Raw genomic sequence first — 60,948 nt, forward strand, 5'->3', positions numbered from 1 at the left:
TAGTATTCTCATTTGATTTAATAAAATAATCACATTTGGTTTGCCATCCTTCATAACGCGATATATTTCGTTTGAGTACGCCGAGAATGATCGATACGGTAATTCAACCTGGGAATATCAAGCTACTTGATATTCAAAATTCTCAATAGTTTCACTGTTGGTCTTTTGTCCAGCAGCGATTAATAGAATATATAGAGAGAATAATTTAAATATTATAGAGAGAAGAATTTAAATAAACGTTGAGGAGCATAGAGATATTCTTTAATGCAATGAAAATGACAGTGAGAAGAGATCCACTAAAAGTAAGTATCCTAATTAATCTCTGTATTCGTTTGGTTCAATTGATTTTTTTAGAACAATTCATTCACATGAACTAATTTAAATGAATCTAATCACCGAAAAAAGATTAAATGAATACCTATACTTAATAGTTATGTGTAATTTAATATGATTTAATGAATAATTCACATTTGGTTAACCAACCTTCCGTGGCGTGAGATATGTAGTTTGACTACGCCGGGATTGAGCGGCATAATAACTGAACCTGTGTAAATTGATGGACTTGATATTCAAGTTTTCAAAAGTCTCAAAGACAGTTATTCCATTTCAAGATATTGAAGTTACTTCAGCATTGAGGAGCGCATTTATATTCTGTGATGCAATGAAAGTAAAAGTGAGAAGAGATGAGCTAAAATTGATATGTTTTATTTTCATTCCTGCATTATTTTATGGCTCGACTCTAGAAAAAATAAGAAAATATAAATTCACCATCATATAATGTAAACTTTGAAATATAAATTGATATTTTAAGCAATTTATGTAGAGATAAAACATGCATAGGTACACAACTAGCGTCCTGCCATCTAGCGGCTACGGCAAAAAACTGCGTACTGATGGTGAAGAATTTTATGTTCTGCTTAATTTTTGCGTAGTCATGGAGATAGCCGATGAGAATAATTTTCTCAACCCCCAACGATGAATAGTGGAATCACTTTACGTTTAGACCCGATATCTATTGTAGTTAATCATAAATAGAATATCTATGTTAGATACCGGCGCGTCGGCGAGGCATTACGTTCGCTTTCGGCGATTCTTTCAGGTCGCCTCTTTCGAAGGTTCGTACCCAGCGCGCATTGAGTCAAGAACCGGTTAACGGGATTGGACGCCGGCAGCCAATCGGGGTTCCTCTACCATGGGCAAATGGGCTCGGGGAAACTCTCTAGTGCACAGAAACTCTGCGAGCACTATAGGCCCTCGCGGTCCATCAAGGATGGCAACGCGAGGCCATCACCTTACTGGACCAAGGGAGGGCTAAGAAATGTCCACCTCTTTATTTGTTCAATATTTTAAGTACATCGATTATTTCTGGCTTTACTTTGTGAAAATCCATTCTGAACCATAAAAATTTATGGTACTTGTTCACAAGATTTATTCAATACGACCGGTTTCGTCGCAGAGGCGACATCATCAGGTACATAAATTATTATAATAACAGTTATTTTGTTGTTGTTTATCTAAAATAAAACAATAAAATAATGAGATAAATAACAACAAAATAACTGTTAATATAACGATTTCTGTGCCTGATGATGTCGCCTCTGCGACGAAACCGGTCGTATTGAATAAATCTTGTGAACAAGTACCATAACTTTTTATTGTTTCAAGTACCTACTTATTCACCCAATACGGATCTATAACTTCGTAATATTTTCAAATATAGGTTTTTAAATATAAATACATCTTCATGCATGTTGAACGTTTTGTTCATACTATGCTATGGGAGTGTAACTAGGCGGTGTACACAAAGTAACCCTCCCTTGGTCCAACCTGTGACATTTTTCGACCGAATGGAATCGTGTGATGGGACAAATAGTTTTGCTCGGCATTATAAATTATAGCTTAATACGTATAAATTAAACATTTACTTTTATTTTAATTCAACAATAGACTGTATATTGCATTTAGCTATTTTCACTCTACGATGAAATTACTTATTTCGATTTTATTTGACAAATTTTGTACGCTACTCATTTTCAATTATTATTCTGTTTTAGGAAAACAAAATTCGTGAAAACGTTTTTCAATATATTTTTCTTACATATTGATTATATTTATTTAAAATTCTTGAACTGCAGGTATAAATAATCACTCACTTTCAATTCCATTTCATTACTCTTTTATGCTATGCTTGGCAAAATTATGAACTGATACATAATATCGAAAGAAAGCTATTGAATTACCTTCTGAAATTTTGAATAGCGATGTTATTCTCTCTATAATATTTTCACGAAAACCTTTTCCCTGTATTTATTTTATTCATTCATGAACGGACAAGGGCGCAAAGAGCTATCTAGCAATTCACGAAGCATCTTTCACAAATTGAAGAATTTGCATACACCGAAAACACTTTGGTCACTATTTGATTAGACTCACAAGAATTCGAAGTATTTTAACTTCATGTAAAATTGGAATGCTATTGATGGGAAAATATAAGTGCAAAAAGAAATACCCCCTGTCTCCCACCATGATATAAGTGTTATTTAACTTAATTTAATTTAAATCACAGCCCTTTATTATTTATTGATTTTTACTGTTTTCTCGCCTCTCATAAATATTGAAAACTGCTATTTTTGCGTCTTTACCATGTGTCTCTCTTTACATATTTCTATTAGAAACCAAAACAAAAGGAGTATATTTCAGAACATTAAAAGTTGTTCCTCAGTAAGTGAGATCGTATTAGCAACCTCCCTTGGTTTACGGGAGGAAGGAGATTTTGCAGCTGCACAGTTAACTACGAAATTAACCATAACTACTCCTACCACAGCATCAATGCACATGTGACTGTATATTCGTTTACATTATCAACCTTGATTTCATAAATCCGGATTTTTTTATGTGAGGTGCACATACTATACAGATAACAGTAAAAAAAAGTGGCAGGTAAGACAAGCTAGAAGCTCTGACAATGGTGAAAATGTCTTTCAATTACAATTAAAATACTAAACAGGCCCGACGAAATCTAAAAACTACGCTTATACAGAGAAAAATAAGAATGTAGAATGCTTATAGGGAAAGGATGGGATTGAAGTTTGATGTTCTCATGCCTGCAAAAATTAACACAAATGACGGTAACATAGCAAGGCGGTTCTACGATTCCACTTGGCCGCTGATTTATCAGAGAAATGAGTAAACGTGCCTGGTAATAGCGATACATATGTAAGCTTCACACATAAATAAAATAAAAATGTAATCTGAATCATTCATTAATATAAGTATAATACGGCATCAGTGTTAAATCAATTAATCCTGTTTTAATTACAGGTATCAGTATTCATCTCATAAAATATCCATCATTTTGAGGGAAATATCCATTGGCATAACTCTTAATTACACAGCGTTCTCGAACTTCTGACATAAAACTGCCTAATTATTCGTCAAGCTTTATCCATGGAATTTTATGCTAACCGTGGTATAAATGGCACCTGTGAATGGGATTGCAAAAGAGGGGATACTTCCCTTGAGACGACTTTCTGAAGAGGCAATGGAAGCTCGAAATTTGGGCAATAGGATACGAAGGAATTAATCAGCATTATTCATCAGGAAGCACTACAGAGAGATAACGAATGAAGAACTTATCTAAGGATTGTTCGTAACGAGTAATCCATTTCGTTTCTCCATTCTTAATATCATCTCTGAGGTGAGATAGGAAAATACCAAAAGATTTGAAAGAATTGCTAATTTTTAGGTGATAGTTAAGGAGAGGAATTCAGTAAGGAAATTAATTCATCATAAGATTGAAAATTGATATTCGGTGAAGGAAAAAAATTAGATTACTTAAAAAAGGACACCAATAGTTGACTTCCAAAATAAGTATCCTTTTAATATTCAAATTCGTCCTTTTAATGCATGTCATTTGTAATTATTAGCTGATGTTGTTATTCCATTGAAGCTATTTTATTTTTTGATCTTACTATTCCTCCACGAATTCAGCAACAATTTATAAAAATTGGCCAGTGCCTTTGTATTATTACATTTTATATATGTATTTATCAAATCTATCCCTTAGTAAATTTGTTTATGACGGTTGAAAATAAGATATATGTTATAAAATTCATGGAGATGATAATTTTCACTTTCTTTATCCTTAAAAATTACCATAGCAATGAATCATGGTCAAATGAAAAAGGAAAAGCCTTGTGAAGAACCGAAATACCATCCAAGGCTGTGCGTCGTAATAAAACGTCCCTTTCTGCGCGACACAGCTCGGCGAGGATTGAAAAGGAAGAGTAGGGGCAAAGAGCATTGGTTGTTGCCTTTCCCAAAAACTGTTTCTTTCTCTCTCTCTTTTGCATGCCGGCTTATTCCCTTAACAATACTTCTATATCCGAATTATACCTCTTATTTGTAGAATGGTTCGGACAAACATCTAATCATTACCATCTTCCCTGAAGTAATGCGCTAAATGGTCAAGACGATCGACCCATTATCCTGGTAATAGTGCTTTCAGTCAATGGTGACTAATTTCCATGCTTCAAATGACGTTTTTTAAGACTTGATTCTATAAAAACCTTAATAAATGGACCGCAGTTACCGAGCCTTAGGGTCCCGCGTCGCGTAGCTCAGGCTTGACGTGAGATCGAAAAATCGTTCTCATCTCCTTGGTCGCAAATTTATTTTCGAAGATTTCTTAAAAGTGTTGATAATAAATCTTTATTTGACACTGTGATGTAAATTTATCAAGTTATATATTCCGTAAACGAAATATTATGCCTACTTCATTTCAAATTTCACGCGAAAAATGGGTACACCATTTTGTGTGGTAAAACCATGCAGATGTGAACTAAAACTTCAAAAATCATGGATAATACAGCCGAAGCATTCGTTCAAAGGAATATTGTGTTTTTATTCCATTGAAATCAAACCACCGCAACACCACCTAAGTTCAAAGATTTTCGGAGAGATACGAGATCGGGCGCGTTTTTTTTTTATTGGTAATGTTTGGGCTCCTGTACCTCAGTAACGGATTAAATTTATGTACAGCGGCATATAAATTCAGTATTGGCAATCATTTATGAGTATTTACGCCAAGTTTCAACTCTCTATCTCAAAGAAAGCATTTTTGAACTTTTGTCCGACTTTTTCCGATTTCGATCACTGTGCGACGTTGCAACGGCTAACTCTGTCATCGTCCTCAGGGCGTCAAGGGCTGGGACAAGGTTTTTCTGCGTTTATATATCTTCCGGCCGTGCTTAAAGTCATTTCTGATTGGCTGTCATCGATCTCGTCGTTTTTGTTCTCCCGTGACGTCTTAATGCTCTTGAGCATTAGTTTCCATGCTTGGCTGATTGCGTATCCCGTGTCACTTTTCTCTGACAAATTTATCTCAATAGCATCCTTTATCACATGAGCTAATTAAAAAACCATTGATCTTAAATGAATATAGAAGAATACTGCTATATAAATGGTCTACATAAAATAAAAAATGTTTTTGTTATATCACAGATTTTTACGATGAGAAAGTATGTAAATCTAGTCTTTCTTCTTCCAGTCTCTAAAAAAGAATTCCGGCACATAGTATTTACACGCAGCAGCATATTTACCAGTTTATTCCGGTGGTCATACTGCCTCATTTTTTCGTGTTAACTAAATAAGCGTAATTTCTTTATCACAATTCATTTTTTTATCTATAAAATCAAATATCCCCAGAAAAACGGAGTTGCTTTTAAAATTGGTTCCATAAAACTCAGTAACTTGTTCCGCCATGCAGAGATATAAAAGGCTGCGAATGCAACTGTGGATGGTGTTCCCATATCGTAGCGCAGAACAGTGGGCTGAAATCGAAAAAAAGCTTTCACAACCTTCAAATATGTTTTTTTAAGTAATAAAGTTGAAACTTTGCACAGTTATTTTCAATAAATTAGTGGATATTTTATCGCATACCATTTTTGATCGGGTACATTTTTTAATAAAATGCATGGCCTCAGAGTTAAGCAAATTTCGTTAAAATAGCTCGCATTTAATTTTTTTAAATATTAATTATGTTAAAACTAATGGCGCACCTTTTTAGTAACTCAAATCAGTTGTAACAAAAATTCACAATTTTTACATAATTTGTTATTATAATTCTCATTAACACTTAGCTGTTGTATTTGTGGTCCATAGGATACAAAATGGTGGACCTTCTTTTCCGTAGAGTTTTTGAGTTTATCTAGGATTATAAAAATTTTTACCGAGTAACCACGAGACATTAACACCACATGTACACCAAAGCTAGTAGAGTCTGATCCAAAGAGATGATTTGTGACCGTCAAAGACGCCGGAATTTAGATCGATTTTTCGAACGTGAGGCACAGCCCGGAGCTGGCAGCTGGCCACGAGGAATACCGTAATTGATGTTGGAAAGTGAATCATTTTAAGCGGACGAATTGAATAATAGCACAAGTATATTAGTACCACATTTATTTTAAATTGGTTAAAGCCTTATTTTTTCACTTACTTATGATATTTACCGTCGATACATTGCAAAATGATGGAAACTGATTTCATTAAAATTGTTACCCTAATGTAGCAATATAAAAAGGACACCGACAGTGGCGTAGCCAAGGGGGGCTACCAGGGGTAGTTCATTCCAGGGGGGTCCGGACCACCCCCCACGAAATATTAAAGCAAAATTATTTTCCTTCATAAAAGAAAACAAAAAATTTAAAAATTATGAATTTACAAAATATTTATTTCACAAATGAAGTTTTTTTCGATTATGAAAAGTGTTAACATTAGTTAAAAACCCTCTACTAGGTACCCTGTTTTTCAAAATTTCCCCCCACCCCTGGTTATGGACCCCCCCCCCCCCCCCCCCCCCGAATGAAATTCGTGGCTACACCACTGGACACCGAGTTGCTAACAGATATTTATATCACAATTACCAGCATCAAATCTAATACAGCATCCTTCCAAAGAAATCAACTGTAGCACATTCGCACCAAAATAAAATCGATGTTTTTACCGTGCCGCGCAGTCGGCGGCTGCTCCCTCGTCGCAAATGATGCCGTGACACAGCGTACATTACAAAGACACTATGCGCCGCAACAGATAGGGAAAGATTAAATAAATATAGTATTTTCAACAAAGAAGCTTTTTGTATCATCCGCCTTTATGAGTATTTCCAATCGGCACCATAAAAAATGGACATACTTGGGTGGTCCAAGCGTCCTCCTTTATGACGCGTGCACCGTTTTTAACGCACGCAAAAAGAAAAATAGGTGCAAGCGTTTCATGAGAAAATAAATCAATTCAAAGTGCCGTGAAAGGCTGGCAGAGAATGATAAACAACTGGTACTACTTCGTTCCAAATGCAGCAAATAATATTTCATACCTACCTAGAGCACTAAAATTCAACAGCAGCGCCATGACTCTGAGTACGTGAATATTCTTGGCGATAACGAACCACTATGATAAGCAACGAAAAATATATCCATTACATGTGCACAACGACACTTGTGAGACGTAGGGAAAAAATATAAAAAGATAAAGTGGCCTCTATAGAAAATATTTTGTCCTTCCTCAGAACTTTCTTCCTATCTAGAACTGGCAGCAATAAAAGACTTGTGGGTAATAAAATATGTAGGACGGTAAAATGACATACTGCAATGCATGCTACTTCTCTAACGGGAACAATTGGTTGCATAACTGTGTTTTAAAGACACTTTAGGCAGGCATGTGACATAACGAATGGAAATGGAATGGTTCATAATAAAATGGCCAAATATATACAGGAGAGGTTATCAATTTAGAAATTAGAACACAAAATTTTTTTCATGTCAATAACTGGCGATTATAATTAATAATATCGGCGATTCCCTTATTGAGCCTGAAAAAATAGCACTATATAAAATATTACGATGTATCGAATTGCATAGGATAACATATTTTTATGTCGGATAATTTATTATGATTTTATAGGCTGCCATAATTACGTTTTTGCTATCAAGTGTTACAAGATTTTAATCCGACGACCATATATATCGGATTCCCGATGTGCATCGCATTGTGATGCCTTCAGATATTTAGAGCAGGCCCTGCAAAATATTGTCCAGTAGGTGTATCGAGGCAGTACTCAAGTACCCTAACGGGTACTCAAATAATAGGTGCATCCCTGTGCTAATGGGGTATATCCCTGTATCGAAATAAAATCATGTGCACAAATGATTTTTTTTACTTGTAAAGACAGAAAATATATGACGTTTTCTTTTTATCTTAATTTTGCTTAATAATTTAACGCAACTACTTCGCATGATTAATTTATTTGTTACTGTAGTTCATTTATTCTGCTAATTTGGTAAAACTAAGGTCTTCGAAAAACACAATTTTGTCCCCATCAATCAAATATATCAGGCACTTAGCGCTCGTAAAACCTACCTGACAAACCTCACTAACCCCACCAACTATTGTCCATCACTAACTATTGTCCCCAGACATGCAGCATGAGTCACCCATTTGGGTATAACATTTGAACTCCAACGATTCCTACTTAGCGTTTTCTCATCAACGGATTATAAAATTGGAAGTATACACGAACTTTAGAATTAAAAGGGAAATTTTTAACATAAAAAGATGATCATGATTCGTCCCAGATTAGAAGTGCTAGTTGTACCTTAGTAGGAAGGCTCGGTGGGTGAGTAGAGTGGAGAAATATGCAGCTCACGTCTAAGGACTTATGGAACCCTGGCCAACGAAAAAAAAACGAATTTTAAGCCATAAACAACATACAGATTTGGAGCCTCAGGTAACTAATTCCAGATTTTCACAAAACATTTATGAACTCTGAAAACTTTATAAAATCTTTTCAGGCTTAATTTTGCGGAATAATGCTATATCCATGATTAAAGCACAAATGGTAATATCCACACTATTTTATTTATCACTTAACCGACCATGGTTTCGACACTTGATGACACCTTGAAAATGACACTAAGTGTCGAAACCATGGTCGGTTAAGTGATGATTAAAATAGTGTGGATATTACCATCTGTGCATTGATCTGAAAACTTTGTAAATGATATTTGCCAACTGTCAATGAAAAACGCCCTCGCAGTATCAATCCATCATTATTCCCAGCTTTGCTCGTGGAAGAGTCTTTCCGAACTCACCACAAATTCACCGATGATGTGAACCTCACGTGGAATAATCAAATGCGAGTGCTAAAAATAAATCCAATCATTCAGAAGTACATATCCATCAGGTCCAAATCAGGGAGAGGACAGTAACACTATGTGCACGGGCACGCGTCTCTCGTCCAACTCCGAGATAACTCCCAAAAGGAGTCGAAAAGGTTAGGCATCAAATCAGAGGGAAATGGCAGGAAACAAATGAGATATCGTCCTTATAGCTTTCTTTAACGTTCATATTCCTTTAAAAATACCACATGCACAATGTCAACAATTACTTATGTCGTAATGTGACAGCGAGTTGAAGAATTTGGAGCTATCATTTTCGATTACGGTGACGTATTGCACTTGTCCATGACATGGGGCTCAACCTGCTCAGCTAACACCTTCACCACGATCATAAATTCGGACTGTTCCTCCAGTTGTGAACCACCTTAATTCTTTCCTTAGCTTATCCATTTGTGTCGCAAGTGTGGTAGAACAAAACGTAACATTAAGCTATGCTCATTTTTGGAGCGGACTCGTGGATAGTGAATTTTCTGCTGGTACTTCTCTAATAGCTGAGCATCTCGTGCATACGTCAATGTAAGCAAAAAGATACATATATATATATTATTATTATATTGTACAAGTTACAAGTAATACCCGGAAGTCGACGAAACGCGTCGGGAAAATGAGAAGATGCAGTAGGTCACAAAAGATACTCAAAAATGAATGCAATTATCTTTCATGAAGTAGATAATTAGCCTGAACACATGAGATTCGATCTTGGCATGGTTTATCGGTGATAGTAATATGATTTGTAGAGATAACTTTTCCTTAAAAAGGCGATTCTTGTTTATTAATGTCCTTCAGCAAGTTTTTGATGGTTATTTCCTTTATCAGGGAAGGAGAAAGAGAAGAGAATTAAGTTAGGTAAAAATAAATTTACACGAGAAAAAATAACTTTGAGGAGTTGAAGGCTAAGAACTAAGCATTACTGGAATTCTACGTTATCTTAACGTTATCTCAATGTTATCTTAACGTTCCTGGTTCGTTAACGACACAACACGTAGGAAAAATCCTGGCCCGTGGTGAATAAGTACCGTGCGTCCCTATTATCTAATAAGCAGCGTTAATTCTTTTAAATCTAAATATGAGAAAATGTCAATAGAAATTTTTAAGCTCGGATTGGCCTAAAGATGCGTTCTTGTTATAAGAATTCTTCAGTATACGAGAACTGAATTATCAATTTTTTCGAAATTTTTACGATTCTACTCGAAACAAACGTCTATATGTTTTAGAAACCGCGAAAGCATTAGTCCCGAATTAGATACGAGCACCGACAGTAAACATTGCTGGCAGAAAATCCCTATACCAGAAGTCTGCTGTATAAACATGAGTACCTAAGTATTGCGCTTCGTCATACCACACGTGTGCCTCAAAAGCATAACAAAGCAGTAAAAAAAAATGAAAATATACTTTCCCAACGTCAACTCTAAAAATTGGAAACAAAATTACGGAGAAAAACATGCAGCATTTCACTATCAGCGCTTATAATATTTCCATTGTTTTTAAAGCAATGACGTCGGGCACTGGAAACAGCGTTAACGGCCGGTGAGCTTCTTCATTTTATGGGAAATTTGTGGAAATAGGAAATCATGAATCATCAGTTAGAGAAAAGAGTTAAAAAGGATACGTCATAAACTGATTACCGGCACAGCCTATGAGGAGAGACTTTTTGCATTCGTTGAACATTTTCTGTCAGTCAGAAGCGAGCGGTTGAAGCAAGCAGTAGTGCAATCCAAAGAGAGCGTCTTGTTCTCATCTTGAGTGATTCCTTCGCATTCGGCAAGAATCAAATCTATCCACATTAGTGGTATCTTGATGCTACTGTATTGGAGTAGCTCTACGCCACGGATATCAACCTTCTGTGAGCCTAGCAGAACAAACCCACGGACTCAGCTGAATCCTTCTCTGCGAACTTCAAGTCTTCGTTACCTATCGCCCGGGTGCCTCAATCCTCCAGCAGCCATCCCTAGCAGATTCTGCCACTAGCAACTTCAGTTCCGGAGGAAGTTCGCGACACGTAAGTTTTTCATGCATTTTATAGCGACCTATACTTCCCTCTTCAACTCTAATATTCTTAGGTACCCGGGTACTCGAGAAAATTTTTCAATTTTCAAAATAATTGAAAATTTTACCCGAAATTTTTTTTTCATGTTCCCATAAATTTGCCCCCTTTTGTCTCCATATTTTTCTTATAAAGTGTTCTTAAAAGATATAGATAAGACTTCATATGTTTGGCAAAGGCAAAAAATAAAACTTTCGTCGATTCTAGAAAGAGTGGTCCTCCCAGTCTCACTTATTTAGTGTGATCTTATTTTTGAGTTCCAATTGCTATTATTTGAAATAATAATTATTAATTAGGAGCTCTTTGATAATAAGAACCAACATTTTGACATTTAATGCGTCATTCCCATTCTTGTAGTAATCAGAATTGCTACCTTAAGAATACAGTCAATATTTTCAATGCCAATAGTTTATCATAGCCATTTATATTTTTAAAAATTTTATCCAACGAAAAGTTTAGACTAGTCATCATGTGCAAATTGGAGATTTTTGTCCGTATCCATCACAACCCTCGCTCTCCATAATGAATATAACATGCATACGATAATTGCGTCTGTAGTCTTAGCTGGATCAGAACTTCTGACTGACCTTCATTAATTTCATTATATCAAATGCTCTACAAAAAAAAACGACTTTTAAAAACTATGAAAAGTGAAACAAGATTAACCATATGACTTCAAAAAGTACTTAAAACTCTTTTTAATTAATTATACATTCGAATTTAACCTTTAGTAAAATAAAATAGTAATCTTCGTAAGGTTTACTAATACATTTAAAAAACACAGCCTGTTTTTCATAGCATAGTTATATCCTCAGGCGCATCTATCATGCATGTATCACATTTTATATCGAATTGGGTGCGACAGTAAGGGCATCTAACTGTCGGGAAGGAGTGGGGTGAGTTAGGAGCACGGATATTAGAATTGGGTTGGGAGTTACGGGATGGAGCGGCCTAAGGTTGGGTGGATGGATTTCCCTGCGTTGATTGGTCTTCCACCAGCAGTGGAAGGAGGGGTGGTCGATGTCGGTGAGGAAGCGAGGGGCTAATGAGGCTTGGAGTGGGGGAGGAGAATAGAAGGATTATCGGGGGCACAAGACATTATTGTAGTCAATAGTAGTTCATGGGTCCTGCCATTGACGACAGTGGATGAGGACCCAGGGCCGTCATTAGGGCGGCGTGGGTCACTACTTGCGAAACAATACTTTGATGTATATACGAAAGGGGTAGATTTTTCTTAGGAGAAGGAAAATTTCAATTCCTCCGTAGAAGCCATTGATTGTTATAAAAATAGGAGCAGAGCAAAAAATAGCTTCGCAAACCACCTAATAGACAGCAATTATCACAGCGATTTTACGCCGGGCATCCTCCGCTCAGAGGGAAACAGGAGGAGACTCGACGCCACAGAAATGTTGGAGATTACCCAGCACTTCAAGAACAACACCACCCTCGCCAATGAGCAAATGCGTCCCTCCCACTCCTCCCTCCTTTTCATCCAGATTAACGAACTTCTACAATGACAATTCACATTGATCATCCTTCGGCGTGCTTTTAACATATTCGTGAAAATTCCCCTCTTATCCATGTGCCATTGTATCTCCAGGAATCCATTATTCAATGGCCGGAACCATGGTCTGATATTGACTATTGTGCCTTATATTTTCCTATTTTCCATAGTGGAAAGATTTCAAACAGTTAAGCCTGTAGTTATTAATTATTATATACCTTAAGTATTTCTTCTCGTGGGTAAGTAGTTGAAAACTTTTAAAAGAGAGGGAGGAGGCTCATTAAAACCTTGACGGATGGCTAAATAAATTAAGTTTCTAATTCTTTCAATCAATTTTCTTTCACGACTCGCATTGCTTCTGAAAATCACGTTTCTAGCCCACAAATCAAAACATTTTTTGATGTATAGGCTAGAATCAAATTTAAATCAAAAACAGCACGTTACCTTGACAACCATTGATAGCTAAATAAATATTGATTTTTGCCTTGCGAAGTAATTGGTCAGTTTGAAATATAATACCATTTACATGCGTCGATCAGGGCCGAGAATATAAGGTTTGTTCGAGGGGAAAAATCAGTGTGACACACCCCTCCTATGATCCCCCCTCGCACCCTTCTATTCCTTCCCCCACTACTAAAATATAATACATCCTTAAGCTCCCTTTTTGAGATTTGGCATTTAAAATTACACTCCGTATGTTTGCTATTAAGAGGTTTTAATAATACTATTGTCATAATATTATAGATTTAATTTATTAATACTATTGTAACAATATTTCCAATTATTAATTCAAACTTATTAAAAATGATTATATTATTTTTTCACAATTGATAAATTAATAATTACTGTAAAATAATTTAATAAGAAAAATTAAATAACTTTTTAAAAAACTTCAAATTTTGACGCCCCATAAAATCTGCCTCCCGGGTCACGTGCCCTCTCTGCCCCGACCTAATTCCGGGCCTGGCATCGAATGCTGGACGTTAAACCATACCTTTACCGCTTCTAAATTTCCTGCTACACGTTTCTCTGCAACAGGGTGGTCTTCTGAGGTTGATGGGATCCGCGGCCTGACACCGATCTCCACAAGACTCAGCTAACTCCTCCCTTCCAGCATCTACGGTCATCTCAGGTGTGCTTGAGCGGAGGGAAGTTTCAGCTGGTAAATGGCGTGACGTCACTTGCGGTCCAGGGTAGCATCAACCGGATCACACGGATTGGCCTGTACTCAAGGATACTGTCATCCTTCGCAGCAATTGAAGTCCGAGGTATCCAAGTTTTGTTATCGTAGATGTGAGTGGTGGGAACATTTACAGCCATTGAAGTCCCCGTCAATCTTTGGAAACAGTACGTAATTGATATAAAATAATTGAATGACTACCACAGGATAATCGCCTACTTTTCACCTCAACGAGTCCTCCACGTCGCCAACAGGAACACAGCCAGTCGTATAAGGGAATTTCCTGGCCTCTCACAATTCACCCTGCAACGTAAAACTAAGGCCAATTTTCCTTTAATCACCTTGGTAATCTCTTTTGCGTCCTTTCTGAAAACAAAATGGAGCAAAAATACACTGTCTCCTCCAAAAATGATCAGAAAAATGGATTAGTGGCCAGTCTTTCTGGAGTCCCCATCGCAGCGACTCAATCCCCTGAAATAGCCCCCGTCCTCCAAAGCTCTTCGCATGGAATTTGGGCACCAAAACGTCTCAGTCGTGATCAAGACAAATCCCGCATTATTCAATGGAATTTTTTACTAAGAGAGGACGAGGAAAATCGGGCATGCTCACCAGACATTATGTGCGACTACCCTTTTCTATCAGACATCCTGGCTTTACTGGAAGACAAAGATCAAATAGACAGTGATGTTTACTCAACCTCCTCATCGGATCTCAACTTAAACGCCCTATTCCAGTCACCGCAAGGAGATTGCAATGAGGAATCCCTCGAAAACCAAATCACAGCTCGTTCTTATAGCATCCTTTCCTCCTACAATAATCATCAATATCTATTCTACGATACGGACACCAGAGATCGAAGATTTGTAATCCCTACCATCAGTCTATTACATTCAAAAAAATCGGAAAAACAGCTCAATGAACTGAGAAAAGTTTTAAAATACGAACCAAAAATTGATTACACTCCCCCCTTCCATCGCATACACCCAGAGTCCACTCTCGACCACGAAAAAATCAGCGAGCACTTCGAACGCCGTAAGCTTCCGTTCTTCACCCACCCGCTGCCGTCTCAAATCCGTCGTTACCTGATCGTGAAGTGGGCTAACTACCATAAAGCACCCAAAATGCCAGAGCAGGTGGCCAACCTCCTCCTGAAAGCAGGCTTTAAGACCTTTGGGCCAGTCAATGTCGCGCGAGACGCAAGGTGTGCCGGCGGTAAAGTCAGTTATAAACTACGACTACAGGACATCAGAAAAGAGGACGAGTTTTTGGAACTAAAGAAAATAAATGGCAAGAGCGTAGAGGTGTCTGAGCACATGATGGCGAATCCAGAGCAATGCTGGCGATGCCAGCGGTTCGGCCACTCTGCCAATTATTGTCAGCTTCCGTACAGATGCCCACAGTGCGGAGAAGAGCACATGCGCCAGGAGTGCGATCTGCCCAAAAACAAGGAGTTCACGTGCTGCAACTGCGGAAGCAAACACGGGGCGTGGTACCCTCACTGCCCCGCTTACGCCACGGCCCATGCTGAGCAATCTGTGCGAAATCATTTGAAGGAGAAGCAGCACTGCTCCCGCAAAAATAAGCGCTAAGCAGATCCCTAGCGCCAGGAGCCTAAGATGCGAAGTGCTAAGCGCCAGTAACACTCCTCCATAACGATCAACTTAACTGGAAAGCCAGAGGCCATGAAATCAACATTACTTAAATCACACGTTCATTTTTCCTTTTCATCCCAGAAGCCTAGCATTGATGTAACATTCACCCTCAGATTCCTATGGCAATAAATGCATTAGTGGCGCAGCGAGGGGGGGGGGTTTGGGGGATAAGCCCCCCCCTCCCCCAGAACTCAGAGAAATTTTTAAATTTAATCCTTTTTACTTAATTGGATTGACATTACTAATAGAATAGTGTAAGGATTAATGAATTATCCCTCATAAAGCCTTAAAACTCACCATTTTGAACCATTTACCTTAAAATTCCGCAATTTATTAATCTCCCACCAACCGCTTACCCTGGTGGGTATTCCATACCCCACACACCCCGGTATTAGTTGCATCTAAACCCAGGGGCGCCGACTTATAAAAAATATTGGGGGGGCCCATATCGGAGGTCTTGCTCCGGGAAGAGGTTAAATTCAAAGTGTGTCACAGCACCGAAACACTATCATGATTCATACCACTTGTTTTCAGTTAACCTGCATACTACCTTATGTATTTGTTTTAACACATTGTTGAATTTATTTTAAAAGGTAACTATCGTCAAGCGTGGGAAATAAAAAATACCAATATATTTTGTGATTTCACAAAGCATAATATAACTAAATTATTTTCTTGAATTATTGAGGGGGCTCCGCCCCCCCAAACGAATCTTTGAGGGGGCTCGGGCCCCCTCAGGCCCCATGGAGTCGGCGCCACTGTCTAAACCCCCCCAGCCTTAATTCCTAGCTGTGCCCTTGAAATGCATTAACTTAATAACCATCAAGAGAGCATGCGAGCTTGAGACCATGAGATTGGCCCTTTACTTCTGTCACTTATTTTGGCGCCTTCCTTTTCCCTATCCATTCCCGGTGCCCGGAAGGGACGTGAAAAAAAAGCACAGCCAATCATGGCTTTAATTACATCAACTCAATAATTATCAAGTTAGCTTCAGACCATGAAAGCTTCCTTTACGTAAAGTTACTATAGGCAAGTTTCTTTTTCCATTCTATTGTAGACCCTTTAACAAGAGATATAACAATTAATCTGAGTCAATCATTGCTTTTTAGTCGGATTCAAAAGACAAGTCTTACAGTTTCCTTTCACTTTTCTGGGTAAGGGCATGATGCGTCACAGGCCAGTAATGGAAAGGAAAACAGCAGGAGAGAACAGTGAATTATCAATAGTGTACATCCATCAATTTTGGTGTTCAATAGGTAAAGATGAAGTGATGATCCCAGGTGAATCCATCACACACCCCTAAATGAAAATCCTCCAAGTGCAAGGAGGGATAGGAACAGGCCCCCTGCTCTGCATGTGTGAAGTTTACACGCCAGTGGCCTGGTCTGAGGTGACCTCCACCCTAACCTGACAAAACCAACCTTCGGGTGTAATCAGTGAGTGAGTAAGTGGGTAAACATTAATATTTTTTATATAAGTTAAATGTTTTTCAAGAGGAAGATTATGAATTCGAACAATTGGAGTGATAATAAGTGCAAGTGTGTATTGCACATGAGAGTATTTTATATTTTTTCCATTTAAAGTAGGAGCCACAAGAACATTTGAAAAGAAAGAAATAGGATCCTAACAAGAAAAAGAATGGAACAACCTTCTTTAAGAATTGAGTCTGTGTATCTGATTCTAAAGTAACATTGCTTGATATTACCAAATTAGCCAAGACTTCGGCAAGTTTGATGTTCATCGTTGAGAATGAATTGCTATTTAAGTTATGTGCCTCATGATACATGCCCATATTTTTTATTTTCGAGTGTGCTTCATGACTGTGTTTCACCACAATCAGTTTGCAGCAAAAGGTTCAGAACTTATTATGTGTCATTTCTGTACTTAGTGTTTCTATGATTTGAACTATCCTGACTTCACCAATTTAATTGCTATGAGTGAAAAGCACCTTGAAGCCTTAGTTAATACTCCAAGAAAGAAAAGCACAATAACCCACTGTTATTACTCTGAGTGATTTTGGCATTAAAGTTTCATTGCATCAAATAACAAATAACTGACATTACCAGTGTTCTTCAACGTGGATATAATTACAATTTTCATTGAGTGTTGAGTTATCAGAATAAGATGGTTTATTTTGTGCAGTTTTTACCTCATCACACAGCTTAGAGGTACTTTCAGCATCAACACCCTCAACACTAATGTGGATCCAAATGGTGATTGATAGAATGAGGGTGATGATAAGTAATGGGAAAGTAAGTTTATTTTGAAATACACTATTTGAAGCCACTCCAAAAATTATAAAATCATGCGTATATGAATCTTATATTGAAAGACTGCAAGTTGATTCTATTTGATATTTTAATTCCCAAATCCCTCAGATGATGATGTTGTTTTTTACTTCCTAATATTAGGCACACTAATTTCATGTGTTAGAGGTACTTATACTTCTTTTTTGGCACTTTTTCATATCCAGAAATAGAAAACTAAGCAAAAAAATCTGTTATTTAAAAAGTTTTGCGGAGTAAAATTAGATTCTAATGTTTCGTTTACAGCTGAAGCCATCATAAGTATTTTCCTTAACTCTGAAATAAGAGATCATATTTTCTAAAAAAATATTGCCTTTCCAGCCTGAAAGCTTTGCTCTATTGCTCAAAGAGATAAATTTTTTTAAACTAAGAGACTGACAATTAATACTTGAGTGCCTGTATATGACAATGAATACCTATGTGCCTGAGAGTATAAGTATACATATATTTGTACTAATTATTGCTACACTTATGATTTCCTTGGCTTCTTCATATGTAATATTGATGCAGATGATTTTGTTGGAGACTTATAAAAAGTCATGTTGCCATAGACTTATAAAAAGTCATGTTGACCACTCTTGCATAAGCAACATCTAAGCCAACATTAATACTGATGTTCCAATAAATTCCACAAACAATGATGCAAACAGCTTCATTTGATACAGAGCCTCCTCCCAAACCAACTCTTCTCTCGTATTCTATTCTGCTTGTGCACTGATAATATTCAAGGCCTGAATCTCAGGAGTCTATCATATTGAGAATGGTCATACACCCATGTCTCGTATAGCGCAAGGGATGTGTTCCTTGGGGTCTTTGCGCTATACGAATTTGCGTTATACGAGAGCGTTTTAACATAGGGAAGATAGGGATGCGTTCCTGGTAGCATAGGTCTTGGGTATTGAATTTCCTCTAAAACATCTATATTCCCATAAAAAGCCTTAGAAAACATTATTTCTATAAATATTTATAGTTTAAAACATCTTTAAAGATAGTATTCACGCATTCAAAGACTTTTATTCACGTTAAAAAAATTCTTACGTGCTTTCGAAATTCCGTCCTGTCGTGCGGGTGGGCTAACATCTGCTATCTCAGGGGATCGTAATGCGTTGCCGGCAGTTGATGATTTTTCAAACTAGTCTAAAAACAACTATTGTGTCACCCAGGCCCTTTTGTCGCTCATCGAAATGACAGGAAAATGCTACTTTAAATGCCATTTCATAGCTAGCGGAGTTTATGAATGATAAATCATTTTAATTTGAAGTCCTCCGAGTCATTAGCTGCTACGTGAAACAGTCTTTAAATGCCTTGAAACCTGACCCAGGTTTTCCTTCCCTGAAAATGAATGAACGAGAATGCATTCTTTTCCAAAAGAATATCGTCTCGTCAACACTAAAAACTAGTTGAGGGGGAAAGGAGCCACTTTCAATAACAGCTTGGAGTTCATCAGAAAATGTTGTGGTGGCTGCGCTATCAACACTTGCAGATTCACCTGATATCGCCGCACTGAAAATACCTGCTTGCCGTTTAAATTCTGGAACCAACCGGAGCTTTCACTTAATGTCTCGGAGCGATTACCACTCTCGTCTTTTTGTACTGATTCACCATGAACTTTCCGTATGTGTAGACCGCTTGGTTGAAGTTGGTGCGGCTGAGGTCACTGATATTTTAGCTTCGTCTTTATTCAGAATAAGGCATCGCGAGTTTAAACTTCCGCGCAATATCGCTTTGACGCTCTCCATTTTCAAAGCAATTGACCTCTCTCAAGTCCTCTTCTAGGTTAATGGTTTTTCTTGATAAATTCTTGATTTTTCTACACGCATTCCTATTTTTTGCCATATTCTCTTGGTTTTTACCCTGTATGGCTCTATCTAAATCACCTTCTTCTGCTGAACTGTATTCCTGAGACGCAGAAGGGCTATGACTGCGGGGAGGGAACGAAGCCATTGTGTTTAAGACTCTATAGCGGACCCTTTTATGTGTTGATGCTATTCATGCGCAACTCTGTCACCGCTCCATTTCTCCCCCGTGAATACCGATGACCTTGAAGGCTTTAGCGTACTCTCTCTACCTGGAAGGCAATCGCCCGGTAACCTACGACGGCAAAAATACGTCTCAAACCGTATTGCTGAAAAAAAAACTCTAGACCCAATGACGAGTAATACTTTTGGCAATTGCGCAGCAATGAATTTCGATTAATATATAAACAAAAAAGAAGATTTGAGGCAAGAAATAATATTAATATGCGTTAATTGATAGAAATTTCGTGTGTACGTAGCGCAAGTTCACGTTTTATCACGAGAGCGTTTAAGATTTTTGATTAGGCTACACTGCGTTGCAATGTTTCCCCGAGGAACGAATTTGCGCTATATCGAAATTGCGCTAATCGAAATTGCGCTATACGAGACATGGGTGTATTTCCCTTACTACAATTTAGACAGGTCTATCTGAGCATCCCTCTTCTATTGCATGGTCCAGATGTATCAGGAGGTAACTCTTAGCATCCTCATTTACCTCAACCTTGCCAAGATTGACCACATCAAGTATCTCCACCTCATCAAATGATTTCTATCGTAATCCATCAGCCAGTTATCTTGAGCTAGAGAAAGAGCTTCTTAAATATGCCTCCAGTTACACTTCTCCTCCACATTGTCATTACACTCGACCCTCTTGACACATGTCCTTATTGGAAAGACCTCATTAAATTGAATATCCACGGGCAATCAACCCTCAAACACATGTGTGTGTGTGTGTGTGATTTTAAGGATCTCTTAGAGAACAATTAGATTGACACAGGTGTGATATTCTTCTAAACTGATTGAGTCCCTCTTCTCAAAAAGGTTTCGTGTATTCCAGAACATACTTCTAAGCCATTGACACAAAATCATATTCAAACATCCCTACATACTTGCAAAATGTGTCTCCATCAACCTTGGAAATTTGATGTTGGCAACTGGATAGTATTTGAAGAGTTTAAAGTTGAATTCTATCCTACATAAAAACCTTCAATGATGATCATTACACCAAACTTGAAAGTAGTATCTCAAATAGAAATCCTATCCTGTGGTTGTATCTCACAATATTTTTAAGGTAGGTTTTTTGATGGAAATAAATAACTTTTGGTTAATTTTGTGAATCAGTCGCACTTGTCTGCTATTTTAAAACTCAAATGCTGGTGGTATTTTTGAGCAATTATTTTCAGTTGGAGGTGTCTTTTTATATGATTAAATAGATGTATTTTTTGTGTTTGTGCATAACATTTGTCTTTGGGCAGCAATAGCTACTCAAATAATGAATAATAGTATGATTACTACTTTATTTCAATAGATTTACTGAGAGTGGATGTATGTAGTATGTAGATGTATCACACATTATATGAGTCTGGGTAATTAGAACATTGTCGAGGTAATCCAGGTAGACCTAAAAAGTCCTGAGGATAGTACATCAAGTTTAATCGAATGGATATTGTCGAGAATGGTACTTTTAGTATTTGACTACTGATGGCAGTTCTAGTGAATAGTTGGAATCAATATATGTATTAGAATTAGAAAAAAGGGCAACCCAAGCCAAAATTGTAAGGCTAGTTGTGCCCCAAAAGGTACTTGGTAGGGAAAATTTAAAAAGGCATGCCAAATGCAATGAAAGCCATGGTGAAAATTGCAACTGCATCCATGTCCAAGAAGCTCCTTCTACAGCTCAATACAACCAGCTGATCAGAGTTATAGGACTCATTTAATGAGGGGAGCAAAACAGAAACCACCAAACACATCTGCAGCAAAAATAGAAGTAGGATGCTCAGATAGAGCTATTTCAACCAAAGTAAATATAGGAAATGATCATTCTCAATGAGATTCACCCCTTGAGATTTGGACCTTGAATGTTGTCATGGCCCAAGTAGAGTGGAATATGAAAGAAGAGTTGGTTGGGGAGAAGGTTTGTATGATTTGAACACATTGTTTGTGGAATTAAATGGGACATCAGTGTTAGAGTTGACTTATATGTTGCTCATGCAAGAGTTCTGCTATGGCAACATCACTTTATCCAAGGCTTCAATAAAATTATCCATCTATACAGGATTATGTAACCCCATGTGTTATTTAAATTCATGTGAATTTCTTGTGAAGTTACTTATGAAGTAAAATAAATACCCTAATTTTACCTGGTACATTCTTAATTTTTGAATTTGCTGTTTCAATTATTCCGCACCATATTTTTTAGAGATATTAATTTCAATAGTGCAACAAGAAAAAGTTAAAAGTATCAACGTGGAATCTAAATCACCAAATAAACGGTCTAGTTTCACATGTAGGACTAAATGTTTTTCATTTCTCCGATTGAATTATTCCCACACTAGTTTTACTAAGGATAATGAATACCCTGTGTTCACCACATTAATTCTAAAACTTTCATTTCATACAAAGAATTAATAAATACTACTCTAAATTAGTTGGAGATATAAATTTAAATTTTTATGGGAATGATTTGTTGATTGACATAGGGAGAATAGGAGTCAGTGAGGATGCAGAAGAGAGAAACAATTGGAGGCAGACAGTTGGCGAATTTAAATACCATTTAGGGTATAAATAGCCACGGGAGACGGTAAGTATGAAAATGATTTGGGATGCATAATGTTTTCTATTGAATGAGGATAAATTACATAGTTTAACCACATGTTATGTAAAAGTTTCAGTTCACCATTTGAAATATCCCCACCCTATATTTGGTGGAGAACTCAACTTTTTGTCCAGTTGTAAAATAGAACTTCAAAGTGTAGAAAGATATGTGTCTAAAGTAAAATCAATACACCCGTTTCAATTGCATTGTAATGGGTGATCTCAGATTTTACCAATTCAACCTATGTCACACATGCAGAAACCGATTCCCAAGTTTTGATGCAAAACAATTCGATCTGGGACAAGAGGCAAAATTTCAGACCGATCGAGGAAAACGGCATTGCTACTCAACAGTAGTTGCTGAAAATGCATTCTCATTCCTTACTACTGCCAATACCTACCCCAAGATCCTTTCAAGAGTAAAGCATCCTAAAACAAAAGCAAAGCATCTCAGGCCTTGGTGCTAAAAAATCTAGAAAACGAGGTCAATACAGATGATGAATAAAAGGTAAGAGTAAGATCCCAATGAATTAGTCATAAAGCACCCAGTAGTTTCGCCAAAAAATATTAGCCACCCAATATGCTATCAATGCAAAAGGGGAAACCAGCTTAGTTCACACCTTGGTGGAAAGCTTTGATGAAGATGATCATAATTTCCAGTTCATGGATTCACAAATAATATGTTTCACATTATGGTAAGTAATATAGGTACACATGATTTAAATTGTAATTGTAAATTCAATGCTTTGTAAATCAATCTGATGGCACCATTTTGCATCATTAAATGAAGAAGCTGCAAGGCTGGAGCAAGGAAGTTTTTTCAGAGAGAGGGAATACGGATATTTTGGGGTGGGAGGAGTTCCTTTGAGGGGGTTCAGCTAGGGATAGGAGAGTCAAAGTTGACTTCATACTCCAAAAGTTGACTTTTTTGATGTTGACTTCTCATTTTCAAAGGTGATCACAAGTCGACTTTAGTCATTGACATTTGACTTCAATGCAACCACAAGTTAAATTTTTTACATGAATAGGGTAGATTCCTTCATCAAAGAAAACAAAAGGCAATGATTGCCATTCTTTACCCACCATTAGCGTATTCATAATATACAAATTATTTGGTTTTAGAAATACCAGTTTAGACGAATGGGAATGGTCAATTTTATCCTCATTTGAAAAAGGCCAGATTGGCGCCCATGCGATGCCACTCCACGTGACGTCACAGGGACCTAGTTTCTATATGAGTAGATAGGAGGAATGTCTGAGATTACCAATGCATGCATGATGCACAGAGCTCAGGTAAACATGTCTTAATAATCACCTATTAAAACTGACTAAGGCCAGAAAGTTTTCTTCGATCGATAAGGTATAAATAATCCTTATTTAAGCCAAGCGCTACCAGCTAGCAGGGTACTCGGCTACCTGCTAGCATCCTGCGTCGTATCAGCGCTCAAGCCTTGCCCCAAGGTCACCTCACTTGCGGCAGCGGGAACCAGAACGACGTCACACGGAGTTTTCCCAGCATTCATACTTAGCCGTCGCGTTTTCGTTTGCTTGAAAATGTTCACTTTTCATTTAATCGCGAAAAATAGATATCGTCATTTAAAAATCTAAAAGCGTAGGAAAGCCTTTATCAATTCACATTACTTTGTTTCAAATAACTTGAAGAAATATAATTAACAAGGATAAAATTTGCAAATACTTTAGAGACTACGAGAGGATAGAAATAAGTAAAAACCATCATCTTCATCAACGTAATAAATCAAAAATGTGCACTTTTTGAATGAGGTTCAGCAATCACAAATTAGGGCTTCTTATACATTTTTAAACACCCATCGCTAAACAGATGAAAAGATGCAACCATTGCAGCCACGTATGATGGAGAAATTCCATTCATAACTTTCCATTACTTCATTTACACTATAAATGGAAAAACTCAGAAAAACTTTTCATTCCTGGTTTTCTTACAAACAGTTTATTAACCATAAATTTACTTCAAAACAATCAACAAGGAATTCAATCTTTAACAAAATACTCCAATCTCATCTTATAGCTCCAAAGATGGCTACAAAATGAATAGAAGGGAATCACATGGTAACAGTTTTTATGCGCTAGATGTGTGTATAAGAGTACTTCCAGAAAATATCCAGTTGGTGGCAGTGAAAATTAGGAGCTTATGAAGCTAATTAAATGGTACATTTGTGCATTTTTGCCTCAAAGGTTCCAGTTTTTCCTTCAAAATACCTAGCGTGGACCCTCAATGGGGATATAATTACACCTGAACTCACCCATCATCAAAGATGTATCTTAAAGATATTACTTTGTAGCACTTTGAGGTTGAACAGGCAGCATAATTGGTTTCCATTGGACATTTTAGCAGAATAATCAGGCACTTTAAAAGAAACCACCCAGCAGTATTACTCAGGTTTCTTCTTCTCTTCTCCGACTATCATTCTTTGGACTCTCGGGTGTTTGTATACCATCACAGAGAGGAGTGCTCCTGAGCATGCCCCAATCCAATAAACCACAAGATGCTCCACAGCGGTGTTTCCCTTGCAGCCAAACTTCAAAGACGTCGCCAGCACTGGGTTAAAGTAACCTCCAGAATAGTTGAATGCTGCAGGAAAAAAATGGATGTCACATCTATAATTCACATCATAGAGCTCATTCCTAAAAGCTAAAAGAACTCACAGACTTCTACAACATAATACTTTATACATTCAGAATCTTCACATTACTCTATACATTGAGAAAGATAATGCCTTATTTAAGAATACCGGGACTAGCCACGGTGATAACTTTTACGGAGTCACCCGCAATGCACAAATAGTGCGAAAAATCCACAGGAAAAATCATTCGCCTTGACCGGGATTCGAACCCGGATCCCTCGATTTCTGGCCGAGTGCTTTAGCCAGTTAAGCTACCGAGGCATCATTCTCATCTGCGGAATCGAGGGATCCGGGTTCGAATACCGATCAAGGTGAATGATTTTTCCTCTGTGGATTTTTTGCACTATAGATAATGCCATTAGCACCTATTGCAGGCTAAAGACAACAGATTTTCCTGCACAACTGAACCAATGTTGGCTATAGCTGACAAAGGAGATAAGAAGTGACCGTCTCCCAAACCATAAACTCTGGCATGCAGCTTCTCCTCACTACCCAGCTTAATGAGGGATCAGGTTCCCATATTTGGGACATCTATTTGATCCTTAAACTCATTTTCCATGACTCCAGCAAAATAGATTTGCGGTAAAATGATACATAATATTGCCAATGTTTTTCATGAAAAAATAGTCCTCATGTGCATGAAAATATAAATCCTGGAATAAATAAATTTGATTTAAACCTTGTCCATAATCAAATCCATAATTCAATCAAAATTTTACTGGTAAAAACTGAGGTCTATCATAGAACTCAACACAACAGAATAGTACTTGTGTCCAGAGTTTTACAACTGTGGTTGTAAATTTTTTTCTTTAGAGTAACCTTCAACTTATTTCTTCCTTTTCATGAGTAGCCACATTTAATTATTTTGCTACAAAATTAGGACTAAAATTTTGGTTGTCGAAGGAAAATATTCGTGTGGCTTATCATTGCGCTACCAAGTGCGTCCACCGGATTGCAGACAGTGTTAGAGTTAGTATAATTACCCGCAACGACAAGAGAAGTTCCAATAAATGCATCCAAGGCTGTAGAAAAGCTTGGCTGAAGATCACCCAGAGCTCTTGAGCACACCCGACACAGGCAAGTGGCAGTTGCTTCAATCAGCGCTCCAACAAACATTGTCACCTGAGAGACCATACAATCATATAATTTCCATCCACTGTGGCATTTACATAATCACAATACTCTGGCTTCACCAAATGGAATGCTTTAATTTCACTTGTGATGAAAACCCACGGAGTGACCGCAGTATTTAAGTCTTATACATAATTACTTTATTTTGCTAAGTTAAAATTAATTTTCCAGGAACATTTTTCAGGCATGTAAAATTCTTTATACACTCAGGATGTAAGAATAATTTCATAAGAAATGACTACATAACACAATGCTTAAATATTTCTCTCACTTAGCACAAAAATCAATTAGAATGGTTTAGGTTAAAAGAGGGGGAAAAAAACGATTTTTTTCATATGGTTACCAAAGACATCACAAATGATAAAATTCAGACAATTAGTCTAGGTTTTCAAAGCCACAGATTTAAACCTTTCTAGGTTACTCAATCATGGTTTCATGCTAGGATACTGCATCACTCCTGCTCCAACAATATTTTCACATGATATATTACTCATTTAAAACATCTCTGTTTGGGTTAGCAGCATGCTCTAAATCATCAGTTCCTTCATAATGGAGAAATGCCACCATGCTAAAACTAATACAAGTCATTTAATGCACTTAGCATTTCATAAATGCAGAAATATTCCTGTAATTTTTATTCACCTGGAAAAAAACAAATAAAAAGGATGGTAATGGCTGAGGTGATTGAGGATGATATGATGTTTCCTTGCCATGTGGCCTTTCTGGAGGCCACTCTGCTTCTCCACAGAGTCAAAAACATAATATCTTCCAACATGTCAATTTTGGACTCCTAATTTAATTAAATATGTAGTCTGCAGAGATGAAGCATTTCCTATACATATTTACCACACTGAAAACAGCACATTTAAGGCCTTTATATCACAAGAATCCTACAAACAACAACAGAGAACAAACACAAACACCCATGCCTTGGAGAAGGACAACTTAGATAGGCAGGAGTTGAACCCACGACCTTCCGTTTGATAGGTGAGGACTTTATCCAGCCACTATCGAGGCTTTATTTCGTGGCCAGAAGCAGGACCACGCTAAGCCTGAATCACGAGATCATTTTTTCCGTTCCGTGCAAGCAATTACTCCAGTGATTGCTCCAATGATGGTGGAAAAATGACCGACCCTTTCACACGATCATTTTCTGTAATGGCTCCAAGGACGGGAATCCCATCCCTTTTTCCATCAATCGACACGTCCCTTTCTCAGTAACTGAAACCATTGCTGGCAGTCTTTCAGCCAATCAGAATGTATAGCCACTAACAGCTATTGCAACACCATGTTTGGCATTTAATGGAATGACAGATGAAAACAAAGAATGTGATGGAAAAAGGGATGGCAGATAAACCATGTAATTCAAGAAATTATAGGTTGAATGATAGCTTTTAAAGTCTCTGAAAAGCTATCGCTATAGCTAATACTCTCAGGGATGGAAAATGACCTTGTGATTCAGGCTTAACCTTCACAAATGTTCCAATGGGGTACAAAAAGGAAAGATAATTTTAAAAGGCTATTTGGATCATTTGAAGGTTGTTTATCTAAATAAGAACAAGAATCTGATATCAAACAAAGAACAAACAATGACTTAAATTTAGCTTATAAAAATAAATTATGACGCTAGGCAGTTACCTGAAGATCTGCAGTGCAGTCTTCCTCAGCTCTTCCAACATGTGTATCAGCCAACTCAAGTCTCCAAAGAAATTGAATGAAGCTGAAAATAATATGAATAACATGAAATAATGCAAAACAAATTTAATAATACCTAAATAACATGAAAACATGTTAAAAAATTTATTTCAAGCTTCTTAAACTAGTATTGTGGTGATGTGAGACCACATTTTTTTTATATTCAAAACTCAATTCCGAGGATTCAATTGGAATTATTGTTTACAGCAAAGATAACAATCCCATCCAGTTCATTATGATGACATAAGCAAGTTTCAACTTCCATAGGCATTTCCAAGGCCTGCCAGAATCTACGAGTCTCCCACAAGACTACCTGAATTGGTATTTTACTGAACTAGAAGGTAGCCAAAAGTATTTTCCTTTCCACGGCATACAATGCTTAAAAATCATATAATGTAAAACTAATTTTACAGTATTTAAAGCTGAAATTTCTATGAATATATTTTAAAATTATTCATAGATTGGTTTATTCCCATTAATTTCCATGCAACTTAAATCGAGCAGAGAAAAAGTAGAAGACATAAATTACAAAAAGGTATTCACAATTAGACTTGAAAGATCACATAAACGAACTATGTATTTCAAAGCCTCCCAGCATCTATGAGCCTGCCATAATAAAAAACCTGAATTGGTCACTGTCATTCATTAGAGGATGGCCCAAGGTATTTTCCCTTTGAGAGGCTTCACTGTGTGGTGGGTAAATTTTGACCATGCACACAGCCACCTGGCAATCAAATGCAGGTGGCCACAGATTGCGAATGATACATTGAACTTTTAATGAAATATGCATGGATTTTTTTGATAATTTTGATATTTTGTGTAAACTGCCACACCTTGACCTCAGCCTGGGCAAATTCATATCCGTCCCAACCCAGATATGAAAAAATACAGAAAGATGGTTAAGTACTATCATGGTTCTTTTTCCATGGATCTCTAACCTCAGCAATGACTTCACACAGGAGATGTTACACCAACCAAGGAAAGTGAAGAAGGTAGACAAAACAGAACAGCTGGGCATCAGATGATTCATGAATAAATACCTAAATATTGCTTGACAATATCCTTTTTGAAAAACTCTCTCCCTTCTAGAACTTGCTCCATCCAGTGCAGGTGGATGGACAGTCATGGCCCTTTCATCCCAAATCACAAACAAAGGCACGGCCTTTCTACTCCTTCCTCTTTCACTCCAGGGTTTTTACCTCTCCCGATTACCTCCACTCAAGTCCCGTAATGATATCGATTCACAGACAAAATGTTATAAACCTTCGTACACGAGGAGGTCAAAAATGCATCAAAAAGTGTACGTCATAGTATGTATGATATTTTCATACCAAAAGATAAATATTTGGAAGAAAATTAAGTCTCTTTCATACGTGAAATTACATTTCCACAAAATTGAGCCTCATGCTACTTATTGTAAGAGCATCACTGCACTGAGGACAGTCACTTGATTGGCAATATTTCCACGTTTCTTGGCCGTAAATTTCCTTACATCAAAGCATCATGCTTTTCCTAACACTCAACAAAAATGTGTGAAATTCCCACACCTTTGGCTTAGCTATAGGTGAGCTCTACATTAGTCAAGAAAAATTCACCAATTTGCACCATAACAGTAATAAAAATATTGAATTTACTGCTAAATTCCAAGGGGAGTTCATATATTGTAACTGTTTTGAGATATGAACATAAAGTGAGTAAATTACATATATACTAGTTATAGACTGAAAAAAGTTTCAATCTGGATTTGATTTCAATGCCCTTCCCAATACATAACTAGTATGTCACTGTCTTATAACAGAAGCCATCCACTGGAAAACCAGTTAATAGGATACTTATCCAATATAATAGAACACAATAGAAAATCTAATTTGAATGCTCCACTACTTACATGAAAAACTGAGAGAATGAGCTCTATAACGTTAATTTATAGTCATCTAAATTTTGGCAGCGTCTCCCTAAACTTAACAATAACTAACTACATATGTGCTTCAACCCAAAAGTTAGTTAGAATAGGTTAAGATAGAATGTATTTCGCATATACAGGGTGGGGAATAGCTTGCTTATCCTAGGATTTGAGATGCAAACCCATTTGTTGGCAATAAAACACAACTAAACAAGCATAGACCATATTTTCAGCTCATACAGCCACTTTTAGAGTAAATAACGCTTAAGAATCTCCACCATACTGAATCAAAGGTCATAAGAGGGCAGGGATTGCATGGCCAAAAAAGGGGCTTGAACAATGGTTGGATAAAAGAAGATATATTTTAGCGTGGAATGTCATAAGGTATGAAAATGGTAGGGTGGCCACACCTGTAAGAGGATTACAGCAGTAAAAAGAGATTTCATGCATTCTCATGTGAGGATATTCACTGTAGGAAGACCTTTTACATACCGGAATACAGAAATTCCTCCAACTAGTTGGGCAATCGCCTTGAGCAAAGCAGTTCTCATGTCCGTGTCTCCAGTGAGTACATCTTCCAGGTGATTGTAGGGACATGCAGTAGCATTTCCCCAACAGTTTGACCACCATATTGTCAAGAGGAATAGAAGTACTGCATACGCAAACACACCATAGTTGTCAGCCACTGAGAGAGTGCAAAGACAAAAATTACCAATAAAACATCATCATGACAAAAGTGCAAATATATACTGCTGCGCTTGCATGTTAAATATTTGGATTTGAAAAATAGTTTTTCCCAGGAACAGGTCCTCTAGAAACAAACATCTCTTTTGCACACCACAACAATTAAATTAATAGAATAGGTCCTCCCTCAACATTTCAACGAAAGTTTAGTTTGGATTTGTGGAGAAGAGCTTACACCAGCCCTTGTCAAATAGGTATCAGTGATGTCAATTTTAACTTTCTCAATTCAGCTAAGAAAAATATAAATAAATTCTCATGGTAAATAAATTCCCCATAATCTTTAAACATCTCATTGACATTGGATGAATAAATTGGGGTTTTGCCACTTTTTTATGGTGCTGGCAGTCTTTCCATGGCACATTGAGTCATAACTCTCTTCCACACATTGCTGATGGGAGAGTCATTATATCTGAGAAAGTAATTCACTTTATGGATTTCTATGACTTCCCTGATTTGTCTTCGGTAGGTAGTAACTAGCATTTAGGAGAAATGCTTGGATGCAATTTTTGCCTTTTCAAAATCAATTTTGTACATCCTGCCAGCCACTTCTTCTCGGTGTACAGTGTAACTTCCTTCTGTTTCAAGTTCCTTTGATTTTTCCCTAATATAACAGACTTATTAACAAGTTGTACTTTTCTCTGTCTCCTAGGGTCCGCTCTAACATCGATGTTGTACCTGCAAGGTTCTATACATCCTGTCACATTTCAGTTTATACAGAATATGCTTAATGATTTCTTTTCAGAGGAATACTGAGTAGTATTTCCATGGTTCATCAGTGATTTTATCCTCTATTTTAGCAATGAACTCTTGAGTATGAATAGTTAATCACCTTGCCAAATCCAATGAAGTTATACATATCAAATACCTGAGTAAACATTGCTTTTTGTTTTTACAGCTGATTCTGCTTCTGTTTTTAAGGTTCCAAGAATTATTCTGTGATCACTAATACTGTTGAGAATATCTGTGTTTTATCAACTTAGGATGGCTTACTAATATTTTATTTCCTCTTATAGGCTTGTTGACTACTTGAGCGAGTAAGTGACTTGAAAATTTATTCAGTAAGATCTTGCTGATTTCCCAATTCCTTGAATTTGATCTCACAGTGTAAGAATACCAATTTACAGATGAGAGATTAAAATCTTCACCTTTACATGAACATGCTCAAAGCAACATTTAAATTACAGAAAGAAATAATAATGACTTTGGAATCAAGTAATTTCTGAGATGCTTCTAATCCAATGTTTGAGTCTTAAAAGATAGCCACGCATTTTTAAGTTTTAGGAATATTTTATTCGGAAAGTCCAAACATACCTCACTTTGAAGGCAATGCCAATGCATATTAGAAAATTAATCAATGTCATAAGCCCAAATGAAGGATTTTATAAGAGGTCTTTCTACTTAAGAGGGGCTTAAATATTCAATAACATGGCTAGCATACTCAAAATATTTAGATATCCCCGTTAAATTGTTTTGTGAAATGGCAAGTGATAGGCATGACATATTGCAAAGTATGCTGATGTTGTTTTTCAGTTTTTTTTCAGTTTCTGCTAATGACGTTTTTCAATTCAGATCAGTTTTTTAATAATAATATGGCAGATATCTCAGGATATAGAATCTCCGTTCATTATTCTTATTGATAGCATTAAAGAAACTAATGCGAGGATACTTATGCACGAAGTAAAAAAATTGGCTGAAATTCAGAACAAAAGTTGAAGTCGATCTAACTTTACTACCGCTGCACATTACAAGGCATATGTGTGTTCGACCACTTACTTCATCATAACGGCAAATTAATCTTTGTTTGGCGATGTTAGCATTAAAAAGCCCGATTTTTATAATTATGATATATTATCAAAACATATATTTTTTTTGATAAATACATATTAAATGCGAGTGGTGCCATTCAGAGAAAACCGTGAGATAGGTTTCCAGTTCTATCTATCCAAGCCAGGGTAAATTTGGAATGGACACATGTGTTTCCTCGCGACATGCATGCTTTTGAAGCAAATGCTGATTGACCAAGACCCATTGGGAGGAAATGCATGAACCCCAAAACGTACCGAGTCGTTCAATGAAATATTCATCCTGCACGCTTATGCAATCTTAACATACTTATAGGTACAATGGGTTGCGTACGCATTTAGGCGAATACCATGTCTCCTTATCTATCTTACCGTACTATCTTTTTACACATATATTTGAAACACGAGACAGTTTTTCAAGTTCTATCTACAAGCAGAGAAAACTTTCTTAAAAACTACTCCTGAGGTTTTCTCAGACTTTCAACAGAAATATTGTTAAATTTAAAAAAAATGTAGAAAGGGAGCCAAAGCAGAAAGCTTGGGGCACTAGTTTTAAAAAATTGTACGAAGGCAAGTTGAACAAATAACAATGACAAAAGGAAAGGCTGGTCATTTTTTTCCCAAAACTATTTTCCCTACGATTTTTTAAATACTATCAAATACGAAAAGGAAAAAAATGGCATACCTTAAATAAAGCTTTCGCCGAGTTCCCCTCCAGCAAGAGAAAGGCCACCCACGTTGGAGTGGAATTAAAGCGATCATTTGGAGGCTACATTTTCGCGAATCTTGCTATCCGATAGATAATGGAATAGATAAAAGAGAAATATGCCCACCCAGAGTGGCTACTCAAATAAATCAGAAAATTCCCTAATTCTCCAGGCTTTTCTAACTACTTACTGTTTCATCATATGTAGTGTATGGAACATGAACATCTTTACATACAGTATGATAAATATGATCATGAGCTGTTAAAGATTAACCCCAAAATAGAATAAAATGACGAAAAAAATGAACTTCATCAGCAACGGAGCATCATCTAAACTGCACAACATTGCACATTTTCGATGAATCCTACGATGGAAGGCTAAAGATCTAGCTATAGCGATCTTAATGTCACATCTATTACCTCTATCACACCATAACGCCATACAACCAACCATCGCTTGACCTAAGCACTTCGTCTCATTATATGAGTACCCTCGATGGCCATATTTGCGCCAATCTTGCATTACGTTGGATAATAAAATAGATAATAAAGTAAATAGTACATGCGCCATACAGGGTGGTTTCCCAAATATCAAGCTGGAAATTCTTTGATGCTCCAGATTTTTCAAACTACTCCCAACCTATTCTACTCTTTCATCCAGCAGATGTCTAAAGACTTGGTTTTGCTTCCCGTTTGTCAACATGCCCACGGAATTTCTTTTTTGTTCATCACTCCAAAAACCTAATCCCTAGGACCTAGTTTTATTCACCATGGGCTATTTCCAAGAGCACAAATGTCACGAGAAGTTTTGGCTCGCGCTAGTAAGCAAGCGATAAGGGGTCAAATTGTGACTACACTCCCCTTCCTTGATTACGCTGATTCAGAAGATTCATACGCAAAAAGCAATTAGAATTAACTAACAGAAGTAAAAGGCCAGCGTGCATCCTCCACGCTTTCCAAATTCCTTGATTTGAATGTTGGCACACTGGAAAAGTCTACCTCATACGAGAATCTATACAAGTTACACATTAACGTAGTATTTTTTTTCGGATATCACTCGATTTTTATGAGACTTCAAATAGAAAATTTTCAATTCGAAAATCATTATAAACTATTAACTGATTTTTTTTAAAGGAAATAACTTTTAAAATTAACTTTAAAGGAAATTTTAAGAGATCATCTGGCATACATCTTGGCACAAGCAAAATTACTCGAGGTGCGTAAATTACCCAAGGGAAAACTAATTGCCCCGAAGGAGTTGACGATTTCCATGCGAAGGATACGAATAATTTTTTTAAACGTTTTGCTCCCTATAACTGAATACAAAGATTTTTTTTAATGTTTCCCAATCTTCACAGAGCTCACTTCACTCATCCAATGGATTTCTGATGAGCCGAATGAAACATTTGGTCCAATTAATTAAGCAATTATTACGGGAGATCGGGGTAATACCGTACGGCACACAGTGGGCTGAAATCGAAAAAGGCTGGAGAAAACCTCAAAAACTATTTTTTTGAGTGCGGAATTTGAAACTTGGCACAGTTGTTGTCAATACATTAGTGCATTTTTGACGCAAATCGTTTTTCATAGGCTACTTTTTTAAACAAATTACTTGCCCTCAAAGTTGAGAAAATTTCGCAAAAATTGCCCGCATTGAATACGTTTTGGAAACTCAGCATGTTAAAACTAATTCCACACCTTCTGTAGTAATTCAATAGCATCAACAATTTTAAATATTATTATGCGATTTATTAAGGTAAATTCTTGACAACTTTCACGACTCAGTTGTATTATTTGTGGCCAATACGATACAAAATTGCGGACCCTGTTTTTCGTCGAAATGTTTTGTTCATGTAGGATTATAAAAATAGTATCACCAAGTTACCTCGAGGTATATACGTTAAAATACATCAAACGTTTTAGGGTGTCCATCCAGAGAAATCAACTACGACCGTTTGCATCAAGCAAAATAAAATCGATTTTTTTGCCGCGCGCGCAGTCCGCGGCAGCTGTTTGATGGTATAGAATGCCGTGACACGGCGTACATTACAAGGTAAGTGAAACATGTTTTTAGTGACTATATTCAAACTAAAGGTTTTGAATAGCCCATAGCCCATTTTTAACACCAAACACGAGTCCTCTATTGTCCTTATTATACGTTACGGTTTAAAATGCTGCGCCATGTCGTTTTGGGGCAATTCCGTACACCTTACTTGGGGCAACACCGTGCAAGGCGCAAGGTGTGCGGTACTGCCCCGTGTTGAACGATAAATACCTCATATAATATTGTAACTTTTCTGAAGAACTTTAAAATTAAAATGTTTATGTTTTAAGAATGTTTATGTGAATTATGAAGGACCTTTGAATAGGTGAGTTGCCAATCCTTCCAAGTACAGGCGAACCTCGATAGTCCGAACACACGGTAGTCGGAACACCTCAACAATCCGAACGCCCTACATCCGTCGTGTCGTCAGTTTGTCTGTACTAATTATGGATTTTCATGTTTTGATGCCACAGTAAAACATTTAATCGTAAATAGAAAAGGATTTTTTCAATTTTTGTTTTATGTTAGCCGACTTTTATTTCAGCTAAGATCGGGGGTTTGGTATTATTTTAATTTTAATGTACGCTAATACGCCATGTTTTATTTCTCTCGATCACAAAATAAAATTTTAAATTACATTTTCCATCTTTGATTTTTCCCAAACCAGTTGGGGTAATACCGCACAGAGCGGTACTGCCCCAACTGGTTAGGGGTGCACTGTAGGCAAATCAGCCAATGAACACGTTTTCCAGCTGTCACACCCAAGTGTAGAGTACATTTTTCAAAATACTTCCGCTACTTTCAAACTGTCTCAAAATATGTAGTGTCTGGAATATGAATACCTTCATTGACGGTAAATATGATTATGAGATGCTAAATATTAACCCTAAAATGGAATAAAATGACTTACTGAATACAACGACTCTATGATTCGTATTTAGACGTATCGAAAAAATCTTCTTCACACGAGTATTGACACAAGTTACACGTTTTTCCGACACACACATTGTCTTCCACTATTAATCACAAAATTTATCAGAAAACTAAACTGTAAGTAGTGAGGCGAAGAGTCAACATTATATCCGGTCACTACGCCGCACCTCAACAAAAATTTTGGTCAAAACGGCATTTACACAAGGTTAATACTTGGTGTTTATACTTTATAAAACAATTTGTTTAAGCACTGGACAAAATTTGAAAAATATGAAGATGGAAAAAAAATTGAAAAATGTGTATCTTGCACATAACACTAAGCATGACATTCTATAAGTCACAAGGGACTGTGTCACTTGCTTATTTCTTCCCTTGCTACACTCCTCATTATTCAAAGCTCACCAAATATGTACCTTTTCAGCAATCCCCTAACATGCATACGTCCCTACAAATGCAGTTATTTTCAAACAGAATTTTACAACGTGCTCTTGAAAATGGCCAGATGAGACCGAAAGACCTTTTGATTACAATCTAATGTGAAAAAAATATGGAATACAAACCATATAACTATTGTCACCATGTCGTTACGATTAAAACAGGTAAATTTTCCGACAGTGGATTTATCTATAGATCATTCTATAGAAGCGTCTCAACATTGGTCAACACCAAAAGGTATGGAGAATACAAAAAACCCCCATGTAACACGAGGAGTCGAGGAATTTCGATAAAAATGCCACTAAAAATAATGCTTTGAAGATATTCTGAACCTTGAAATTCTAACAGCAATAGCACGTTTTAAATAACTGTTTTCCCTTAATTTTTAAGTTTCTTTTCTCAATGCAAACCATTCAGAGGGAAAAAAACTCGAAGATTAAAATCCTGGTTTTTTGCATTAAATCCGTAGAGTCCATGGGTAAAACTCTGTGACAAGGAATCGCAGCTATTGACTCCAACCGTATATAATTATCTATCTCTCAGGAGGGGGCTCAACATTTTTTTTCGTTTCGTTTTTTAGCTATGCTTTCGTCCCATATACTCTGTGAGTCAGGCTACGCTTGTCTTCTTGTAAAACTCTTCACTTTTTCCCTGTGTTCAAACCAGTCGGGAACCCACTCACTTTTTTCGAGTGCTTCGTACTAAAAGAAGTAAATTTTTACTTGGCACAAACTCAAAGAATCAGTAATTTTAAAACAATAATACATGAATTGTAGGCCATACTAAACAAATAAGGACACTTCACTAGCAAACACAAACTTATACAAGCTAGTAGCCGCATGTGAAAAGCTGTTACATGACGTTGCAATGAAGAGAAACAGCAGCAACATCAGTGTGACGCGGCCAAAAGCTAAGAAAAGCAAACCACTCAAAGGCCAAAACACTTGGGGATTAAAAACATGGATTTTGAGGACTTAGGCTACTTGGAAAGAGACAAGTCATGATTTCGATAATAAGTCATTATGGATAGGAATTTTGGTTGGTCTCACAGAAATCAGTGTGGACAGTTGCCACAACTTTCGGAGAATTCATAGGATGCATGCTGGTTAAATACAAACTTCCAGATTCACGTGCAACCCTAGAGCAAGTTTGTTGTTGACAAAATAATTATATCTGAATGAGGTTTAAACTTTCAGAATTAGAAAACTCAGAGGTCTTCATTTGAACTTTGGTTAAATCATCTGTTTCACAGTCAATTTCACCTTTTTTGTAAATTAGTACAAAAGACAGCGGGAAACACAAAAAGCTAATATTGGGAAACTCAAAAGAGAATTAAATAAATCAGTGTGGAATATAAGACTGTTAATTTTTTTCGAAGCCTCTTGGGTATTTTATCAAAACCTACTTATCTCTTTATTACTATTAATCTCATTTTTTATGTATACCACATGATGAAAGATTTGAGGCTTTACCGGTGGAGGCAGTGCACATAAATTTCTCAGGTTTTCATCCGAGTCAATGGAAGAAACAATGAAAAGTTTCAGCAGTTTATCGCCACTTCCCTTAGGAATGAGGTTCACTTTATTCTTGAAGACTAGTGAAGTAAGATGCCGCAACATGACGGAGATAACTCCACTAGCCGGGATGGAAATCCGATAATTTAATTTGCACATATATCCCACATAATTTAGGCGAATTCAGGCAGAGAAACACTGTAGCCTGGACGAGGAGAGGTACTTCCAAAAAAAATGTTCTCTCACGCAGATCTAAAATGAAAATACGTGTCGCAGCTCGACAGTGATTTCTACACGATTCAACGATTTCAACACTTCCAATTCATTTCTACATGAATATAAAAACAGAGGATTCTCCAGCCGGATGAGATGTTACCCACAGCGCATATAAATGGGTTTAAAAAATCGACAATATGGCTACACTGACGGATGAGCGATTCGAATGCGCGGGAAAATGAACTATAAAAAGGGATTTAACCAAAATTTATAATACTGATGATATGATTAATCGAGTTTATAACTTTTAAAAGTTATTCCTCGAGAATGCAAATACTCTATGGCAAGTACTGAGAATAAACGGATAGCTCCGCATTCATTATCGTCCTATGGGTATTTCTGAAAGCCGTTAATAATGCACCATAAGTGGAAGTATTCATCAAGATTCTACGGGACCGACTGGGTTTAAGCTCAAACAAAACTACACGGAAATCTATGCATTCCCTTTTAAAAAAGAACCCGTATAAAAGATTACCCGTACATTACATTTACCCGTACATAATTCCCAATTAATCACACATTTTACGATTCACTCTGTGTTTTGACCAGAACTGTTTGACCTATTTACCTATTTGACTTTGATGGGTGATGGTGGAGCTAAACTCAGAATAAGCCATAGGCGTGTGAATAACACACATTCAGGGTCGGGGCCCAGTTTCTTTCCCTGGGCTAAATCATGCTTGAAGGATTTGCGACGCACCTCCTTCACCCAAACACGCTTGTCTTTCCAATAACAAGAAAATTCCACAAGGCAGCCAAAATGCCCGGCATTGTGGCCATTTCGTACTCACTAACTATGAAAACAATGAAATTCCACTGCTCCCTAGAATCATTGAAAACATAGCCCCTTTGTCCAAAAATTGTGATATATATAAATTTTAGATATTCTACCCCCAAATTTTCACGTACAAGAGTTTTTCGGAATTGAGTACCATTAATCAACCATACCGAATGCGGTATTTCAAAAAAAAAATACTTACGGCCAAAACTTCGCAATTAGAGAAGTGTTACCCATTTCAATAACCACAAAGCAATGATGACAACTAAAAAAACATACGTATGAAGCGGCGATTTTATACGCTGATGTGAATGCAAGCGTAAATTTATGACATTTCGGCAAGGATGAACGGTGAAATTTTATCACGGGTTCACATACATGTAAAAAGTTGCTGAATTTCCCTGTGTGTTCTTTCAAAGACACCAGCAACTCACGTTACCGTCCACTCGTATGACGTTACTTTCACCATTATATAACCAGGGTAGTATCAGCGGATGTCATTAATTATTTTAAAGGTATTAGTGCTCATAAAACATTATACGTTTACATGATTGAGAGATTACCAGACGATGTACATACCACATCTATTTCACGAATACTCAGTGGATTAGGCCTCCTGAGAAGCATATTTTCATCCCTTAATAAAATAATTCTTGAGTTTTCTCAGAACTGTAATTGAATAAATTATTATCTCATTCGCACGTTCGTTAAGTCCTTTCAGATCACCGTGAGCAAGAGTATTGAACTGTTTCTCTTTTATAGAGTACCAAACAACAACGATGAGTTTCCATGTATTTCCCTTGTCACCCGTATCATAACCAGCTCCCAAGGGTCACCACAGCCATACTACTCTATTGAACATTCTACTTTATTCTACAACAGCCCAAATTTTACCACAAACTAAATCATATCATGTAACCAGTCCCGTTAGAACGGTAGCATACGTGCCCGGGCTAAGAAGAGTCTTATTATTTTTGCGTATGTAATAACATGATTGATTTCGAAGAGCCAATGTGTGAGTGACTTAGAACGAATGAGTGTATGTGTGTAATGTGGTATTTCCAGTTCATTTCCCCCTACCCCTATTTCTTCTACCCCTCCAAGGACAGTGGTCTCAGTCCAGTATTTGACAGCCCAGTTGATACGTAGTGCAGCTTACTAACTGATGTATTCCTAAATGCATGTTTCTGAATTTTCTAAGCACTTCCAACAGCATGTTTTGCCTTTTCAACCTTCAGAGGCAGATGCCACCACCACTAGCATATAGATTAATCCGATAGATTTTGTGTCATGATTAGCGTGATTGTTGCGTAGTACATGTCAGTAGAAAGTAAATTTAATCCTCTGATGCATGCTGGTGATGATTAATCCCCTGCCAAACACCCCTGTTAGTGGCTTGCAGGGTAATACGCAGATGTAGACGATGAAGATGAACAAGTGTTCGAGTGAGAACTGCCGGGAAGAACCATCCCCCACCCCTTGAAGGAAGTGAAAGAGACTCCCTCCTCCCCAAAACAACCCCCTAATTATTCTTCCCTTGTCAAGAGATACATGCTGGAATAACCCTCGCCTACCCCAAGATGAATGGGACGTTGATTCCCTTCGCTTTTCCCAACACTCATTTTCCCTCTGTGCAAATGCAATAAAAAGGGTGATGTCCGCGAGAAATAACGCATTATGAGAAATTAAGTTCTGTAAAAGGACTTGAGTGAGCAAAAATAAACTAATAGAATTACTTCATCGGAAGCTATTCGAAAACCTTAATATGCACATCAATCAAACCAAAAGATACACCAAAAACACTCATGGCACAAAAACAATATTCAGGAACAAGGAATTTGTTAGCAGGTTAGCAGGAAGATAATTCATTCACGAAATATTATCAATTTTCACTTGCAAAACTTCGGCACTCAAAACATTTTGTACTGATGCCAAGGAAGGAAAATTAGTTTTTTTCTTTCGACGTTTAGGGGCAGGTAAAAGAGCTCTACTCGCAATCAGTGCAAGTACCTATAATCAGCTCAAAGCAGCATCCACACAGTTCCGCCGCAGCTATAGCTTCTTCTATGAGAACTTGAACAAATGGCACATCTCCAAACGGGTATGCTGCTTCGTAATACGACTTTACTAATCTTCGTAGACCACATGCTAATGCTGATACAAGTCCAATCCATAGTAATGAGATGCAGAAATCAAAGGCTGACGCCATTTGGAGCAACCTAAAATTAACACGGCAAAGATAAGTAACGTTGGAGATTGGAAAGAAATTGATTTTAATTCTTTGTTGAATACTTTAGATTAAATTTAGCGCTTTCATTTTTTAAAAAATCATCGACACTGATTCAATAGGTTTGAAGGCCTCTGTCCTTTATACAGGAAAAGTAATGTTTGAGAAATGAAAATAAATAGTATTTATTTATAAAATGAATGTATGCATTAACAAATCCTCCGATAACAAACTGATTACATAGGTCAAAGAAGTCAATGACCCATTCGAGGAAATATCCTTCCCTTAATGAGAAATACCCAAACCTACTGTTAAAGTTTTCATTTTCTCAAGCTCAGCATATGTAATTATATTTTATTTAATATCCAATTAAAAATTTACAATTATCCAACAAAAATACCATTCTATTTTTTCCGAAAATTGGAGAAAAACATAAAGAAAACCGTCCCACACAGTACTAGTTGGGGAAATGATCCATGTGAGAAAATGATTACCATATTGAATTCCAGGAATCCGAAAAATTATTTGATACCGTGAATGGATAAGGTGCTAAAGACAACGGAATAAATAGCTTGCATTAAAAAGACTGAGATTTATCTACAATCTGTACCGAGACCAAATGGTGTCAAAGCACATGCAAGAGAGAAGAAATGTAGAGTCGAAAATTAGCAAAAGGGTCCGGAAGGATGTAACATTTTCCAGCATTCTTCAAGACGTATACGAAGAAAGTAACTTAGAGAAACGAAAGAAGAAATAAGTTTAAAAACAAGGAATTGAATTACTGCATAATTAAAGAGAGTGTGTAAACAGTGAAGCACACTGGTGCGAAAATGTGAACACAATAGTAATAAATATATTCGAGGTAAATGAATATGAAAACATGCTACGCTTCACAAACGATATCGCAATTGTAACAGGTGACCCACTTGCCTCAGTGAATACAATTGAGTCGCGTGTGTTGAAAACAATATGAGAACCTAGATACATCTACGGGGAAGAAAGAAAAGAGCGACTCAGATGAGAGATAGGAGAAAATGGATTCATTGATATACTTGGCAAGTACTATTACCTGGGGATAAAAAAGCACAACAGACATCGTCAACTAACCGAAGCTAAGACGTCATTTGTGAAAAAAGGCTGCAAATCAGCTCGAAATTAGCTTAAGACTGAAGACAAGAACACATCTCGTGACCACATTCTTGTGGGCAGAGGGATTCTACACATCCAATCATGAATTATTTGAAAAACTGGACCACCATAGTGAAAATAGTGGACCACAGTGAACTGCCACGTGATGAGAGGCAACGTTATGGAGGGAAAACTGAAGGAAAAGTTCCACAAGAAAGAACAAGAGATAAGTACTCAGTAATTCAAACGAAAGGATGGTTTTGTTAGGTGAGCGAATAGACAAACCATTAGCGCGAGACATAGATTCGGGGTTACACAGGCAACCGTTTCCTTCCTCTGCTACAGTTGCTCAGATTTCTTCCACAAGTTCAGAGAACATAAATGGAAGCAGAATTTTTGCTTTGATGTCTAAGATATAAAGTGAAAGAGAGCACCGTAATGGTGATATTTGAGACTTATTTCCTTTAGGCTCACTGAATTACTGTTGACACCGAAAGACCAGTTTCAATAGGATAGCGCAGAGCTCGTCCCGAAACGAGCTATTGTATCGTGAATATCGCATAAATAGACAACCCCTTCCAAAGTAAACGATGCGAAACATTTCTTTGGCTCTGCCATATTCTCCTTTAGTTTCCACGCGGCCCTTATTATTTTACCGATAAAAATCACAGGAAAAAGCGGAGAAGGGCATTCAGACACTTAAAATACAGGATACATATTTTTTCTGAGGGAAAAAGAAGCGATTAAATGACTGTTTCGCCATTGGGGACTGAAATGTGTTTTATGCTTCTCATTATTCTCCCATACATGCCCTTTACAATGCAACCTATACACTTCAATCTTTATTTTATTCCACTGATCTTCTAAGTCTTACATATTGCTCTCCTATCTGGTCTATAGTGTGTATCGAAACTGGTCTTGTCATTACATAGTTATATAAGCATGTAGTAGAAATTTGCATTTTATTCAAAAGCAGATGATTGCATTTTATTCAACAGCGGATGATTTTCTCAATACGCCCACTAATACCATTCCCTCCACCTTGTTCATCCTAATCACATCACTTTTAAGGACGGTTATGGGAAAAATAAGCGAAAACTTAAGCACTTTTTCTCCATTTCTCATTTTCTCCAAAAATTATCTACATGGCTCCGGGGCATTAATAAAAAAAATGAACGTGTACTCGACGCCATCTAACACTCTCCTGTAGAACTTGACTTTCGTTTTTCGACGCTTTTCTCGATCAGATTTTAAGTTTCATTCCTCCACACCCGCTCTGTATCCCGTGCGGCTAATTTCCATGCTTTGAAGAACTAAAAGTTTCTCATTTCTTCTACCCCTCCTCTTTACTCAACTCCCTATATCCACACTTCCATTCCTTAGCATTTCCAGTTAATCATTTATAATGCTTTCCCTTTCAAATCTGCAATTCTACTAGGTTTTCCTCACTACGTTTCCTGTTATGCATTATTTATCCCTCCTAATAATATAGATGTGACTTGCTCGCCAACGGGTTAGGCATTTAATTCGCCTATTCTAACTGCTACTTTAGAATGGGTGTTGACTCGGAACCTGAAACGTCGGCTGGCTTTGAATTTGGTCGGCCCGAGAAATTCTCACTCATACGTGCCTTGTGATTTATTTATTATTCTCAAATATGCCTGTGCATGTCATCAACTTCATGAATTGTTACTCGGCCATTGTAAAACGGTACTTCTCTTGTATCTTGGTATTCCTTGAAATTAAAAGAAATCTGATAAATTCTCCGTTAAGCCACGTGCATCAGTTTACAAGACAAGAGGCCGAGATGCGAGAAAAAGCAAGCTAGAAAATAGATTCGGAAAAAAAAGGCTCGTTCAGTCTGACCGAAAATCGTAATTAATTAAAATAATAGGGGATATGGAAGAGAAAGCAAAGTTACGACGAAAAATAAAATCTTCTCCATTCCATCAATCTCTCATAACTTCAAAATGAAAAAAGAAAAAGGTTGTAAAAAACGACAGTTGAAGCCCACTTTTCATAGATTGGTAACGTTGGGTTGGTTTATGCACTTGTTCAGAGGTAACCAAAAATTGGAGGAAGGAATCACTAAAACAAATATTGACAACAACGAACCACGCACGGCAAATATACGCGCCGCCGACGAGTGCTGGAGAAGCGGTGAACCGCTGTGGATGATTTTGTGATGTTATCAACTTATCCGCGAAGGGGCTAAGGCCGTTAATTTTCCCAGCGAACATCTCCATAGTTAGGGGACAAATCAAAAAACGGGAAAATGCGGGTGCCTTTATTTTCCAAAATCCATCACAATGAGCAGAAAATCAAAATGGTGAACGATCCCAATAGATAGATGTCTAATCGTTAGCTTAAGTCAAACAAAGCAAACAGCGAGACATTTCTGTCTGGAGCCATTGGCCCCGTGCTGCCCTCTTCTGGAGAGTGTGAGAGAAAAAAAGATTCTTCCTAATCTGGTCTCGAACCAAGGCCCCTACAGGAGACAAAATTCTAGACAGCAAATGGGGTCACTCAAACAGACCCGAAATAGAAATTCATTGAATGAATTCGATAGATGAAATATGATACTTTGAAAATAAATCCTCATATAGCAATTCTCTCATGAGTTAAAAATAAAAAATGAGAGAGTTAACACCCATTTTTCTTGAGCTGGTGTCGTCTTTAGAGTATTGTTTATTTATTTTTTCGGATAGAACCTTTCATCGAGGGAAGGGATCGCTCATAACTACGCACACAACAACAAACCTCGCAAGGCCCACGAACACGGCCAAGGAAAAGACTAAGGAAAAGACTATCTCCGCATGAACTCGTGACGCCATCAAATCATCTGCGAAAGGGCTAATTCAATCGAATTTTGGCCGATTATATCTCGAGAAAAAGGCAAAGATCGAAAAAGGGAAAAACATGGGTATCTTCAATTCTCAATTTCTCCAACAATCGACACTGAAAAACAAATTGGTAAATGAGTCCATTGGCTAGGGCACTTGATCAGATAAGTGGCTCCGGTTTGAGCACTAGTCGCTACGAATGGTATTTCCCCAAGCATTTTGGTACGTCCAGTGCACTTCCGAGTGACTCCTTCAAGCTTCGACGCGGATTAGTGTCAAAGTAATGAAATCTTCACGGGTTTTCATTCGGGTAAATGAGTTCAAGCCTTAAGAAAGCTTCATCAGCATCATTCGCCGAGATGACCAACGTTATAGCACATCCCACAATTACCCATAGTCAAAGAAGAGTGACTGTAGGAAATTATTATATATATATGTTTAAAATGAGAAAGATACTTACAACGGTAAGAAGAATACAGAATCTCCGATCCGTGCTAATTTACTTACAGAGAAATGAGCCGTTGAAACAACATTTGAACGTCCGATGGCCATGTCAAAAAGGAAATAAGGTTGTCTATGCCACGAATATTCCGACAACAGGCGAGGATTGCTCACTAAAAAGGGAAACACCCGCTCCGGACTTTTACTGAAGGAGCTCTACACGGAACAAAAATGTACTGGGGAAAAATCCCCCACAATGATGATGCCTGGGACATTTGAGAGCGAGCCTAACTGAGAATGCAGGCGAGGGCAACGAGCAGACTCCACAAGTGCATGGACCAGAATCGATTCGAAAGACCAAGCGTTCCCTCCAGTGCGTAGACTCAGAGGCGCCGGTGTGGCGCCAATGGGTCCATGCCAAACATCGCGGTGGATACACGGAGCTCTGCACCACAGCAGCTACGCACGGGGATTCATGATCAGAATTCATACGTTTTGGTTACCTCCGACTGCCATATGACTGTCCTGAACCAGAATAGGGTAGTTTCCTTCACCAAAGAAAACGAAAGGCATTGATTGCGATTCGTTACCCACCATTAGTGTATTCATAATACACAAATTATTTGGTTTTAGAAATACCGGAGTAGACGAATGGCAATGGTCAATTTTTATCCTCATTTGAAAAAGGCCAGATTGGCGCCCATGCGATGCCACTCCACGTGACGTAACAGGGACCTAGTTTCTATACGAGTAGATAGGAGTTTTACATCGTCCGAGATTACCAATGCAGGCATGAGGCACAGAGCTCAGGGAAACATGTCTTAATAATCACTTATTAAAACTGGCTAAGATCGGAAAGTTTTCTTCATTTGATAAGGTACTAATAACCCTTATTTAAGCCAAATGCTACCAGCTACCAGGGTACTCTGCTACCTGCTAGCATCCTGCGTCGTATCAGCGCTCAGAGCCTCGCCCCAAGGTCACCTCCCTTACGGCAGCGGGAACCAGAACGACGTCACACGGAGTTTACCCGGCATTCATACTTAGCCGTCGCGTTTTCGCGCGCTTAAAAATTTTCACTTTTCATTTAATCGCGAAAAATATTTCATATTTCATTTAAAAATCTAAAAGCGTGAAATACGTACTCCAGGAGTAATAATCTTTCGATTTAGGCAATAAAAAAGTAATAGTAAACCACCCTATCAGATATTTCCCAAAATGCTTACACCAAGGATGGACTTTATTACAAAACAATCATTGAGTTTACCCAGGATTTGAACCCGGACCTCCCAATTGCCGATCAAGTATGCTCCCAGTATGGTAAGGTTTATGTTAGTTCCAGTTTTATTAATCTTCGTGTCTAAAAATCTTACAATATGATATTCAAGGCTTTTTCAAGTCTTCTGAATACTCAAGCTTTTTGAATTATGTTCAGACCATTTATTATTTTTGATCGTTCCACGACTGTCTTTTTAGGCGTAAACTATACCTAAATACTCAAGTCGGCGATTACATTGCCCTTACGAGAAAGGCTCCCACTAAGTGTGAGCAAAAGCGAAATGACGTTTCTGTCGACAAGAAAATTTAGGCCGGCAGCTACCGCACTATTCCGGACATTTAACTGTATGATAAACAGGGTTGATAGAGAGAAAAGCCCAATCGCACAGAGACAGCAAGGAATAAACAAGCCACCGTTACAGTGCCTCACGAAAACATGGTGGAATCAATTCGCGAGTAACTTCCCCCTTTTTTACCACAGCAATGTGGGATATTATTATTTCGTAAAAATAATGGATAGCTTCGGAGAGAGCGTGCTTTTGTTCCATGACTACCATATCGATCACGAAAAGAGAAGACGAGTCGCTAGGGCATGATATCGGCCCCAATATCATACATTTCCATGGGAAGGCTTAAGGAGCTTGGATCACTTGCGTCAAACGCTCCATGGGTAGAAATACGTGAAAATCGCGCTTAATTTTTATTTTATCGCACTTTCAATAACAGTTAATCGCATTTTGTAGCGTCTATTTTTTATTTTCATAATGAGGTAGATGACGATAAAATGTAGTGAAACACAGTTATATGACAACATACAGAATATTTTAAATAATTATGTGATAGAACAATAATAAATTAAGGAATAAGACATATAGTGGTGGAGGTGCAGCTTGCGCGCGCTTATTTGTAGTTCGCGGCCACGTAGAGTCCCAGCCAATTAGCAGCTGGCCATCGCTCACATGCTTTAAGCGGTGAGTGTCGGCGGGGCATTTAAACTGCGCTCGGCACAAAAGGTACGAATTTTGCCGTCGAAAAGGCAAATTTGCGTAAAAATATCATAAAAGTCCAGTCATCGCATCTATGTCGCATTTATTTGCGCACATCGCATCTATATATCGCATTTGCGATTTTCACGCATCTCTATCCATGAGTCGCGCTGCATAAGCGCACCCCGAAAAAACGATATCAAAGTCATACCATGCATGGGATCTTCGGGTGAAAATGAAAACACTGTGACGTCAGTGGCGCGGGTTGGTGTTAAGATCAACTGCCACATTGGTTAAGTGGATAGAGGGTCGCGTCTATTGACGAGTATGACCCAATAAATGTAGTCGCACGCAATGCTTCAACGAGCTCCGACCAAAGCCAAGCATTCTCGAAGCTCATCCTAACGAATTTACAGGTAAGAGTATGCTATTAAAATCTGAATATTCTCCATGTTGTGAATATATTTCGTATAGTATAAAAGCAATCACTGCACTGGTACAAAGATCATCTAACGGTGCAAACATCAATATATTGATGATACACACACGATGTCTCTTCCTTGCGCTCACTTAAAAGAATAAACGCAATGTTTACATTTTCAACCGGGGATCCCATAGATGATATGGTTTTGATATAATTGTTTCAGGTTGCGCTTATGCCGCCGCAGGAGGAACTAGGCGAAAAAATACAGTGGCACCACTCCCTTTCGGACATTAACAGTCAAGAAAAATGTATCTTTAATCTAGAGGTTACTTAATCGTTTTATAATGATTTTACCAAGCAAGTTTTCTTTAAAAGGAATCAAAGGCAGGCGAAAGAAATAATTTCTCGTCAAAAATCAAACTTGAATAACCTATTTCAAATTGATCAGATATCATCGTTATGCTCTACATTGGGAGAGTAACTGCCAGAAAGTGTGACAGTAGAAAATGAAGTCCTGAAGCCATTGTTCTATGTTAGGCTTATAAAAGCCATGAAGACCGAATACCGTGGTAAGAAGGGAAATGAGACCGTTGCGTTTAATAAAGGTCCACTGCCATCAAGACCCTCGCCAGGGTCAGGCGGCAGAAGGCACTTTTTACCGCACAGAGTGGTACGAAAAGTAAGCGGCTGAGGTAGCCGAAGGATTCCTGGGACATCCTCATCCATGTTCTCCGTGAATGCGGTTAATCTGTGCAAGTGAGACCATTTTCACTTTCCTACTTCCTATAGCTATCCTATGCTCATGATGTCCGTTTAAGAAAAATTTTCAAAATGGTTCCCTAAGTGGGAGTGTCGGAGCACAAAAGGTTAGATCCTTAGGCAAAAGAATATCCTTAAGCTGGGTAATTCAAAACTGTCCCTTTATTAACGGCGAGTGATGTAAGTGACAGGTGTCTCTAACCAGAGGTTTTACCGTTATACTTCTGACGGACTTTGATCAAATATGAAATGGCCTGATATACGTAATATATATTCCTATTTAGTGAAAAAAACCGCAGACTATCCAGCGGCGAATCTCCAAGGTGTCACCTGCAAGTGCACACAGCATGCGAATATTCCAAAGGGTAAAAAAAATCATTTGGCTTGACCGGGAATCAAACCCGAACCTCCAGAGTTCATGATTCCCGATTGAAAACAAATTTCCCAATTTGAAAGTACAATTTCCCATTTCAAAGAAAAAGAATTCCAGAATCATCAAGGGAATTCCCGATCAGTAAATGTCACAGTCAAAGGATTTTGTACCTTGCAATATTTCTCAAATTTCATTTCTCATAAAAATGTACATTTTTGGGGAGGAATATTTAACTTTTCGGATTTTAAATAGTGCTCCCTAAATGATCAGAGAAGAGTTGAAAATGTAGTTGGCGATCGCTTGCATGTAGGAAAGCAGCGAAATCATACTTTGGAGTGCAGAAGAGCCGAATTTCTTATCATTGGAGGATAAGTAACTGATGAAGACAGAGAGGCAATGAGTGATATGCCGACTGAAACATGCCCTAGAGCCAGACTTGGGTAGTAACTTTTTTCGGGACGTATAGCAAAAATCTCAGAGATTCTTAGAGACTCCTAAGATTCTTGCAAGCCTTGAATATGGGTTGGGCACCTATCGGTAACCAGCCGAACCTACTCCAAGCGTATTTCATGAAGACCGGTTGAGAAACAAAATTAGCGCTAAATTAACCGTTCAGAGAGCTTAGCGTAAGATTACCTTTCCCTCTCGCTATAGGAAAACACCATCAAAGCAAAAGTTGACAAATTTTTTGATTGATTGTCAATTACCCCGAAATTTAAATGATTAGCTTCATCCTAGTCCTTTTGTGATACTATAAGCTAATCCTTCTACAATAAGGTAAATCGATGAGAAAATTAGCGTAATACTTGATCAATTTTTAATTAGCGCGAAATTTCTTGAGTAAGCAGTGTCGCAGTCATTTGTTTCAGCGCCTTCCTTCCGTTTCTTGTTAACTCACGTCGTGAATCATGGAAGCATTTCAAGAAGAAAAACAAAATTCATGTATATTTTAAAAATAAACGCCAGAAAAGGTAAATAAAACAGCTAAGGAAGACACAATCTAAACTGTAATACCCTGTGTACGGCATTGTGCTTTGAATTCCCAAAAAGGTATAGATGGCGTTCAGTGCGCATAATTTTTTACGAACGCCCTAGAGCTGTGAGAAATTTTTTTTTCAGGCATGTGATTAAACTTTTCCGTAAATGTTTCTACAAACCGGCTTAAAGCCTAGTAGCGTTGGGGAGTGCCTACTAGTCCATTGACACCTAGTTTCTAGTTTTGTCAGTAAACCCTACTATTTACCCCCTCCACCTTCCACCTTTTTATCAAAATTATGTCTTCCTTTCAGCGATTACGATCAGCTAAAGCATTGACAGGCTTTAAAAACATTTCAATAAGGAAATATGTTTTAAAATTTCATGAAACATTACAGATAGCAGATAAGAATTGAAAAACATGGTGAATTAGTACCGCCAGGCAAAAGATACTTCATAGCAAGGAACCGCGGTCAAAGAAATCCTACGCCACTTTCTTATATACATGACAATTAATATTTGGCCAATATTTATCAATGTATTTTCACTCCATTGACAGCAAAAACATAAAAACTTTCAACAAGAGATTAAAGCTCTATTAACCAGTTAAGGTATGAAAAAGAAGAAATGCGTCGTTCCTAATATCGTTTTGCGATCTATATCCTCCTCTCTATTTCTAAAATTTCTACTTCTGTCACTTCGTTCTATTTTTCGTGCTTGAGAAAATTTTGACGTATAACTGAGTCCACTGCAGATGTCATATTCTGAAGGTGAACTCCAAGGTCACAAAAAAGCAGCGCATCGAATACTTTTGTTAAGTGTCTATAATTCCAGGGTTAAATAATAATATGAATGTGACTTGATTTTTAGGTCTCAAAGGTCACTACATAGCCCAATCACAAAAAATATCGACATCCTTGAGTAATAATGAAATATGCTGATGGGGTCTTTCACTCACTATCAGAACAGAAATAGCTATCCATAGAAAGAATTCGGTGTATGGAAAAATAAGGTAAGTTACGACACAAAAAGCCTTCCCCCTCAATCCATTTAAGTGTAAGTTTACAATAAGAAGTAGCGAAATGTGCCGCCCGCTTTTCACGTCATTACAGTTCTAGGTCATTAACTCATCCAGGGAGAAATTTTCATGGATGTTGAGAATCGCTCACAAACGACAATAAACCACGCTAGGAACTTGCACTTGCCCGAGGATTAGCTAATAAGCGATGAGTCGCTCGGTATTTCGGCATAAAGAGCATAGTAGGTTAAGGAAAGTAATCAAGTTATCAGCAAAAGGGTTAAGGCCGTCGAGTTTTAGCCGCAAATGGCTCAAAAAGTAAGAGATAGATCGAAAAACGGAAATATACGGGAATCTTATTTTTTAAACTGTATCACAATCGACAGCAAAAAATAAATTTGGGAACAAGCCCAATATTATATACTGTTCTCGAGGTATACTGTTCTATAGATATTCTATACCAAAATATATTCGCCCGTATTATTTACCAATCTGGTAATAGGAATGCAACTGCAGCACACAAGGTAAATAAATTTTAGACGCTAACTTAAAGGCGCTTCTTTTCACCTTTATTTCGTCTTCCTTCAAACCAAAATTCCTACTTCGATTGATGTTTTCTGACCTTGAAGAATATGCCTGCAACCTAATCAGCGTTGAAAGCAAGATCATGCTGCTACAGGAGATTTAAAGGAGTAAAAAGGCTAATATTAAGGGAAGTCTCACCCATACGCTCAAAATTGAATGAATGGCAATGGTCATGTGCAGACGGATTCCAATTTTCGCCAAATAGACCCAAAAATTTTAGCCTAGGTTATCCACCTATCAACCGAAATCACACGCAGAATTGGACACATTTAATACCTAGGACGCCGAATAACCAACGATGAACGCAGCATGAAAGAAATAGTAGAATAGCTCAGGCTAAGAGGGCTTTCTACAGAAATAAGAATCTTCTTACAGCTGAGAATACAAGCATAGAATTAAGGAAACAATTCATCAAATGCTACACATGGAGCATGTTTCTCCATGGGAGCGGATCTTTGACGTTGACAGCTGCAGATAAGTCAAGAGCGGAAGCATTCGAAATGTGGTGCTACCGAAGAATGATAAAGGTAAAATGGATCGACCGAGTATGTAATGTGGAAGTTCTATGAAGAGTGGTTGAAAAGAGAATTTTTCCAAAAACCCTAAGGATAACTTAGTAAGCCACATTATGAGGGATGATGAAAAAAATCGTAGAAGGGCAAGTGGAATGGAAGATAAGCAAGGGACGGCCCCGAATGAATTACATATGACAGGTTATAAAGGATGTAAAAGAGAATAAATATGCCACTGTGAAAAGGCTAGCGGACAGGAGAGCAGAATGAAGAGCTGGGTCAAACCAATTGTAGGATGGTTGACTTAAGATGATGATGATGAGATACAAAATTTTCATCCTAGTTTGACCATCTCTCTACCGAGATCACTCGTAGAATTTAACACAATGAACACAAAGACTTCTCTAAGATGGATTAAAAGCAACATAGGAACTCAATGATATTCACGTGTTCAGCAAATATTGTTATATTTCAGGACACATCAATTTTCCTCCCTTCCAACATTTTACTCACGCTACGCGTTTCATCACCAATGTAAATTGCAATTTCATCATTGAGAATAAATTCCACTACACCTTGCCCGAAGCAATACGTCAGACACGGAAAAAATGGAACGGAATGACACTTTATCAAGACAGCAAAGAGACAAGTTACCAAGATAGAAAACAAGATAATAGGATGGAATCATAACTAATCCACTTTGAAACCAATATTACAACATAAATGAAAGCTCTACGGCGTTATAAAAGACTCCCCTTAAACACATGCAGAACAATTCTGCAGATCGACGAAATAATTGCAGGAAAATAGCATTTACCTCAAAAACTTAATTTTCATTTTATCTAATAACCCGTCATAAAAAATACCGGTTATTGTAGCCACAGAAGTTCACAAGCAAACAGCATCAGGGCAAAGCTGTTTGGCAAGTAAACAAATGTATTATAAAATAAGTTTTTCTTAAGATGCTTGGCCGATTTTCTTTGCGACCTATCTTATGGAAACATGAAAGTCAAAAAAGCAAAAAAATGATACAGAAATACGTAGGAGTCAGTTTTTAGAATGCTTTACTCGTAATGATGAATATTAGAACACACATGACAGAAGAATTGTCTGCCCTGACGACCATAATGTTAACTTCAGACTCACCGACAACCAAATGTTGACTCGAAGAATAAAAACGATGAGCCAAAAATGTCGAGTAGTGACTTTTCTGAGCGCCAAACACAAATGAATTACAATGTAATAAAAAGCTTCGTAGTGGTTCACAGGCAAGTGGGCTCTTTCCAAGAAAGCATTTCACGCAATAAAAACACGAATGAATATAACTTTTTTGTGCATCAAAAAATTTTCTAGATGCCTTATCGTCGGCAGAACAACATTCGCTCCTACGGTAATACCGTAGCAACAGGCTGTTTTTCGCCATCAAGCTTTTTGATATAACTTCGTAGTAACTATGTGCTCAGGAAGAGAAAAAAAACGGACTAGCAATGTTTCAAAACAAACAGAACAACTTCTCTGAACGTCACACAAACAGAAATTATACAGGAAAGGCGATATTCAACCAATATATACATCACTCATTCAACGATTCAACACTACGATTAGTTTGGATTGGTGAGGGTAGAGCTCCCCACCCTCAAACGAGTAAATTTGCATACACTCCGGGGAAGGACACCATATCCCTGGATCACCTCATACTTCGAGAACTTCTTTTGAGGGTGTTCGAAAGATTCGCCAAGGGTTTGACCCCAGGAGCATTGATCAGCATACCAACCCTCATCCCGCTGGTCTGCCACACTCCCGACGTTCCCAGATATACGACATGATTTACGACAAAAAGACGTGAGCAATCGTGCACAGCGTAATTGCTGTCAACCCAACAACATGAAACGCAGTAGTGGCTCATAAAAACGAAGGAGTCAAAGCAATCGAGTTTCCTAAAAAAATACAAGAGTGAAGCAGAAATGTCGTGTTTTCCGAAAGTAAATACCTCGGGCAGGTCCCCTGTCGGTATCACACGAGGATAGCCTTCCGTCAGGAGTGCGGACGATGACTGATCTTGGCCACCATCGCCACTCACGTTTGGCAATTGTCCCGCGCGCCCAGCTACATTTAGGAGGACGGAAATGGAACGGCCGCGGGCCGCGTCCAACGGCCACAACAGCTGCGGAGACGCGCTCTTTCGCGAACGGCCTCACCGCCGACTCGACTCGGGGAGTTGACGTCGGGCGGATTCGTTCATTGGCCGAACACGTTCCCTACACGTCTCGTTCACCAAAATTGACAGGTTCAAGGATTCGTTCATTTCCCAGGTGCTACACCTTCAATTTCGCGGTGAACACGGAATTTCCGCCTCTTTTCACACTTTTACTCGAAAAATGATAGAAAAGAGTTGCTAAATGATTCCCGAATACGAATTCCCTGACTTATACCTGGCAAAAGTCTTAATTCCCCGACTTACTCTCTCCTTTATATAACTGCATAACATTTTCCCTTGTTTCGGCCAATCACGGCCTACTTCACCTATAATTCTAGTTTTCCCGGGAAATCATGTCGTAGTTCTTGCGGATTACTCAGAGCAGCTTGCATTGTGTTCCAAATTTTTGAGAGAGAAATACTGCGAATGTGAGAGCGAAGAAGAGGAATTTACTACCAGAATTTGTTGAAGGTATGAAAACATAATAAACATTTGGCGAAAAAGTGCAACAATAACAAAACAATGCGATATTTTCAGAATGTTTATTTGCCCAAAATTACGATCAAAATGGTTTAATGCAAAATTATTGTATTTTAAAACGAAAATTTACCTTTTTACCTTCCCATGTCAAAGATGCAATTCCTCAGCCAGCCGACAGCGTGGTGGCTCTTTCGATTCGCGCGTCATAATATAAATTTTCCCTTATGCCGTGGACGAGATTCCCCTACTGAAAGAAACACTTGCAATTTCCCACGATTATCAAATTTATTCCGATCTAGGTTTCGATAAAACTTCATCCTCTTCAAGATACGGAATGGTGCGTTCTTCATTCAATTTATGCATTTTAATTTCAGAGAGGGAGAGTAAGGAGGAGGAAAAGGAACAATCTGAAGATGAAAGTGAAGGGAATAGAGAGGAAAGTAAAAGAGGGGATGATGATTCCTGGAAAAACCTAAAATGCTAGAAATTTTAGTTACTTAAATTGCGGTAAAAAAGTATAAATTGAATGCACTACACACCATTTTGTACCTTGAAGATGATGTAACATCGCAACCTAGGTCGGAATAAATTTTATAGCGGTGGAAAATTGAAAGTGCTTCTTTCAATACGAAAAAATTACACTATCACGCTCGGATATACAGATATTCCCTGAAGTTCCCCTCGTTTCCCGTTTCCATGAACACCAAAAACCTTATAGAAGCCTCAACTCCCTGAAAACAATCCTCCTTGGAATTTGTTACCCATTTTATAAAAAAACTGAGGCTCTCAGTTATTAATGAGATTTTTTTCGAACTACATTCTACGAAACTTTTATCCATTTTTTCGCTCTACCATCTCTCGTTCCACGAAAATACTCGAAACAAAGAAAAAAGAACCACGCGAGACTCATTCACATGGCCGAGGAGTATCGGAGAAATGGCAACCCGCTCGGCATGAGTTCGTGACGTCATCAACTTATTTGGGAAAGCGTTAAGCCCATCGATTTTTTATCGGGAATGGCTAGAGAAGTAGGGAATGGATCGAAAAATGGAAATATATTTAAGTACGGTCAAAGATCAACTACATAACCACTATGAAAATATTAGGTGATGTCATGAATTTTGAAAAAGTAAAAGGTTACAAAAAACACCGCTCGAACGGGATTGATGCGTCCTTGTAAATATAAATCATGAATGTAGATAGATAGTAATGTATTATACTCGCGACACGAGATGGCCCAGATCCACTTCATTGGAACGAGTCAATACCCTAAGCCTGATTCGGTCCTCAAGCAGACTCGTACCTACCGAACGATACACCCATAGCATGTCTACGGGTTGCCCTTGAAAGTCACGCCTCGCGGTTTTGAACGGAAGACCCACAACGGGGAATTTTCGCGCTAGAGAAAGCCTGAGGACGACGTGCAAACTAAGCAGGTCAGGAAAAAATGAAATCCTACACCACCTTTGAAACAGCGAAGATCTTAGATAGAATGTAGTCAAGCAGTGAAAAGCCATCTGTCAATATTAGATCTGTGCACACTTGACACCATTTAAGGAGTGAACTTTTCCGACAGAGGCAATTGAGCAGCCATTCTTCAGCGTAAACGTCGCCCTTACCACCACTACCGCCTATACATATATGTATAAAATGCTAGCACGAGACGTTTCCTTGCCTGTTTGTTTCTTTACCTCTTTAAAAAACCTGAATAGTAGAGGCATTTCCATTGTAGGATTCCAATCTGAGGAAGAAAAATAAACTTTTCATACAACAAATTAACTTAAATAATCAACTAGGTTCAATACACTGAATCATCATCAAGACTAGTGGTGAAAGAAAAAATGACAGTTCGTTCAAATAGTAGAATGCAAAATTAACGTTATAGGAAGCAAAGTTTTTATTTTCCTTTCTCACCAAATATGTAATAAAATTAATCCACAGGGTAAAAGTTACTCCATGAACTTCCAGCATCCAAAGTTACACGATAACAAATGGTTTCGCAACGATAACTTACTCACCAAATACTTACTGCATACAAAATTGAGACAGGCAAATTTTAAAAAGGGTCTACTCTATGTAACCTCAAAACTTCAAATGGTAACATAATTTATGAGAAAGTAATTCGTCACGAAAGAAGACCGGTCGAGCGGGAGTGAGGCATCCTCTCGTCTGCATGACCAATACCGCCATTTATTTTTATTATCCCCTGTAGTCAAGGAATTATTCAACACTTGAATTATGGTAAAATGTGAGATTTCTCAACTAAAAATGTGATTTTGAGAAAAATGCGGAGCGTAAAAGGAAATCGCTCCAAAGATCTAGAAACTACTTATTCAGCGACCCGATTGATCTCAGCCCTCTAGGAAGGCCACTTGATTTCCCCACCGGATTGTCGTCTACACTGCTGCAGACGTTTCGGAAACATAGTAGGTTCCCAGCTTCAGGACTTCGAGTCGGCAGCAATGTCAAAAATAGCCGGTGGAAAGCACGAGTAACTTTCCTAGACGCTATACGCGGGTAAAACACAAGCAGCACCGTACTCAATTATTAGGAAATAGATCACTAGGAGAAGGCCTACAGGGCCCAGAGGTGGAATTCTGTAACTCGGAGATGCGGAGAAGCCAGTTCTCTGTCGGGAGCTAGTGCGAGCTCCTCCACCTCCGTGGTTTTCCGTCTGTTTTCTAGCTGTTTCCGAGAATACATTCACAAAACTGCCACCCCTGGCATCGCGCTAGGCCCCTCTTCCGTATATTTTAGTCAATACAACTTTGTTAAAGAGGTAGAAATTAACAATAAACCCCTTAGAACTTGGGTAAGAACGAGCCAAAGGATATACTTCGTTATGCTTAAATTTGAGATTTCTAGCCCGACATGGATAAATTATAAAATGTGTAAAATGCATTATTGTCAACATTATTTCCTTCTCTACGGTTAGGTGGGCTAAGATTTTCTTCAGGGTAGGTCGCCATATTCAGAATGAGTAAAACGTTCTCATGGACTGATTTTGAAAAATCATAGTAACACGGGAATGTAATAAAGGTGTTATATTTCGTCGATCATCATTTCGGCTCATCGAACACCAATTTCTTTAACGGTCATTGTAGCCATTTACTTAACACACATTGTACAAAAAAATGCATACGTGGTTATATATTGTAACGGGCCGCGGCCTACCTCTTAGCGCACGGAGCCCCTAAGGAAAACCCCGGGAGGTGGGAGGCGTGAGGGCCCTCAACGAAGGGGATGGGGAGAAGGGCTTTGGCCCATGTAAAACGGGAAATAAAGAGACCTCGAAGTGAGTGAACGTAATTTCTACTATCCTTCTCCCGCCAGCCGGCGTTACAATATGTATAATCAATACCAACGGCGGTGTATTAACCAACACTGAGATAACACAATTCCGTTTTGACCATCACTATCAAATTCTCATTCATTCATATTAAATAGACAATAGGGTGGTTTCCTATTATTTTTTATTGCCTAAATCGAAAGATTATTACTCCTGGAGTACGTACTTCACGATTTTAGATTTTTAAATGACGATACCTATTTTCGCGATTAAATGAAAAGTGAAAGATTTCAAGCGCGCGAAAACGCGACGCTTAAGTATGAATGCCGGGAAATATCTCCGTACGTCGCATTTCTGGTTCCCCCTCCCGCCTTGTGAGGTGACCTTGATCGAGGCTCTGAGCGCTGATAGGACGCAGGATGCTAGCGGGTAGCTGAGTACCTTGCTGGCTGGTAGCGTTTGGCTTAAAAAAGGTTTATTAATACCTTATCAAACGAAGAAAACTTTCCGACCTTAGCCAGTTTTAATAGGTGATTATTAAGACATGTTTCCCTAAGCTCTGTGCCTCATGCCTGCATTGGTTATCTCGGACGATGTATAACTCCTATCCTCTCGTGTAGAAACTAGGTCCCTGTGACGTCACGTGGAGTGGAATCGCATGGGCGCCAATCTGGCCTTTTTCAAACGAGGATAAAATTTGACCCTTGCCATTCGTCTAAACCGGTATTTCAAAAACCAAATAATTTGTGTATTATGAATACACTAATGGTGGGTAACAAATCGCAATCAATGCCTTTCGTTTTCTTTGATGAAGGAAACTACCCTATTACGTTATTATTCACATATTAGCATTCTAAATTCGCGTTAAGTGTGCATTTTAAGAACTGCCTGTAGTAAAACTAAGAGATAACTAATGATTTCCTGAATATTTATGAATTATAAAGCACATTAAAATTGAAAGAACAAACACTGCGAATCGTTATTAAGATCACAAGCATTCGCAAATACTTTCAATCAAATATTTCTGCAAATTGAACCAACTCAAAATATTCGGGGAATATTAACTATGTTTGCCAATTTGGACCACCTCAGTCAGTCGTTGTGTATCCATTTTGTTCTTTTCTCTGTCAAGTTTTGCACAATAGAAATTACCATTAGTGCGTTTCATATGGCTTCTCTGTCTTCATTTTCTGGCTGTAGTTTAAGTAGTTAATGGATCAGAAAAAAGATGACTTTTTACAGCACGAGAGACAACTTAGGTGATGAAGCTTCAAATTACAAAATAATCTGAACTAATTCGTGCTCTACTACTATCGTTACAGACGTCTCTTCCATTAACTGCAACATTAGCACCACGAATCAAACTCCTACTAACCTCTCCTTAGCACTGCGGTATAAATGCCTTTTTTTGGAATTTTTTATTTCCTACAACATTAATTAAATCTACTTTTTTCCTTCCCTGCATGTATTCAAGGCAGGATTCATGTCTTCAAAGGGTCTATTTGCCACTAACATTTTTCATCTTTTATCCAAACTTCCCTTCCACTATTCCTCTTGACTCTCGATAAAAGAATAAATAGCCAAAGCGTACAGGGACCGTAGTCTGTATTTCGTCGGTACCGCACCGGTCGCTTTCCCTTCCCAGCCCACCGACAGCACATCATTCCGTACCGACGACTGTTTCCATACCGACGACGGCTAATTCAGCGATTCAGTATGGTCGTCGGTATCAAACCAGTCGGTACGGTTCCCCCTCCTTCTCAAACAGGGAAAATCCGAATATATCCGAAGTTAGAAGTCATCTAACGTGTCTCCACCAATGAAAGAAGGGTAAAAACAAGTGAAGACTCATTGGCACAGTTTGTTGTCGTCATTCTCAATCTTTTTATTTGCGGAAATTACGACTTATTGCTAGATTAAGATAAACGATATTGGATAAGTTGTTAACAATGCTTATATAATGTGTGGTAGTAATGCTGTACCTACAGAATCGAAGGAAACAATATTACAACATCACAATAAAGTTTGTATGTGATGGAGATTGTTGTTGCTGGAATGAATTATTGAAACTATCCTTGGGATCGTAGTTTCTTTTTTTTAATATTGGTTCCGTATACTGCTATTTATTCATGATTTGGTAATATAGTTTTCATTAAGTAAGTTCCGTCTAAATGTTATCAACGGAAGGTTATGCCATTGGCACCGTAGCAGACCAAAATAACATACCATGGAACGTGAACGTAGGATTCAAAAGCAAATGTAAATGTCATATTAGAGGAA

General features: G+C 37.9%; 1 protein-coding gene across 1 annotated transcript; it reads right to left on the reverse strand.

Moving 5' to 3' along the window:
• Positions 1-24,479: 24,479 nt before the first annotated feature.
• Positions 24,480-54,779, reverse strand: LOC124171099 (aquaporin-11). The gene is made up of 6 exons (XM_046550242.1): positions 54,693-54,779; positions 41,164-41,372; positions 30,414-30,606; positions 27,962-28,043; positions 26,176-26,314; positions 24,480-25,140 (listed from the first exon to the last, which is right to left on the reverse strand). The coding sequence occupies exons 2-6, from the start codon at positions 41,360-41,362 to the stop codon at positions 24,941-24,943; spliced, it is 813 nt and encodes a 270-aa protein (XP_046406198.1). The 5' UTR covers positions 41,363-41,372; positions 54,693-54,779; the 3' UTR covers positions 24,480-24,940.
• Between the last annotated feature and the right edge of the window lie 6,169 nt (positions 54,780-60,948).

This window comes from Ischnura elegans, chromosome X (assembly GCF_921293095.1).
Source record: "Ischnura elegans chromosome X, ioIscEleg1.1, whole genome shotgun sequence".
Classification (NCBI taxonomy): domain Eukaryota; kingdom Metazoa; phylum Arthropoda; class Insecta; order Odonata; family Coenagrionidae; genus Ischnura; species Ischnura elegans.

Coding starts and splice junctions, on each gene's coding strand:
- LOC124171099 (XM_046550242.1), bottom strand. CDS start 41,362: ATGGCGTCAGCCTTTGATTTCTGCATCTCATTACTATGGATTGGACTT. Junction 30,607..41,163: donor CTGCTTTGAGCTGATTATAG/GTACTTGCACTG, acceptor GCACTCTCTCAG/TGGCTGACAACTATGGTGTG. Junction 26,315..27,961: donor ACTGCACTGCAGATCTTCAG/GTAACTGCCTAG, acceptor ATGGTCTCTCAG/GTGACAATGTTTGTTGGAGC.